General features: G+C 39.2%; 2 protein-coding genes across 4 annotated transcripts in view; both read right to left on the bottom strand.

The window, feature by feature from the left end:
- GYS2 (glycogen synthase 2) overlaps positions 1-26257 on the bottom strand; it is a 35428-nt gene extending 9171 nt beyond the window's left edge. Inside the window, exons 1-11 of one of the 2 annotated variants that reach the window (XM_081127852.1) lie at positions 25816-26257; positions 21702-21883; positions 19136-19327; positions 17324-17506; positions 13756-13900; positions 13218-13335; positions 12913-13033; positions 10052-10158; positions 9095-9154; positions 7915-7993; positions 6838-6951 (exon numbers count right to left, since the gene is read on the bottom strand). In XM_081127852.1, coding sequence (XP_080983978.1) covers positions 6838-6951; positions 7915-7993; positions 9095-9154; positions 10052-10158; positions 12913-13033; positions 13218-13335; positions 13756-13900; positions 17324-17506; positions 19136-19327; positions 21702-21883; positions 25816-25936 — 1422 coding nt within the window. In that variant the 5' untranslated portion in view covers positions 25937-26257. Of the gene's footprint in view, positions 1-6837; positions 6952-7914; positions 7994-9094; positions 9155-10051; positions 10159-12912; positions 13034-13217; positions 13336-13755; positions 13901-17323; positions 17507-19135; positions 19328-21701; positions 21884-24433; positions 24502-25815 lie in introns of those variants that run through there. The other variant, XM_081127853.1, reaches the window with a different exon arrangement.
- Positions 26258-39413: 13156 nt separating this feature from the next.
- Positions 39414-58853, bottom strand: LDHB (lactate dehydrogenase B). 2 transcript variants are annotated; one of them, XM_081131049.1, is made up of 8 exons: positions 58593-58853; positions 55462-55596; positions 48968-49085; positions 47641-47814; positions 45751-45924; positions 42689-42806; positions 41030-41153; positions 39414-39787 (listed from the first exon to the last, which is right to left on the bottom strand). In XM_081131049.1, the coding sequence occupies exons 2-8, from the start codon at positions 55588-55590 to the stop codon at positions 39620-39622; spliced, it is 1005 nt and encodes a 334-aa protein (XP_080987175.1). In that variant the 5' UTR covers positions 55591-55596; positions 58593-58853; the 3' UTR covers positions 39414-39619. The 2 variants fall into 2 exon arrangements, with proteins under 2 accessions (XP_080987175.1, XP_080987176.1); XM_081131050.1 differs by having other exon boundaries at positions 58547-58661.
- Between the last annotated feature and the right edge of the window lie 13236 nt (positions 58854-72089).

Here is a 72089-nt window from a genome sequence, read left to right as displayed (position 1 = left end):
GCACGACAACCCGAGTGAACCTTTAAAACGTCAGCCACTTCCCTGCTCAGAATCCCTCGGTGGCCTCCCATTCCACTCGGAGTAAAAGCCAAAGTGTTTACGGTGGCCTTTATGCAGTGGCGTGCTGGTAAATGTTCAAGAACCAAAAGACAAGTATAAATATATATTTGTACATGAGTTTATAGTAAATTTTACTGATATGAAAGATATCATTATAGCATACAATTTCTAAACAATAAAACACATACACACAAAAACCTGTTAGAGTTCTCATTGAATGATTATTACGTTATCTGTCAGCCTCCCCTCATATCTAAGTAATCATTGAAAATAAAATCTGATTTTAAGGTGCTGGGATTATACATATATCTATAGTTATATAATATAATATAATATTTAACATAAGATATAATTAATAGTATAATATATAATATAATTATATAATTAACATATATTTACATTATTTTTACATAATAACATATTAAAATGTCATATGTTATATATTACATATATTAGTGCCTTATAAAAGGGGGAAAGATCCCTGGCCCCTTTCCCCATGTGAGGACACAGCAAGATGGTACCATCTGTGGACCAGGAAAAGGGCCTTCACCAGAACTCAACCACGCTGGCAGCTTGATGGTGGACTTCCCAGCTTACAGAATTAGGAGAAATAAATGTCTGTTGTTTACAAGCCACCCATCTGGTGGCGTTTTGCTAGCAGCCTGAACAGACTACGACACCTGCCCTCTATGGAACCCATTGAACTCATCTTCCTCGGTGCACAGACACCCGCCTCACTGCAGCGAGCCCAACAGCAGGGCTGCTCCCCACTGTGTGGACCTTCCTCACCCCTGGGCTCTGACCTCTTTCTCAGACTCCTTCCAGTGTAGACTCCTACCTTGTGTTGCCCCACCTAATGGCTTTAGGACGAAATTATTTGGGAAGGGAAGGGAAAAGAGAAAGACAAAGAGGAAAAAGACACTTTGTTTTAACAAGCACACTACACTCTTTATTCATAGAATAAGTATATAATCTTCCAAAGAGATCACTTTGAAGAAAAACCCTAATTTGGATATATAACAATAATGATAACATTAGCTGTTTATAATACTTTCTATATTACAAATAATTTTCATATATTGCCTCATTTAATCTTTGCAACATTGTGAGATAAGTAAGAATGGTCATTCTTATTGTCCTAATTTTAGTAAGTTAACAGGCATTAGTTATACATGTATCAGTAGATTCATAAATAGGAGATACATTAAACATAAGAAGAAAGAAAATGGTAAATGTCCAAAACCAGTACCATAAAAATGACTCATTCAATCATAAGAATCACACACTGGCAAAGTAAAAATGGATAAGATATTTTTTTCTAGAAAGCATGATTTGGGTTTCTATTACATGCAAAGTACTACACTAGGAAAAGGGACAGATGTGACTGTCTGGGCAACCATCACATCAACAGGCCACTATACTCTCTTGGCAAATATCAGGTAAGGGGGATTTGAAAGGCATTGTGTCTATTTGGCATTTCCACACATAGGAAAAGTTGTATTCTCCAAAGCCCATTTAGAACATGAAAACACTATGGCTTGTTTGTTTTGTTCCCAGCCAAACAGAATGATCAAACAACTAAAATAAGAAGACAGCTGCTCTGGGCCTTAAAACAGCCAATTGCAGAAGCCCAAGGTGGAAGAAAGGATATTAGAGGTCAGCCCATGGTTATAGAGAGGATTAAAGGAGATCCTGTCTACAAAAGCCCCCGGCAGAGCACCTGGCTCATAGAAAGCCGTGGATCAGTAGGGGGAAAAAAAAATGAACAAAAATGTGTTTGACTGTGTTTATCTCAGGAGGCAAGTAAGGCCCCAGGAAGTTAGTTACTTTCACAGTGTCAGCACAGGGTGGTGACCTGAAATCTGCAGTCTAGGCTTTTCTCACTATACCACCACGCTGCTGACAGAACGGAAAGTCAAAATAATCTGTAACGTTTCCTGAATCAAATGGTCACATTTATACATTAAAAAAAAACTTGCCAATTCACTCTGAGAGTTAAGAACTACTCTATAGGGTTATATAAATATACAGACTATGAAATAGGACTTATATTAGCACAAACCCTGAGTTAGTGTCAAGCCCTTAAAGGATATTGTTAATAAAACACAATGCCTAATTCTGAACTGATCAAAGTTTATCTCAGCACTTTGAAGGTATATTGTTAGGAAAGGGTTATTTTATTCCTTTTGTGTGAGTGTGTCCATTTGCTTTATGATAATAAACGGATATCTCAATATTTGTGAGTTTAACTGCATAAATAGTTTGAGATGAGCTTCCGTCTCCATTCACTCTATATAAGCCATGTGCTATCGTATCTCTACTTCTTCTGCCAGGTGAGCCCTCCCTCCTGTTATTTGCATGATGAACTCCTGCTCAACAATCAAGAGCTAACTAACATGTCAGGTCTTTTATAAAACATTTTATCAAATCCTGCAGGAAAGACAAATCTTCCATCTTCAGTTCTCACCAAACCCTGTCCATACCTCTCTTCTAAAAATCGTTAAGTATCCATCATGTGCTGTTACTGGACTAAGTACAAATAAAAGCTAACATGTATTACGCACTGACCATGTGCCAATACTGTATAAATGCAGCATCTATTACTTTTTAAATCCCACGACAATTCTATAAGTGTGGGCCTGTTTTATTATCATTTTACAGATGAGAAGATTGAGGTACAGGCAGATTAAGTAAACTCACAAACTGCATCAGTAGCAGAGGTTTGAAGGCAGACAGTGTGAGTACAGTCTTTAAGGACTTGCTATGTTGCCTTCCTTGACATGTGACCGTCCTGAATTTGCTGCTCAGATTTCCTCTAAGACATCCTGGACCTGGGGATCTTGACTGATGGCTCCAACTGCACCTACTCCAGATCCACCACAGCAGCTGCCCCTGACCTCTAGACAGGCAGACATGGGTACTAGTGCCAATCCATGTCCACCCAATGGGTGATTCTTTTAAGGGTAATTTTTTTGGAGGAATACTGTTGCTATTCATTTGAATCCCCACTAAAACAGCTGCATCCAGCTGCTCACAGAATAAGACAGCCATCTGCCAGCCAACCTGAAACTGTTTTGGTAGGTAGAAGATACACATGAAGGTAAAACATAAAGAAAAAGCTGTTAAATACAGCACGATGTTTTATGTAGTAACACTTATATATTTAAAATAAGTCAACCACATTAAACACACACACACACACACACACACACACACACACACACACAGGTATCTTTTGTATTAAGAAAGGAAACATTGAGCCCTAGCCAGTTTGGCTCAGTGGTTAGAACATCAGCCCTCAGACTGAAAGGTCCTGGGTTCGATTCCAGCCAAGGGCACGTACCTTGGTTGCAGGCTTGACCCCCAGCCCCAGTTGGGGCCCTGTAGGAGGCAACCAACCAATGTCACATTGATGTTTCTCTCCCTCTCTCTCCCTCCCACTCTCTCTGAAAAGCAATGGAAAAAATATCTTCTGGTGAGAATTGAAAGACAAGAAGGAAGGGAGGGAGGGGAGGGGAGGGGGGAGGGGAGGGGAGGGGGGAGGGGGGAGGGGGAGGGGGGGAGGGGGAGGGGGGGGAGGGGGGAGGGGGGAGGGGGGAGGGGGGAGGGGGGAGGGGGGAGGGGGGAGGGGGGGAGGAAGTATTGTAAATACTGAATTTGTTAGCTGTTGAAAACTATTTTCTTGTTTTTTAGTTTGTTTTTGTGGGCACGTGTGCCCATGTGTGTGTTTCACTGCTTTCCCCCTTTCTGAGTCACTACCTAGTGCTGCTATGTGTGTATATTTTTCATGTATTTGTTCATCATTGTGAATTGTAGTTTTTTGTTAATTACAGATGACTTTCCCCTTTGGAGAAAAAAAAGGCTGAGACTGTTTTTAGAAGCAGGCTGCAGTCTGTGGCTCTCCTTACCGCACCCTTCCTTCCTGCTCCGCTCAGTGCCTGCCTGCACCTCCCCGCCTGCTCACACTTTCACCTCTACCCTCCAGTGCATTTCCTCCAACAAGTGTTTTCATATCTAATCCTGCCTTAGTGTCTGCTTCTCAGACAATGAAAACTGAGAAAAAATACCCAAGACGTGATCACTGCCTCAAAGAACTCAGTCTCTCTGGAGAAATGGACACATTTAAAAATACACACATATATATGTGTGTGTTTTTTCATTGTGGTCATTTGATTAATTTTAGTAGATAGGAATTGTCTTGGGAATGAAGATAAGGAAACAATTGTCCTGTTGGGAATAGGTGATTGTGTATTAAGGGAAATGCAAGGAAGAGATGGCTTTTAGGTTGGATCCCCGAGGGATAGTTACAATGATTGAGATAAGGCTATTTCAGACAGAGAGAATAACATTAGCCATGACACAGGGATGTGAAAGTGAAAGTGTTTAATATGTTCATTAAATGAGGTTCTTGTCCATTTCTGGTAAATTGCCTCACTGTTATAATACTTTAAAAAAAAAAAAACAGATCAGCAAAGCATACTTTGTTCAAAATTTCAAGGGACCTCCAGTCACAGTCCTCCCAAGAGCAAAGGAAGGCAGCTTCATTTCTTCTCCCGCCCTCCCACATTCCCCACTTCCATTTGTATTTATTGTACATATAACATGTGCCAGACACACATACATTGTCAGAGGAAGATCCACAGGCATGGTATGACATAAAAGGTTCTGAGAAAAACAGAAACCTATAGGAAAAGAAGAGGCTTTCTTGCTCCCACTATTTATTTCCTTTCCAAGAGAATATATATATATTCTCTTGGAAAGGAAATATATATATATATATATATATATATATATATATATATATATATAAAGAAGAACCAGTCAAGGATAAATTATATGAGGAGGCCAAGCACTGTTAATACACTCTGTGATGAGTCTCTGTGGATCCAGTCCTGCTTAAAAACGTAAAGGAAGGGTATCTTTGTCAGAGACATTCCTCATTCCTGCATTTCCAGGGAAAATTTTGTAGCCTGACTATTTATTATTGGGGGGGTGCTAGGTGTTGAAAATTTTGGAAATGCAGAAACACAAATGAGAAAATGCAAACCACTCATAATTGTATGGCCCATATATATGCATGTATGTGTGTGTGTGTAGAATATGTTTGAAATAAAAAGGCTAACACAGCATGGAACATTTTATAAATAAATAGTTTGAATCATTTAATGCTGCATTATGAGCTCCTCTTACTATCAAGAAAGTTTTTTTTTTATTTCTGCAATATTTTTCTCTTCTAATTCTCTGCTTTTTCTTTCGCTGGCTTTTCATCGTATAATCCCCCTCTTAAATAAATCTCCAGTCATTCAGCCTGGTCTCCAGCATGGCAGGGTGGTCGTGCCCTGGTCTCCACTACCGTCCATGCACTGATAGCTCCATTCACAACTATCTTTGTAAACCCCATACCTATGTTTTCTAAGTAATTATTTAACATAGCAACTTGAATATCTCACAGGTAACTCAAACTCATTCTATCAAAAACTGAACTCAATTCATGACACGACCTTCAAACCAACTTCTGTTAAAGCCTTTCCTTAATATTTAGAAAGTATAGGTTAATACTGAAGCCAGAAGGCTGTTATTCTTGCCTTCTGTCTCTTTCTCACTCCCAAAGCCCATTGGTCACTAAGCGTGATCTTTTCTAAGTGCAACCATCTCTCCCATTGTTTCACCCTCTCCAGTAAATCTGACGCGGCCTTTGCGAGGGGCCTCATCACCCCTCGCCTGGACTGTTGCAGTGAGTCTTTAATTTGTTTCCTTCTACTACATCCACCCGTGTCTATATCAAGGACTAAATAAAAGTTGTTTTGTTTTTTTTTTGAATGCGGAGAAATTAAAAGAATATTTGTAAACAGCAAGGAAAAGAGTTGTCTTTCATTGCCTGCACTTTAAGAGAGGGTAAACAGGGTAAGTTTCCCAAGAATGTGGGAGGAAATGACTTCCCATAAAAACCCTCAGAACCTCAAGGAAAGGAAGCAAGAATAGGTTAAAAATCGATCTTTGAGGCCAGTATGGAGGGACTCCGAAGAAGTTTATACTCCTTGAATTCTCAATGACCTGATCTGCTAAAGGTGAAAGAAGGAAGGGAAAGGGAGACCTTTGAAAAGATTGGTAAAAGCTTGTGACACCTTGATCTTGAATACTGGTGAATGAAATTGAGGAGGGTTAAGCAATCATTTGTTGACATGTTCACCAGTACCAACCACACCTAGCAAATGCCTGGAACATAAGAGGCCCTCAGTAAACGTCACAGAGGTTAGGTATCACAGTCGTAGAAACCAGGTCTTATTCATGCAACTAGCACTGTGCCTAGTCATTGCAGAAAAGAGTACAAAATATAAATTGGTCTATAGAAAGTTACATAAAAACATCGTTAGTCACATTCTCTAAAACTAAAAGCTTCTCATATTTTCCTTTTAAGTTGAACTTTATCAGAAAGAAACAAAGACAATTCATGTAATCTCAGAGATTTGTTAATTCTTAGAAAATATTTAAATCATTTAAATAGAAAATATTTAATCTCCTGAGGCTGACAGATTGTACAGTGAAAATAAATGTTAGAATTATGGCTCAAAGCCCTAAATATTCTTCAGTTCTCAAGAATGATAGCAAAATAGTCATTACATTTTAATTACCCAAGACAGGAAACAAAATTAATTTTCTTTAGAAATACTTAAAATATTTTTGATAGTTGTTAAGACAAATACGAGAGGCTTCTAATAAATTCTCAGTAAATATATCTGTCATTTTGAAGTGACCTAGAGCAACATTTAGTTCTACCTTGACTCTGTCTGTGCGGCTGTTGAAAAGTCCGATCCGTCTAATGGTGCTGAGGATGGGGTCAGTGGAGTCATCAATCATGTTGTGAGTGGTCACTGGAGGCAAAGACTGTCGCTGAAGTAATGAAAGGAAATGTCAGTTGTGCAAAGAATTAATGTGTGACTAACTTCAACAATAGGTCATTGGCGACACCCTACCTGTCTGCCTCCAGCCTCTTGAGAAGGCGCTAATGAGGATGACAAAGTTTTGTGTGTCTCAGAGAAGGATAAGGGGTTGAAGCACTGCCTGTGGCTATTGTGAACACATGATACTTTTGTTTTTCACCTGAAGCCACTATGTGAAAGGCCAAGACATCTTGCGTGCTCCTGGGACTTATTTGGAATAAGAGTGTCCTGAAATCTTGACTCAATGAGCTACTCTTTTGGATCCTTCTGGTGGGGCTGTCCTCCAGTGCCTGATCCCTCACGATTAGGAAGAGATTTGGGTGTATGCCTAATGTAACATTTACCTTTTCTTCTCTGCGATAATTCCACTTGCCTGAGAAACATTCACCTTTTCTCTATGTAACTCAAAATTCTATGCTGTTTGAAAAATTTAGGCTTTTGTTGTCATTGCAATATGCACAGCTTTTCAATTGGATATAATGGTTCTAAATGAATTTTTTTTTTTTTTTTTTTTTTGGTGCCAGGGAGAGCACAAACACAGTCCCCCACTACTCATGCAGTTGAGTTTCCCACATTTGGGGAAATCACGGGGTCAGCACACCCAGAATGAAATGGGTGAGCCTCACCCTGGGAAAACCACCTTTGGGATCATGGTATCTCCCCTGCCAACTAAGTATGAAATGAATTTTTAAATTGGATACAAAGACAAGTTCCTTGAGATTTTTAAAAGGAGCCCTGAAAACCACGCATAAAAGAGAATACAAAGTTGTCATTTAGGTGAATACATAAGAATGACTTTTCTAGCACTCGGGTTTAAAAATTTCCCAAATTAGCCCATTCCAGTAAATTAAAATATTGATCTAAATTGATTTTAACAATTACGGGAAGTGATAGGCACTTTTTTCTTTACTACCTGAGTTGAAAAGATGGCTCTTTTCATAATTGTTATATCATCTCGATCCAAAATATTGTTCATATCAGGAATTTCTCCTCTGTGGGAAAAACAATATTAATAATAAAAACAAACAACTGGCACTAATTCAGTGCTTCCTATCTGTCAGATACTGTTCTAAGCACTTTAAGAATAAAAGTAAACTGTTTCCTGATGAAGCTCACAGACAAATTCCTACAGTGTGGAGAAGTTTGATAAAAGATAGCACTGCCCCAGCCGGTGGCTCAGCTGGTTGGAGCATCCTCCTGTGCACCAAAAAGGTTGTGGGCTTGGTTCCTGGTCAGGGCACATACCTAGGTTGCAGGTTCAATCCCTGCTCGGGATGGGTCTGGGAGGAAACCAATTGATGTTTTTCTCTCATATTGACGTTTCTCTCTCTCTCTATCTAAAACCAATAAGCACATCTTTAGGTGAGGATATAAAAAAAAAGCATAAGAAATCAAAATTCATTTTTATAGCATTCATGCTGACCGTCAGGGGGATGCTCTTATAATGTTTTGCCTATTTCTGAGTACTGTGTTCTAAATTGGCCATTACTTGTCCATCTATAAATTGATAAAGAGAAATGATGCTCACCTGCCACCATGGGTCAGGAAACAACACAGCTTTCTCTTCATATCACAGCAAAATTCACATGTTTTAATATTATTATTATTTTATAATACATTTTAATTTGATCTTATTATTTAGATTTTATTGCATCTATATATTTATATATGTTATTTATTATTTATTATGTAAATACATCTAGACTAATATTAATTAATATGTTAATTATAAATATATTCCAATTTAATTTATAAGCCAATATATTTACTATATTAAGTCAATATACATATGTTTTCACTTAACATCTCATGAACTGTCTCAGCTTCAGGTTGGCATATTAACATTTAATGAGATTCTCATTGAATTAGAACCTCTCTGCATATATAAATATGTTCTTTGTAGGACCTGTTCACAAGTGTTTGTCAGATGAAGGGTGAAAGAAAACCTACTGACATGATGTCACACATCTTGGAAGGTTACTAATTCCTTTATATTTGGAACAACACAAATACACTGTAGCACTAAACCTGCCAAGTTTGTTTTGAATAGTGACCCCCAAATGTTTGACCTGGTGAGTGTCCGGAGCACCTACCTTAACAAGGCGTCATAGAGTTTCTTTCCAAACTTTTCCTTCACAGAATGTGCAATGTCCCTATGCAAGAAAAATATTTATAATTTAAACAGTGTCACAATTTTAAATCTTTGTCATGATAATGCTGTTGTTTTGTTAGTGCACTGTTGAAATTACTTGCCTCTTTTGTATAGGCTGTTCTATTATGTTTGCATTTGCCAGTTTAGCCTGAGTTAAAACCTCCAGAGCCGAGGCAGCAGAAACCCCTGACCAGCGCACAGAGCTTAACACGTATTTTTTTTTTTGCTTGAGGATATTCAGGGCAGGGCAGAGGACTGGGAGGGGGAGTGGGTGTAGGTATAGGTGTAACAAGATTGGGAAAGGGTCAATAATTGCTGAATATGGGCCATAGGCATGTAAGAAGTCATTATACTAATTTCTTTACTTCGACATATGTTTTTATATTTCCACACTAATTTTTTTTTTAATTCAACCCATCTTTAAAGAATTCTACAGCCCGGCCAGGCATGGCTCAGTGGTTGAGAGTCAACCTAGGATCCAGGAGATCGAGGTTCGATTCCCAGTCAGGGCACATGCCCCGGTTGCGGGCTCGACCTCCAGTTGAGAGCATGTAGGAGGCAGCCCATCAATGACTCTCTCTCATCACTAATGTTTCTCCTCTCTCTCTCACTCTCCCTTCCTCTCTCTCTGAAATCAATAAAAATATATTATAAAAAAAAAAAGATTTCTACAGAGGCTTTATCCTTTCATGGTAGCATATTCCAAAGTTTTATAGTAACACAGTTGTATAGCCATTACATAATCTAACACCATAGGGCAATGAGAAGAGATCCAAGCAGGATTTATGCTATAATAATCTTAAGGAAAAATAGTTTAGGGAACTATATCAGAAATCATGCACGTAAAAATAAGCCTTTACGTTTCTTGTTTGAGAACGTTTATAAGACATGAGATTACCACAGCTGCTTTCGCACTGCCTGGCCTTTCAGGGTTTCCACATTGAAGTTATTTGTCTTGGCAGGCATAATGAAAAACGCCACCACTGTGACATCGCTTTTATGCATCTGACGAGGGATCAGAAAACACGGCAGTCAATGACCAAAGATAAAATGAACGTGTGACAGACGGACCTTAAACTTTAAAAAAACAGGGTTTAAAAATATCTTGAGACAAAAAGAATAATGTTCACAAAGAAACTGTACCCACCTTCCTGAGACTTTTGCAAAACTTTTAATTTAAATAGGGCTTTCAATAGACATTTATTGATTAACAATTTGAAAATTCAGACATAAAATATTTTCATGGTATCAAGCATCTAAAATACCTAGCAATTGATACTGATATCACAATCCCTCTGGTTAAAAAAGTAATATAAATGTGAGATAATACTACAGGGTCAAAATTTGTTCTTTAAAATTTCAAATTGGAAACTTAATGAGGATTTAGTTTGGGTTTATCCTATTTTCTTTCCTTAGCTTATACACATTGATTTATACATGAGCTTATTTACATTTTTTGTCTTGATTTTCATGATACTGCATTTTATTTTTTTAGTCCTAAGGTAGAGAAATAAGCATATGTTCAGCAAATTTTTTTGTGGTGGGCACTGGGCTGGGCGCTTTATATGCATAATTTAACCCAATCCTAGTAATCACTGTGCACAATAGATGTCACTCCCCTTGTTTTACTAATGTCAGAAGAGAGGCATGGAGGTGGGATACAGGAATCTGACCTCCTCTAACAGATTATTGGCAAAGCTGAGATTCAAACTGGTGTTTATTGACTCTAGAATCTATGGTTTTTTTCCCTCTTCCCACAAATACCATTGGCCTAGCATCTCTCAGAAGGAAATGGCATTCCAAACAGCCATGGGAATGAAAGCATAAACTCACTTAAACCATGAACAGATGAATGCTCGTGCATTCTGGGAATGACTATCTCCTGAGTGTGGGGCATTTTACCACCTAAATGCAGCTCTGCACTCTAGGGCCTGACAATTTCTTCAAGTTTATGGAAGCCATAGAATAGGAAACTCACTCAGGAGTAGCCGATGTGCTATAAAAGAGTAAATGTACCATATGGAAAGAGAATGCCTTCTTTTCATTTCTCCAGGGATGTAATTATCTTTGATGTTTAGAATAATAGTAATTGGCTCTTTCTTCACATCTAAAAACAAAGTGAATATTTAATAAATGTGTGCATAAATTAATTCATAATGTCCCTAAACATAATACATGTTTGATATAGTTGTGAGTCCATCTTTAAAGTTTGTGAATAGGTGTATACCAGAAAATGTGATGAAATAAGACTCAAGTACCATAGCCTTTTTTTTTAAGGTTCTCCAGATTCAGTGCCAGTCCTACCAGAGCCAAGGTCTCCAAGGAAAATCTACACACCTTCTGGTGAAACCTTTTTTTTTTTTGCATTAAAATCTAAATAACAGCTTTTTTCCAACAACTCAAAACTGGAAACAACCCAAATATCCACAAACAGATGAATGAAGGAACAAAGTGGTATAGCTATAGAACATCCTACTTCTCAGCAATATGAAAAGAATGAACTACTCATATAAGCTCCATTGATGAATCTCAATATGAATATGCTGAGTGAGGGTAGCCCGGGGCAGAAAGCGTAAACATCTTATAATTTCAATCATATGAGAGTCTAGAAAAAATAAACTTATTTACTTAAAATAAGCTATATAAACTAGAATAATCTTTCTGGTCGTCAGTCTTATTTTGCAGACTTGGGTTTTTATTAGTGTATTTCTTCCTTATTAATGTGGTTTCTGTAAATCTTTAGCACACATGCTACAATGTTTGCTCTAAGGCGAGAATAAATCTATGTCCAAAAAATAAATATTTAGTTGGAGAGTATTATAGAGCTCAGGAAAGTTTAGATTGTCTCAGTATTGCGATAAGATTGAAATTTTACACTGATCACCTGTGAGCATTTTACTGTTATTTATTTTATATTTCAGGTGATAGGATTTTAATATAAGCCAATAATTTTAATCAGTAGTTTGATGTGGTACCATCTTTATGGTTGCTTTCATTGGCACAGGTTTTAAAAAAATTGTTTTTCTTGATTAGTTGATAACCTATTTTAAATCCCACCTTTCTGAGCAAAAAGTGATTCTACATTGTTGGGAGTAGGGGGCCTCCTTCCCCCTCCTTCATGTTTCTATGTGGTGGGTGGGTGATCTCCTAGTTTCACTGTTCAGGCCTCTCAGTCTGGGGGGGAGGTGTGGTCGTCGAGTTGGGCGAGGAACAGGGCTTGTGTGTGTCTGCCCGGTTCTGCAGAGGACAGCTGTGCTGTACTTGTTCCTCTGAAGGTCAGCCGGGAGAGGATGGCGACGGCCAGAGCTGCCTGGGCTACACGGCGAAGCTTAATACCAAAGTTCAGCATCAGGAAGCCTATCGTTCCGTATACCCAAGCCACCTCTTCTGTTATTAATCCTTATCAGTGTTTGAAAAGGTAAAATGTTGTTCTTATTTGCTTGATTTCTCTATATTTATTTTTCAAGTGGTTACAAACTCATCTGGGAGAACGTTATAATGTCATCTTAAAACATAGAGCATAAGCTTGTGACTCTCTTAAAAATACACCTGACGACATAAATACACAAGTGGACAGTGTAGCAATCCCAATATAGAAATGGAATAATCAAAGCCATTTTTATAATAAGATTGTCATTTTAAAGCTTTAAAATCTTACATCCTCAGGAAAACTACTTAAGAAGCCAGAAAGCTCTTTACTGCCCCCCAGAAGCAAGTCCTCCTACAAAAGCATTTTATGACATCTTGGAGCTTCCTTACCCTCAGCAGGAAATTTAGCCTGGATAGGGACTCCAGGAAGATGTCAGCTCCTTTGTTTGAAAACTCATACCTCCCAGCAATGAAAAAGAACAAAGTTTTTTCAAGATCAAAGTCCAGATGACTAGAACAAAACAAAACAGTTTCAAATGAAATAAAGCACATTTCAAACAAAATGTACGCAGGAATTCTCTTAAAGTACAAAGCATTCTGGGAAAGATAAACATGTACTATAACAACACTGTTTTCTCTATACTAGAGATCTCTAAAATCGCACACAATTTTTTTTTAAATAAAGAAAAACATACCCATAAAAGTGACCTCGAACAAAGTCTTGTATCCTAGCTTTGTACATTGCATGTAGATTTTGAAACTCATGTACTGCTGAAAATTTCTTAACATTCAAGCCATTTGGAGTAACTACATCTGGAAAAGCAAAAAATAAAATCATTATGAAAATGCTCTTTTGAGAGAGGGTACCATTGCAGTAAAAGAGTATTTAAATTTATAAAGTTAGATGTCTATTAATATTTCTAGCTTATGACTATCATAGAATTGAAAATTCATAAATTTTCACAATAAATTGTGGAAATAAGAAATCAAGAGTACAAAATAACATTGGTACAATGGCATAGTATAATTAAAAGCAATAATGATGATTATAATAGTTTTACTGCCTACTGTGAACAACCAATGGAGCAGATGCTCTTATCTGCATTTTCGGCAGCCAAAACTTTTTTCCTCTACTGTTTTATGCCTTTTGTTTGTTTGTTTTAAACAAAATTCTCAGACTCTCATGTCATTTGGAACTGAAAGATCAGTGGGAAATGCTGGGGTAATCATTACCAGGTTTTCTCTTCAGCATATGCTCTGCCTCTATTGCTGTTATTTCAGACACCGTGGTGAACACATGAGCACAATGGACTGAAGCCCGCTCCATGCAGTACCGGTGGTAAATCTGCCTTTCCCCAGCCTCTTTGTCTATGTCAAACTGTTAAAAACAAAACACAAAAACAAGCACTTATACATTTACTTACACTGACTCTTCCGCACAAGCCAAACAAAATCACAGACTCTCATATTGTGTTCCCCCAAGGCTATGTAAAATTTTATGCCCACAAAAAAGTAAGGAAAATTTTTATTAAACCCACTAAGTGCAGAGCTACTTATGCTTAAAAAGGTGTTGCTTATTTCATTTCTGCTTCTAAACTGCTATTTAACCCCCTGAGTAAATGATATTTCCACTTTGTTATAATCACATAGAAATCTTGATATTTTTTTGGCATTTTAATTATACTTTTACTTGTCCCACATTTTATAAATACTCAGCTAAACTCTTTCCCCAAGGTCCTTATCATATATTTGCCCATAAACAATGAAATAAATCTGACATTAAACTTGATACCAAAAATTAAGATATTTATAATTATTGTTAATTCACTGAAAGGGAAACTGACAAAGAGAAAGGATAAATGATTTTCCATGGTTATAGAAGTCCTACCACTATATAATTTCAAGAGTGGACTGTTACTTTAATTAGGTAGTGTGTTAGATGGTGCAATCATTCAGTATTCTGCTATCTTAACTTAAAACACACACAAACACAATAAGCCAACCCCCCACAATTAAATAGTTGGCAACAGTTGTGGGCTTTTGCCATTTGGCTTAGTTACTGAATGCTATGTCTAATATAGCTGCATATGGAAGTAGCAGTGTCTAAGAGAAAAAGCTATATAGTTTCTGGCATTGTATCAGCAATACGCTTTTCCTATTAGAAACTTTTCAACACTATGCATCAGGCACTCTTTTAAGCAGGATATCATATTTAATCCTCATAAACTACCAAGACACTTATTTTGTCTTCATTTTATAGAGGGGGTTTTGAAACTTTTAAAGGTTAAAGAACTCCCTCAAGGTCACATTCCTAGTAAGCATCTTAGCAGAGCCCTATTGATCCAAATCAGCCTGACTCCAAGCTTGTGCTCTCACCTGCTTTTTTCTCACTCAGGCTCTAACTCAGTCAACAAGTAAGTCCCAACAATTACTGTCTTATATCGTATACAGGAAAATACTAAAAAAAAAGATTTATTAGATGATTCTAAATATTAGAACAAGGAAATTCTTAGAATATTCTTTCTTGATTGTAATATTTGCAAACATCTCTAAAAATGCTTGAATCAGGGTTCTAGGTGGTATCCTTGGATCAGCAGAAGTCTTTCTTAAAATCTTTATATGGCTGGTCTCATTTATTCATCCAAATCTCTCATACAACCAATATTAGTTGAATAATTTATGTGTTTCTGTTACCTTCAAAGAGTTTATAAATAAATTAGTGAGAAAATGGGTAAAAATTAGGCAGAAATGAGTAAGTGCCTGAGTAAGGTACAAGGTCAGAGCAGGATAGAGAAAAGTATCTCACACTATGTAAGTATGTTGTCAGTATTACCTCTAGAATGTAAGATTTTCTAGGGCAAGAACCATGAGTTATTCATCTCTATGTCTCCAAGTTGGTTGGATGAATAAAATGGCATTTGGACTGGGACGTGAAAGTTCAATTTCGGGAAAGGTTATTTTAGGATGAAAAATTAGCTGCCCTAAAAAACAAGTTATATAAAGTCATATGGCATGTGCAGAAAATAGCAAAATGTCCAGTGTGACTGTGCTCTGTGCTCTTAAGTATTCTGCAGTAAATATTTCATATGCCTCTCTAACATTTTCTCTTTCTCAAAAATTAAAGTCTGCTTTTCTCCAGGAAACATGGTCATTGAGCTTATCACAGATCACTGGTTTGCCCTTATTAGTCTACCAATATCGTATGCCATTAAGAAATTTCCCTGATCTTCTGACTTTCTGAATCCCTTGGTGACTTTATTTTAAATGTACACCTTAAGTTTACAATTGACCTTTAGGGTAGGCTGACCTTTTTATAGGTCAACTCTCATTAGGACCATTCGTTGCTTTCCAAGTGTTAAAGTTTGTCAGAAAAAAACTTTCCTGCATTCAGTGTGAAAGTGTCTTTGAGATAGCAGTATAGCTTTTCACAGCCATTACCTAAGGATTATTTATGTATTACACACATGCATACACACACATTCTGTTTCATAGAATCCTAACAGTTTTTTAAACTGGGAACTCTTTAGAAATCAACTTTCCGCCTGACTGATGTGGCTCAGTGGTTGAGCATCGACCTAGGATCCAGGAGATTGTGGTTCAATTCCCCGTCAGGGCACAGGCCCGGGTTGCGGGCTCGATCCCCAGTCAGGGGTGTGCAGGAGGCAGCCGATCAATGACTCTCATCATTGATGTTTCTCTCTCTCTCCCTCTCCCTTCCTCTCTCTCTAAAATCAAAACCATTAAAAAAAAAAAGAAATCAACTTTCCAGTGCCCTAATTTTCCTGATAGTGCAACAGAACCTTAAAGTGGTAAACTGATTTGATTGGCAATATAGATACCAAATTGCAAAGCTCCTAACTTTATGGTATGCACATGTTTTTTGATATTATTGATATAAGATATAAAAGACATACTTTAATCTGGTTTAACTGATGGAAAATAGAAGAAAGAAGTCAAAACTGAATAACTTTGGTTCCTAGAATCACACAGTCTTCTCAAATGAGCAAACATATAATTATTTGGTCACCACGGACCCATATCCCTATTTTTTATTTTGTTTTTTAAAAATATATATTTTTTGATTTCAGAGAGAGGAAGGGAGAGGGAGAGAGAGAGATAGAAACATGAGTGATGAGAGTCATTGATTGGCTGCCTCCTGCACGTCCCCTGCTGTGGATCAAGCCCACAACCTGGGCATGTGCCCTGATGGGGAATCTAACTGTGATCTCCTGGATCCTAGGTGGGTGCTAAACTGCTGAGCCACACCAGCCAGCTGGGTCACGCTCCTGTTTTTAATAAATTCTGTCTTATTTGACCCCTACAAAAAATCCACCTATGCATTGCAGAGTTACAGGAAAAATCTGACCATCTGTTCACTTGGAGGATAGAGGCGGTAAGGCTCCTGGTGCAAGCTGTATGAGTAGAATTCCCGTCCCTACCTGCCACTCAGGGCTGTGTGTGGGTCCAGAATCCTCACAGCATTTCCCAAGCTCCAGGGCAGACAGGAGTTCAACCCTGTGTCCAGAGTTTTACTCCCTCCCCTCCCCGCCCCTTTGGATCTTGGATCTATTGCTCCAAAGTAGCCGCATTGCCCGGCACTGCTGCACCCTGGGGCACTCTGAGCAGTTAAACCCTAGGAGCTTTCTGTCACTGGGGGCGGCTTTGTCATGCATATTGATGTGTTAAAAGGGCATTTCTGCCACCTCGCTGGCAGATGAAATGTCAAGATCAATACTTCTCATCCTTCAGCTTCCAAGATCAGAACAAAGGGCAGTAAGGGGAAGGTGGTGGGACTATTTACCTTATCCAGGTGGTTGTAGAAATCAATGTTTGCAGCGCAGAGATACCTCCCAAGCAGTGTGGCATGAGTGGTAAAAATTGTAGCGATAGGAAGTTTCCGGGCTCGAGACAGGATCAGTCCAGTCCCCGCCTGCCATTCGTGGAACTGGGCGATGACATGTTTGCCTTCTACATGGTCTGTCACCTACATCAGGAAAGGAGCATTTAGAAAAGCTGTGGGTGAAGCTTGATCTTGCTCACGGCCCACAGCATAAGGAAAGGTACTGTGCCTGAAAGTTCTAGCACAATTTGAAGGGATCTAAATGTGAAGCATGCAGATTCAGCAAGTGTGTTTTATAAGATTCAGTGGCATGTTCATGAAGCCCAGTGGTTCTCACACTTAGCATACCTTGGCTCACTTGGAAGCTTGTTAAGCACTGACATCTGGGTCCCATTCCCACATCATTTAATTCAATGATTCTGGGCTGGGGGGCAAGAATTTGCATTTCTTACAAGTTTGAATGCTACTGACAGTCTGGGAAATACTCTGAGAACCACTGACTTAGGCTAAAACATTTGCATTTTAAAGTATCTGCTCATCACAAAGTTCCCCGCAGCTGTGAACAGCTGCACACATCAATGGTGCAGCAGGAACAGGTGACAGACAGTGAAACAGAACTTGCCCGGAAAAGCCTTGGGGTGTTTGCTCAGTGTCTTTGTTTACCTTTTGAACCAATGACAATCTCTCTCTCTGGAACCACTTTACTTTAGAGGCAGTTGGGCTCTTACTTTCCTGCTTCTCTCCCTCTGTTCCCTTTGACAGAAAGGAGGGGCAGACACACACATGTGCACACACCCACACTCTAAAGCTGGCTCCGGCCCTGGGGGAAGTGGCTCAGGGAGGAGTTAGCAGAGAAAGAGTTGATGAAACTAACAGATGCTAAAACAAGAGTTCGTATGGGTCATTAGCCCAGATCTGCCAGCACCCTCGCCCTTCTCCTATTCTGTCACCAACACGAAGCAGTAGGACTGCTTTTCCACCCTCTCCTTTACGTCATCGAGGCAGCCTGTTATGGCTATTGGAATATGACTTCATCAGCAAAAAGAGTAGGCAGATGGAACACACTCCCCACATGGAGTTCTGTGATTTGGCCTTAGGCCACACCCCGGCTTTGCTAGGGACGCTCTTCCTTCACCATCTAATTTTTAGGTTAAGCATCATTATCTTGAGGTAATACAAAGAAGGCAAACAAAGTGAGCTGCCATGCTTTGAGGACTTACGAGAGTGCAGTCATGGTTCATTTAAAAAGTACTAGTTTCTAATATTCTTTTTTTTTTTTCATCTATGGGATATTTCACTGCTACAGACTCCTTAGCACCTGCTGGGATCCCTTCAGACCTTAACTAATGATGAAAATATCTGAGTGTCACTGCAGTTACACAAGTACTCATGCATAATCAAAACCAAATATTTCAAGCTGTTTTCTATTCCCCAGATTCTAGAATTCATATACATAGTGCATGATGTATATTATTTTTTTCTTGAGTATATATTGAGTACTATCTATGTAGCAGGAAATATAATTGAATTTTTATATGCATCATTCTATATATTAATAAGCATTATTATTATTACCCTGTTCCAAAGACTGGTACTTAGTTTGAGAAATGCTGAACATTTTCTCAGAAATGTACTAGGACAATCAATAATGGTATCATCTCAAAACTTACTTAATCTAAGGGTCATGGAATCATTGCTGGGCAATGCTGGGCACAGGACACAATCATGCAGCTCCTCTGTTGTATCACTGTATCACTATACAGTAAACTGTACCTCTTTTAAGAACCAGGCCGTTAAAGATCCAAATATCAGCATATCGTTGGCTTCTCGGTCATGATAAGGGATGCCGACACTGCATGCTTCCCAGAGGTCACCCTTCCACCTGTCCAAATTCCAAGCCGAATAGCCTATGTCAAAGAGCACCACATAAGGACTCCCCTCTATCAGCCATCTTCCGAAGTGTACCTGCCATAAAAAGAACACAGAACCATGTAGTAATGCTGGGGAATGGAAGGGAGGAAATGTATTTGTGCTCAGAAGATGTAAGCTCTATTTAGAACTCAATTGCAGATTATGTAGGCTCTATAGAAAACCTCAGTGATACCACAAAGCATCTGATAAGTTGAGCCTGAAGTTATAATGGGCTTGCATCCATTCATCTAAAATCTCCAAGTTTTTGTTTTTCATTAAATTTGGTCACTTAGAAACAAGGCATCTAGATCATGTGATCACTCTTGTGACCTTGAGCTCATGGTTTTAGGATTTAATATTATAGTCTATGTTTTTATGATAGAGTCATAAGATTAACTGCTCTGTATCTTTAACAACTTGCAACTGGATATAATTTCTATGGTGTCACTTATTTTCCTTTATGCAACAGGACTTAAAATATTTCCTGATAAAAATATGGTGTGTGTTTTTCTGTTGACAAATGTACATGATTTCTCTTATCCCTCCTGCTAAAAAATGTTACTCAAAGTGTTTACTGATACGGTTGCTGCCAGATATCTAGTTAAATATATTGTCTAAAATGCATTATCTAGTTAATCTAGCAGCCCAAACTCTAATCCTATTACATTTTTCAAAATGACTGTCCATCAAATTCAACCATTAATTCAGTCAGTCACACAGCTACCTCTAAGACTTTTGCCAATTTGCCCCATCACACAAATGCTGAAATTAAACAACACTGAATCTTTATCTATTCATGTTTCTGCACTTTCACTCAGGCTGCTGATGGCTGCTGGAGAGTCACAGTCATGTACACCTGTGACACTAAAAAGACATGGCTGCACATCAAAGATGTCCAGAAATTCTTTTATATATTCCTTGAACACTTTTAAGAACTTCAAGTTCTCTTCAAAGTCTCTTGTTTTAACACTTGCCTCCTAATATTTGTAAGATGACCTTAACTCCTACTTTAATAAGGTCATCAGAAACATTGGGTGAGACTGTGCTGAATTCTTCATTCATCCTTTATTCCTTGTTTAAGTGAAAGGGGGGCAGAATGACCCTCTCACTAGCGCTTTGGATCATGTTCTCTCTCCCATTCTCAGTGGCCTTACTTTCTTCAGTCACCCATTTCTTCTGAACTTCCAGCTTCTCCATCTGCTAGATATTTATTTTTGGCATATAAATATGTTCAGGCCTCACATTTAATAAAACACTAATTCTCAAAATCATGCCTCTCTGAAACTACTTAATTCATTTTACCTCTTCATAGAAAAATCTCATAGCCACAGCTTCTATACTCTTTTCTCACCATTCATTCATTCTTCAACCCACTGCAATCTGACTTAACTCCCCTTTCCTTTCAAACTGCATTTAACAAGGTTACCACGAATGACCTTAATATTGCTAAACCAAAATGACCTTGGTGCATCCTTTGTTGACTTAGTCCCTCCTTCATACTCGAGACTCTCTCTCCCTTGTCTTGACCTCATTATTCCTGTGGTTATGGCAACAAATTATCAGAAAACTAGTGGCTTAAAATAACACAAACTAATTGTCTTACTGCTCTGGGGGTTGTAGTGTGAAATCGGTCTTATGGGTTAAAATCAACACGCTGGCAGAGTTTCATTCCATTTGTATTCTCTAGAAGAGAATCGATTTTCTGGCCTTTCCAGTCTCTAGAGGCCCCCTGCTTTCCTTGGCTCATGTCCCCTCCTCCATCTTCAAAGCTCATCACGCCAACCTCTGCTTCCATTGTTACATCTCTCAAGTCTGATTCTACCACCTCCCTCTTATAAAGACCCTGGAGATTTGGGATCACATTGGGCCCACCTTGAAAATCCAGGGTAATTTCCCCATCTCAAGATCCTTAATATAATCACATCTGCAAGGTCCTTTTTGCTACATAAGGTAATATTTTCATAGGTTCTGAGGATTAGGATTTGGACATCCTTGGTTCTACATCACAAGCTGTGCTGCTACTTCTGCAATCTCTGACTTCTTTTACTGTAAATGTTCTAACATGCTGACATCCCCAAAGTTTGGATCAAAACTTCTGCTTTTAGTCTATAAACTTCCACTGCATGTTATCAACACCAATGATTTCAATTACATTTTAGACACAAATGACTTCCCCAGAAATATCTTTGCCCTGTACCTTCTGCTGGTCTGTAAACCTATTATACTACTAGAGAGTTTCCCTATGGTCCTCACAACCTGCCTCAAAATGTACCTATTTAAAGTCAAGTTCATCATCTTTCTCACAAACCTGCTCCTTTTTCCTAAGTAGATGAATGGTCTTTTCTTGGCAGTTAATGTAAATTGTGTCTGCTTTCCCATAACGGCTTACTGAGACTTGTCAAGTGAAGTTGAGGTCAGGATGCTTTACCTGGCAGCCATGCTTATTCATTGTCTCCACTGCTCTTCTTACAGCTTCATTTACAGGTTCACACTGTTCCACCTGAGTCTTCATATTTTGCTCAAAATATGGACCAATCAGAAAATAACTGTCTCCCCATTCGTCTGCTGTTGTTCTAGCCTTTGTCTGAATCACAGTATAGATGCCACCAACTGTTGAAAAGAAAAAAATTCCATTATCATTCAGGTTAATAATGCATTTAAGTGATAATGGCATGAAAATAGGTTCCCATTTTTTTAAGAATAAATATTTTTATTGATTTCAGAGAGAGGAAGGGAGAGGGGGAGAGAGACATAGAAACATCAGTGATGAGAGAGTCATTGATTGACTGTCTCCTGCAGGTCCCCTACTAGGGATCGAGCCCGAGACCTGGGCATGTGCCCTGACTGGGAATCGAACTGAGATCTCCTGGATCCTAGGTCGATACTCAACCGCTGAGCAACACCTGGCCAGGCTAGGATTCCATTTTTAAGTAACTATTTAGGATCCATCAAACACAAGGGTTTATTTAACTTTCTAAAAGAAGGTGCTTAAAGGACACTAACAAATAGTCACTATTGTAAATACCCATTCATGGATATTTTAAAGCCCCCTTCTGGGTGAATGTCAGAGAATAGCATGTTGGCAACACCAGAGCAGTATAAACATTTCAAAGAAATCTGAAGAGACAATTGGAATGAAGCAGTACTTGGCTTAATGCTCTATCCACATTGAATCATCAAAATGGGGCAAATAGCCATTGTCAGGACACATGCCCTCAGCAGCAATGCTCACCTTTCACTCCTCCTACAGTGGTCCAAGAAGGGGCTACGCTGTGTCCAAGTAACAGCTACTGCTGAAATTTCATGTGCTCGAGCACCAATTTAGCTTCTCTCTGTCCTTCCCATATTTATACACCAACTAGTTTCCCTTGATTTTTACTCTGTTTACTACAAACTCCTCTCTTGGCATGCTAATTATAGTCGATGGCATAGACATAGGGCCATTCCTATTTTCAAATGTGAGGTATAAACCAGAGTTTCACCAACACATATTTTTTATTGAATCTTTGTTTTTGCCACAGTGTAGATCACTGAATTTGAACTTACCTTTCACTTTCAAACATGTACTTTGTATTTTATTGATCTATATTTTTCCCTGAAACAACATGGGAGCTATGTTTAGTGTGAGGGCAAAGTATCAGGCTTTTCATAAGAAAGAAAAGACGAGCCCCCTTGGCATATATGTCATTGAAGTAGCTACAACCCCAAGTTCTCATCTAAAAACACTGCTGATGTTGCTAAAACCAGGATTCCAAAGCAGTATGGAATATGTACAGCAGCCAAATAAGGCATTTTATATGTGCATATAAATTAGGATGTATCTTCACTATTTTTTAAATGTTTAAAAGTTACGGAATTTGAAAATCATATGACTTCAGTATTACATAGCTAATAATTGGACCCTTCTGTCTCAAGACACAGTTGTAGAAGCAGGAGTAGTCATTATACAGTTAGAATATCATTCTTTGAGGAAGTAGGTCTGGTAGGATAGAAAGTAAATGTTACTGGTGACAATGGTCAGCAAATGTTTGCGTGCCCAGCGCTTTGCTGGGTCTGTGGTTCAAATCAAAGCAGCTGCAGTCTCAGGTAGTGGGAGGTGAGACCCTTAGAGCAAGACCATGTGCACACCCCACCCTGATTATACCACAGTGACAGCCTGTATTTTATACAGGAGAGGCTCAGACATAGCAATCGGGACAAAAAGGGAGTGGGGTGACTAGGGCTCCTCTTAAAGCTATGTGTGTACCAAGCATGGCTTTTCCATAGATTGTGTGTTTCACCTGGTGTTTTCTTGGATATAAATATATTTCCTATTTGCCACTACAAGCCACTGTAAGATGGCTGAAACATTACATTCATTTCATTCATGAAGAAACTGACAGATAGTTTAAGGGATGTTTTTACAAAGTCTCAAAAATCTATGATCTTTGAGTGCAGGTACTACGTTCTTTCATCTATAGGAAATTTACTTAGGCAATGGATGTTTTCATTTTTATTCTTGTGTGGTAATTAAAAAGAGAAGTGGACTCAGAGATCTAACTGCTAGTCCCAACCCTGCAGTCTGCTTGGTCATTAATGTCTGTGGATGTCTGTTTTCATCTATGAAACAGAGGGCTTGGGTCATGACCTCTACGATGTCTCATAGCCTGGCTATGAACTGGAGGAAAATAAAAGTTCAAAGTAAAATTTAAAAAGAAACTATGATGTCAATGTATTGCCAGAGATGAACACAATAATTGTCCATTCATGTAAACATCTCTGAAAAATCAGACTGTAATAGATATTTTAAAAAAAGATATATTAGAGATGATATCAACTTGGGTAAATCACATTGTGAGTCCCCTCTAGAGACAACAAAATTCCCTTTCTCTTGCATGGGAAATGAAAGAAAGTAAGTATCAAAGGAAGAGTAGAGGTTGAAAATAAATGTATTCATTCCTTCATTTAAAAGAAAAAAAAAGCCCTTTGAGCATTTCCTTTGTGCCAGGCACCATTCCGGGCCTTCGCATTAGCATGCGTGTCATCAGGATACAAGATTCATGGATAACAGTTTTCACCAGTGTGAGCCCAGCACCGGGAGACAATGTTGCATTAAGGTTTGTTAAATAGAGAGGACAGAAGGAAGAAGAAAGGGCTCTCTGCTTAGGTGCTGGAACTCACATAGACATCTTCTGAACCGTTTCCTGGTGCTAATAAGTCCCTCCAAGTTTTTCCACCAACAAGCTGTATTCCCGAGTTCCTGCCTACTCTGTAGAGCAAACCTTTATTTAAAGGCACAATCTCAGGTTTATGTGTAACAGGCATGGCTCTGTTCCCAGGAACATTGGGCCTATTTAAAAACCTTGAGACTGGGGGAAAAAGAACATTAGAAACAGGTATTCATAAAAGACTTCCCCTCTCCATAATAAGGTTTCTGTTCTTTGCTTCCCCCTCACTAAACCTCAAAGAAAAAGGCTGTGCTTTTTTCTTATGTTCATTCTGTGCGTTTCTACACAGGCAGAACTGATTTTTAATTTTGATGTTATGATTTTTATGAAAGCATACACATGAGAACTTTGAACTTTTAGCATAATGGGGAAAGTCTGAACAGATGCCAAATATAATTCCCCCACTTCTGCGCTTATGCTGGCTCTGATTAGCCAAAAGGAAGTCATGTAATCGTATTCATGGTATCATTTCAGACCCTTCAAATTCCACAAGGTACCTCTGCCTTTCACCCATCAGTCACATGGCCTGGTCCTTCATGACCCTGGAGAATTCAACCTTCAAAACTTACTTTTTCTTACTAATATTCCCTCAATATTCTTGACATTTTTAAATTAGAGGATATCGATCCATAAGGAATTTCTGTTTTTATAATTTTACAAGTACCTTTCTTATTAATATCATTTAGGTTGAGTTCCACTTTGCCTTTTACAATCAACACAAATGGAATTATACCTTATTGGGAAATTATTTTAATTTTGTTAATTTTATTTCCTTCCTTATTTTATCATTTCTATGTATATATTATTGAAAAATTAATTCTGTTCTTCATGATAGGAGCTCAGTATTATGCCTTCTGAGCTGCTTCTAAATTAAAACTTTAATTCCAATCTAATCTTGATTTATTAGAAACATTAATAAATATTTCATAAAATTGCTATCAGTATATGGAGTTAAAGTTTCTAATTGGTCCTGATCAGGTACAGTTCGCCCTACAATAAAGTACAAAATTGTGCTTTTTGTTGAAAAAAAAAATCATAGAACCAAAAAAAGTAAATATTAACTGTTTACTTCTATTTTGCCACAGTATGGATTTCAAATTTTAATTTAAATGCACATTCCCTGGCAAAGACTAATATTTTCAACTTTTTCTCTCTTCAACACATCTACACAAGTCTCAGTTTTCATTGCCTGTTGAAACAGACCTGGTTAAATGTAACCTAAACTCATTTTCAGTTTTAATACCTACTTACTGGTAATTCACTTTATTAACTCACTCTCCTAATCTACGTTCTTCAGCAATCTGTCAAATAGCCGCATTCAGGGCCAGTACAAACCTTTATTAGTCACTTCCCAAGCAACTTCAAAGAGCAGTAAATCTTCCACAGGAAGCTCTTCAACTTCCCACTGGGGAAGCCCACTCAGGGAGGTCACAGACAGGGACCGGCCTCGGAGCATTCTTCCTCCAGTCCTCGGGAACTTGTCTGAGTCACCCTTTCAATGAACTGTAGGAGCCGGGAGATTTAGAGAGTGGAAGTTCAAGCTGGTAGGCCTCAGGCTCGGGTAGCTTCTCATAGGAGTAAACCAGCAGAGTGAAATCTCGTGAGCTTCCCAGAGAACTCCCGGTGGAAGGAGGAATTGTCAGGTTCTCTGCAGTCTTTCCAGGTGGGTCCACTGAGGACAGTATCTCCGATCAGAATCTACCCACACAACCCAGAACTATCACAAGTAAAAGCCTCAGTCTGGGGTTTAGGCAGGCACCCCCTCTGATAGGGGCATCCTCAGAGGCTCATCGTGATACAGGTCCAGACCTTTACCCCTTGTCCTTTTGACCAAATTCCTAGACTCACACAGTCACCAATCCTGATTTCATCACTTCCAAACTGATCCAAGATTAGCGATTCCCCTTACAAAGCTTGCAGACCATTTCAGGTTACACGGAGAATTTAATGGGACGTATTTCTATGTTTTCAATCACTTTATATTTCCTAAGTATTGTTCTTTCTTTTGGTTGTCATCTCTAGAGCATTAAAAAAAGTACTCCTAGTTATTGTATTCTACATCTGCAAATTTAATTTGGAAGATAAGTATAGATTTTGGTATTCCTTTACTTAATCACTTTTCTTTAAAATTTCCCTATGAAAACGTATAAAATGCAAGCGTGTGTTTGGGTATAAACACAAAGAATGCAATTTTGACTGATGATCATATCATTTATTTATTTTTTAAAATTTATCTTTTTTGTTGAAAGTATTACAGGTGTCACATTTTTCCCCCCCAACTGACCCCCTCCACCTCACTCCCACCCTCTCCCCAGGCCTTCACCCCGTTATTGTCTGTGTCCATGGGTTATGCATATGTTCATATAGCATCTTTGGTTAATCTCTTCCCACCCTCCAGTCCCCTTCCCTCTTCCCTCTGAAATATGATCATCTGTTGCATGCGTCAATGTCTCTGGATCCATTTAGTTTGTCAGGTTCTTTTGTTCATTAGCTTCTTCTTAAAGAAGACCCTTCAACATTTCCTGTAGTGCTGGTCTAGTGGTGATGAACTCCTTTAGCTTTTCCTTGTCTGAGAAGCTCTTTATCTGACCTTCAATTCTAAATGATAGCTTTGCTGGGTAGAGTAATCTTGGTTGTAAGTTCTTGCTTTTCATCTCTTTGAATACTTCTTGCCACTCCCTTCTGGCCTGCAAAGTTTCTGTTGAGAAATCAGCTGACAGTCTTATGGGTGCTCCCTTGTAGGTAACTAATTGCTTTTCTCTTGCTGCTTTTAAGATTCTTTGTCTTTGACCTTTGGCATTTTAATGATGATGTGTCTTGGTGTGGGCCTCTTTGGGTTCCTCTTGTTTGGGACCCTCTGTGCTTCCTGGACTTGTAAGTCTATTTCTTTCCCCAGGTAGGGGAAATTTTCTGTAACTATTTTTTCAAATAGGTTTTCAATTTCTTGGTCTCTTCCTTCTCCTTCTGTTACCTCAATAATACGAATGTTGGGCCAATTGAAGTTGTCCCAGAGACTCCTTACATGATCTTCATATTTCTGGATTCTTTTTTCTTTTTGCTCTTCTGGTTGGGTGTTTTTTGTTTCCTCATATTCCAAATTGCTGATTTGATTCTCAGCGTCCTCTACTCTACTGTTGATTCCCTGTAAATTATTCTTCATTTCAGTTCATGTAGCCTTCACTTCAAATTGGTACTTTATTATGTCATTGATTTTCTCAGTTGTTTTTGTAATACTCTTACTAATATCCTTGAGCATCCTTATCACCATTATTCTGAACTCTGTATGTAGTAGCTTGCTTGGTTCTATTTCATTTAGTTCATTTTCTGGAGATTTTTTTCTCTTTTTTCCTTTGTGACATGTTTCTTTGCTCCACATTTTGGCTGCTTCCAGGTGTTTGTTTCTATGTATTAGGTAGAGCTGCTATGTCTCCTGGAATTTGTAGAGTGGCTTTGTGTAGTAGGTGTCCTATAGGGTCCAGTGGCTCAGCCTCCCCAGTCACCTGCGCTGGGCCTTCTAGGTGCTCCCTATGTGGGCTATTGCAGTTGAGCCTTGGTTGCTATTGGCATCACTGGGAGGAATTGACTCCCAGACCAATTGGCTGTGAGGACCAGCTGCAACTACAGCCAAAGAGCTGCTGTGCTGGAGACACCCCTATGGATTTACTTCAGTGGGGCTTTGGTGCTCACCAAGTGCGCCCCTTGAGTGTGTCACTCGTGGCTGTGGTAGGGTTGTAATCCAGCGTGGTTGAGTCTGACCACCAGGTGCACTGTCTCTGGGGCCTCCCTGGAGATGCAAAGTCAGCCTGTGCCAGTGCCTTGCCCAGGGCCACCCAGCATGAGCTATGCAGCAAACTGTAGTTGGCTGCTAATTGTGCTGGGCTTGGGGGTGTCCAGGAGAGGCCAAGCTATGAGCCAATGCAGGCTGCCGCTAGTGCCAGGCCTGGGGCCGCTTATCAAGCTGTATGGGGCCCACTGCTGCCTGTTTGAGAGATTTTAGGAAAGTCCTAAGCATGAGGCTCGAGAGGCCACTTGCATAGAAAAACCCCTGGAAATGGCCCAGATGAGCTGCAGGTGGGGAGGGGCGGGGCCTCCGGGAATCACGGGGCGGGGCCAAAGGTGTGAGTCAGGTGCTGGTGATTCAAATATGGCGCCTGCCTGCCGGCTGTGTGCGGGGAGGACTCGCCAAAGGAGCAATGGCCTCTGCCAGCTCCTCTGTCTGGGAGGAAGCCGCCCCTCCAGCTCTTGCCCCGACTTCAGGCAGGTTAGTTCCTCCCCGAGTGTCCCGGGTCCTTTCAGGCTGCTGCCCGGCGCTGGGCTCAGAGGGAGCGTCCGGGTGAGTCCGTGCGCGGGCCCTTTAGAGGAGCTGCTGGGGCTCCCGCAGCCTCCGCGACCCTCAGGGACAGTCCCCGCTGGTTTCACAGCCCGGAGTTGTGGGGACGTCTCTTCCTGGCCCTGGAGCCTGGGCTGGGGGCCTGATGTGGGGCTAGGACCCCTCCCTCCTCCGGGAAACCTCTGCCACCGAGATTCCCTCCTGGGTTTACCCCGCGGCACCAGGTGTGGGCCCGAGGCCACGTCTCCGCGATTCAGCCCCGATCCGCCCACGTCCCCGCCCCTCCTCCTGGTCTCGTTGCTCCTTCAGCTCCCTGGTTGTGGGGCTTCTGTGCAGCCAGATCTCAGGAGGCTCTGAGTGACGGTGGTTCTGATTTTAGTTGTGATGTTGACGTGGTTGTGGGAGGCGGCGGGTGCAGCTGTTACCTACGCCGCCGTCTTATTTCTCTCCCCAGATCATCATTTTAATGAGATTATAAGATTAATTTTAGTCCTATTTGTATATTTACCTGAAATATTTTCAAATTGATAAAGAATAATTTAATGGATATAAAAATGTTCAAATATAGGAAAGAATGCAAAATATATTAGGTTCTGAAATATAATCAGGATCACCTTGTGAATAAATGCCATGTACATACTTTTTCATGTGTTTGTATGTATATAAGTATGACTGTGCTCATTTACTTACACACAGAGACGCATTCTATGTTGTTCCTAAATGGAGTAACGACATTCACAAGCATGCTTAATTATGAAATATCTTACTTTATAGATTTAGCTCACAGTCAATATTTGTACTTTATCATCCCATACAGCAAGCAGTAGAACTGAAATTCACACAAAATATCTTTCACATTAGAATTACAAGCAGAATTCTCAGAAAATAATTTGTTACTTGTTCATGCTCTCACTATTTTTTTTTACTGTTTTTTATTATTATTACTATTACTATTTGTTACTTATTAGTAACCTTTTATTAGGTCTTTAGCCACTTTTTTGCACAGTTGGCCTTATTGACTGAAGTCCTATTTTAATGACTTAAAATAGATAAAACCATATTTGATTATCTGGTATTAAAAAATCAATGTGAATCAAGTGATTAAATATCTTTCATGATTCCCAACATATTTGATTCTTAACTTTATCTATAAAAGTAAATTTAAGTATATAGTCTATTATTCATTCTATCGGTAAGAAAAAAGTTATATGGTTAATAAATAAAAAAAATCAAGTACTAAAATAGTAAAGATAGGAGCCCAAATTATCAAAATGACTTTCTCCTTTACAAAACGATTTGCTTGTGTTGACATAACCTCTGTGAGTCCGGCAAATACAAATTCCAATAAAACCAAACAGAAAGGCATGCTCGCAAGAAGTGAGAATGGGATGACAGGGTGATGACAGTCAAGTCTGCAGTGTTTAGTCTCAGCAACCCTGCAATTGGTTTTTCCAGGGATAAACAAGCCCCAGGATAGTCAGTTCCCAATATCCAAATTACGCTGTAACACTTTGTTCATTTACAGCAAGTGCCAGGTACCATGTGCTTGGTTGTAAAATAATCATTCTTGGGGTCATGTCCAATCTGCCACTTATCAACTATGTAAACTCAAGCCAGTTTCTTAACTAAGTTTTTGTTTTCTTACTAAAATCGGAATAAGACCATTTATATAGAGTACTTAATAGAGTGCCTGGCACTAAATTAATCACTTTAATAACTTTCAGTCTTATTTATATGACATATAGTGGTCTATTAAAAGCATTTCCTGGTAGTTACTATTGCAAAGGAAAGAAGTAAAAGAGAGGCTTATTTTTCTTTAATTTTTTGAATATTGTGCCACATGCATATGTTATCTGCTCAAATAATTATATTTTGGGGAAAAAATAACCTTAGGTCAACTAAAATATTTCATAACATACTAAATAAAAATAACATATAAAGCAAAATAAATAGTACAATTTATCCAATTTTGTACAAAAAATATACATATACTTCTAGTGAAATATATATGAATATAAGACTGAAATAGACATAAACAAAATTCTTACAGTGGTTTTCTTTAGGAGGTACTGATTATGATTATTATTTATGTGCTCTTTTTCTTTACTAGTATTCTACAAATTTTCTTCAATAAACATGTATATATAGATGTATATTTATACCATACACAGAATAAGTAAAACAGTTTTTGAAATCAGATCACCTCATGAATATTTCATTCATTCTTACTCTCATTATTTTGATATTTTGAAAATTTTGATCCTTGGCTCTCACTTGGGGGTTTGCCTCAAGTACCAGCACTCTCAGCAACACATCATCTCCTAATGACCCCACAAAGTAGAGTTACATAACTCTTTTGATCTTATTATCCCAACCTGAGGACACCTTGCCAATTCTTTGCTTTTCAGTGGTGAATGCCATTTTCAAAATTGCTCCCTGAGTCAACAAAGGTGAAATAAATGGAACCACCTGAAATATGTCCATGGACTATATCATCATCTGTCCATATCTGGATGAATACCCCTCTTTCAGGTGTATGTGAAAAGAAAGGCATTCATTTATGCAATAAGATCTTGGGGGAAATCAGAGAAAATTCTTTGCTTCCCATATACTTTGAATATCCCTGAATACTCTCTAGAATTTATACTAAAAGCATAAATTGGTGAGCTAAGAGCAGAAAGAGAACAGTCATCCAGACAGAAAGGGAAGGGGGATTTCTCCAAGGTGGGAAAAGAAATCTCAAAAGTTCCTCATCCTCAATTTCACACTCACACTAACATTTTATCATTCAATAAAAAGAGGTGAGAAGACTATTAGGAAAACATGATTTGTATTTGGTTTCCTTGGTAATTTTTCCAGCAGAGGTCACTAGATACATTTAGAAAACCACTCTTGTTCTGACATTTACCAACCATCCTGGAAGTTTTTGGGATTTCCAAGGCTTGATTAGTCTGCTTCTGCATATCCAGATAGATTCAGTTAATGTATTTATGAGCACCTACTATGTGCTACTATTCTAGGAGCTGAAGATATTTCCAGTGAACAGTAGACAAGTCCCTGCCTTCGTGTGAACAGACACTAATCATGTAAACAAGTAAACAAATTATATTATTTCAGGTGCTGCTAAGTTTCCGAAGAAGAAAAACTGCAAAATGGTACAAAGTGCTATTTCATAGAAATTGGAGCTTTAGCTGGGGGTGGCAAGGAAGACTGCTTGGAGGAAGTGATATTTGAAATGAGACACAAGTAATGAGAAAGAGGCAACACTTAAGATCTAGGAGGAGAGATAGCAATGCCTTTAACACTTACAGGGACAGAAAGAAGACTAAAGTGCCTGAGGCCCAGAGCGTAATGAATGAGAGGAAGTCTGGTGGGGAGGGAGTCGGAGATGAAAGCAGGGAACTCGTCCCAGAGAAGCTTGTAAACAGCTTGCATTTGATCCTGGCTGTGATAAGATCATTGGTTGGTTTTAAGGAAGGGAGTAATTTGACTGCTGAGACTACAGAAATAGGATTTAAATGGAGAATTAAATGCAGTATATCAGGTACTGTGATCATAACCCTTGACTTCATGTTTACATTCTAGCAGGGAAAGCCAGTATTAAACAAGTAATTAAAGGACTTTGAGGGTAGTAAATTCTATACAGGTGCTGTGAGAGCATGTAATGATAGACTTAATGTGATCTCGGATATTAAGAATGACCTCTCAAGAAAAAGAAATAAAAGTCATCCAAATGAGAAAGGAAGGAATAAAAATGTCACTATTTGAAGATGCCATTTTATTATATGTAGAAACCCTCAAGACTCCACCAAAAAAACCCATTAGAACAAATACACCAATTCAGTAAACTGCAGAACACAACACCAATACGCAAACATCTGTTGCATTTCTATGCACTAAGGACAAACTGTCAAAAATAGAAATTGAGAAAAATTCCATTTATAATTGCATCTAAAGAATAAAATACCTAAAAATAAACTTAACCAAGGATGTAAAAGACCTGTACACTGAAGACTGTAAGACATTGATGGAAAAAACTGAAGAAGACAAACAAATGGGAAGATATTCTGTGCTCCAGGATTGAAAAAATTAACACTTTTAATGTCCATACTACCCAAAGCAATCTAAAGATTCAATGCAATCCCTATCTAACTTCCAATGTCATTTTCGTAAAAATAGAACAAATAATCTTAAAATTTGTATGGAGCCACAACCACAAAAGACTGGTGTAGCCAAAGCAATCTTGAGGAAGAAGCACAGTGCAGGGGGCATCACCCTTCTGATCTCAAATTGTGTTACAAAGCTACAGTGACCAAAAAACAATGCTATTGGCATAAAAACAGACACACAGGTCAACAGAACAGAATAGAGAGCTCAGAAATAAGCCCACACGAACGGTCAATTAATTTATAACAAAGAGGCCAAGAATATACAATGGGGAAAAGACAGTCTAGTCAATAAAGGGTGTGGGGAGAACAGGACCGGCACGTGCAAAAGAATGGAAGTAGACCGCTATCTTACACCATACGCAGGAATGGACTCAAAATCAGTAAAACATAAGACCTGAAACCGTAAAAAATCATAGAAAAATAAGAATAAAAGCTCCTTGACCTTAGCCTTGGCAGTGCTTTTTCAGATTTAACACCAAAGCAAAGGCAAAACAACAACAAAAATAAACAAACGGGACCACATCAAATGAAAAAGCGTCCGCCCAGCAAAGGACACCATCGGCAGAATGAAAAGGCAGCCTACCAATTGAAGGGAAATACTTGCAAATTATAGACATGATGAGGGATTGACATCCATAGTAAGTGAAGAACTTAGGCAACTCAACAGCAAAAAATCCCCGAATTACTCAATTAAAAAATAGGCAGATTCTAAATAGACATTTTTCCAAATATATTTGATTATTAAACTTCAAATCACCTTCCTACTTATACGGATTGAGGCAGTGGAAGAAAGTGTTTAAAAGCCAGTTAATTTTTAAATGACATGTAAATACATTATTTAATTTACTATATTAAATGACATGTAATATATATATTACAGTGTGTTCAAAATTAACACACATTAAAAATGCCTTCTTATCTATATGGATATTACATAAAAATAATATTTACTATAAAATTGGTCTTTTTTACTTTATTTTTGTTGTTGACACTATTACAGATCTCCGCATTCCCTCCCTTTGTCTACCTCTTTTTAACCTAAAAATATGTTCTAATAATATGCAATTGAACCAACATTCATTAAAAGCTTTCTTGGGTCAAGCATTGTGCTAGCACTCCCCTCTCTCCCACTCCCCCCCTCCACACACTGTTTTTAAGAATAGAAGCAAAGTGTAATAAATCTTTAAATTTTAAGTAAGCTCATGATGTCTCCTTGAAAAGCCCTTGACAAATATGTGTCTCTGTGTGTTATTTTTGTCTACTGTTAAAAATATCCTGCACATTGTTCTTAGAATTATATAGCTGATTAGAAATACCCATCTAAGTGTTCTGTGTGAATTGAAAGCACCAGCTGCCTGGTATCAGGTGGGAGTCACAATTTCCAGGCAACCATCTAGTTCCTCATTGCTAAGAGGACTTGCCCGGCAACTGTAAGTGTTTTGTAATGTGGGTAAGCAAATACCATGTAAGCAGAGCAAACAAGAGATAACCTGGGAAATGAGTTGTCATCACCTCCTGATTGATCTTTTCCCCCTTGGGAGAAAAAGTCCCTGTATTACTTAACCTTTCTACACCTCAGGGGTTTTGTTTTGTTTAAATTTTTATTTCTTGATTTTAGATAGAGAGAGGAAGGGAGAGAGAAATAGCAATTTGTTCCACTTATTTATGCACCCACTGGTTTCTTCTTGTACGTGCCCTGACCAGGGATCGAACCCGGAACCTTGCTGTATCAGGACAATGCTCTAACCGACTGAGCTACCCAGTCAGGGCCTACACCTCAGGGTTTTCTATATTTCTAAGAAAGCTGTTTTCACCCCAAACTAGATTCATCTCAAAATAATTTCACGACCTATATATCTGTTCTTCTCTGATCCCTAGTAATAAAATTTCTTAATTTTTTCAAAATAAACTAAATTAAATATGTCTTCTAAGGATGTAGGAATTTGTTTTTTTCTCCATATCACCTGTCAAATCTCTCGTTTTTTTTACAATGTAAAGTCTATTCTCTATTATCTTCAGGCAGATACATTAATACAGGATATTGAAAGAGAATGGTGGTTCTTCCATCATTACCTTTTGTGAGTTTCAAGTTAATAATCTAGAAATAAAGAAATATGTCTCAGTGCTTGATCCTGAAACACAGTGTCTATTCAGAAACAGCCTGTTTCACCATGGGTTTGAAAAGAGACACAATTTATTTCTTAATAATGCTTACTACATTGTATATACAATGAAAGTATCTTATATGGTGCAGCATCTACTAGAATCTCAAGGAACGATTACTAGACCATGAAAGAGCTTTGGAAACTCTGACTTCTATAAACAATAGCATGTTGTTCTTATAATCTAATGATCTGGTTGGCATGGATTGTTTTACTTTATGATCCAGGCAAGAACACTACAAAAAAGTCATTACTAGAACATTCAGAATGTTTGTAAAGGACACTTCATGAAAGAATAAAGCTTTTTTGTTATTTTCCCACAGTGTAGGAGGCTGAAAAAAAAAAGTGAAACAAGAAAATTTAATTTATCAAATTTCTGAAGAATTTAATGTTCTATTTTTTTACATTGAAAGCAATTTTTAACCTTTTTATTTTTAAAACTTTAATAAATAATACATCACCTGCTTCATAAGCCACAGAGTATTAAAAACTATACCCTAAAATGTTCCCTGTCATCTGGTCAGGTCTCATGACACTCCTCTTTCCCAGCCATCACCTGTTAACTCTAAAGGTACATAGGCTTTTTTGTAGCTTTACAGTTTCTTAATGTACATACAATCAAATATAAAATATGGTCTTTCCCTCTCCATTTATTGTAGGCAATTCTTTTCACTTATTAACACATCTTTCTGTATTGATATGTGGAGAGCATACTCTATGGAATAGTATTTCATTGGATGTATAAATATGTTCTATTGATAGGCACTCAATTGTTTATTATCTATGCCTGGCTAAACTAAAACATACATTATGTCATTTTTGTGTTAGTATGTAGAATTAATTCCTCAAAATGGAACTTTTGAATCAAAAGCATATGCTTTTATAATTTGAATAGATATTGCTAATTGCCTTCCATAAGGGTTATATCAATTCATGCTCCTTCCAGCAATATATGTTCCATTTCCTCACAGTTATGCTAATAGAATGTTACCAAGTATTTGGATTTTTCTCTATTAGGTGAAAAAGAATATATCAGTATATTTATAACATACTTCTTATGAATAAAGTTGAGAATTTTTTCACGTATTTCTTAATAATTTGCTTTCTTTTTTGTGAATCATCTATTTATATCCCTTTATTTTCCTATAACATTTAAAAAGTCATATTTGCCCGGCCAGTCATGGCTCAGCGGTTGAGCATTGACCTAGGATCCCGGAGACCTTGGTTTGATTCCCGGTCGGGGCACATGCCCAGGTTTCGGGCTCCATTCCCACTGGGGGGCGTGCAGGAGGCAGCTGATCAAAGACTCTCACCATTGATGTTTCTCTCTCTCTCTTCCTCTCCCTTCCTCCCTCTCTGAAATCAGTAAATACATATTTTAAATAAATAAATAAATAAATAAATAAATAAATAAATAAATAAATAAATAAATAATCTTTGATTAATTTAGAAATTATCCTGGTTAAGGGTGTGAGGCGTATAAACTTTTTTTTTCTAGTCATGCTCTTGGGTTATTCATAATCCTTTTCGTTTATCTAAATCTTATTTTCCAAATCATCTCTATAAAGTGCCCCAAGACACAAAGATTTACTTTTCAGGACTGTCATGACAGTTGGGATTTGACCACTGTACTGTTGTTTTATGATAATGAATGTGTGTGGGTTTTGCAATTTATCAAGTTATTTCCTACATGTCATCTCATTTATACCCTTACTACATTTTAAGAATCTGACATGCTGGTCACATGGGTCTGAAGGGCCATGGCTCTGCGAGCGTAACACTTGGACACACCTATAATCCTCTGTGACTGTACTAAACATGTCATATTACTGCACTTCTGTGTTTCACTCCCCTGAAGATATGAACTATGTCTTCTGTCTTTCCACCATCCCACAGCAACTAGAAAAGTTATTATACCAAACACTCAATAAACATTTATTTACTAATCGTATCTATTATGGCTTCTGCTGTTAATTCTTTGCTTGATTTTGTTCACATCGGCTGGTTTGCTCCAAAACTACCTACAGGATCCCTGCTTTCCTTTAATCTCCCAGTTTTCTAAAGCAATGACTAGTGTTTCTATGTTGGAGCTTCAGTAACGACAGGAAGCAAGTTGAGCCAGACATGAGAATAGACAAGGTAGTGGCTTTCCCTCAAAATATCTGTATTTGACTTAAAAAAAAAAAAAAAACTTCACTCAGGCAGAATCCATGTAATGGAAAGCACTGAGTACACAGTGATTGGAGGGCAGTAATACCAAGCAGTAAAATGGGGCATTGGAAAGGATAGATTGGGTGTCAGGATTTGAGGACAATTATTATTTTTATTTTTGCCAATATCTGGTAATAATGCCTTACATTTCTTCTGTAACCCATTTCCTCCACCACTCTCAGTTCATGGCCTTTGGTTCCAGAAAAGAACAAATCATCAGTGAGAGCACACTGCACCTCCCAGGCTATGGAGACAGGCTCGGGGATGAGCACTTGGCCCAGTGTGAACCAATAAGATGCAATGAGATTTTTCTGGAGTTTCCAAGAAAGCACTGGGTATAGTTTTCTACCAGACCTGAACACGAGAGGATGTGAGGCTAAAGTTGTTAGACAATTTACCACTGCACAGAACCTGAAAATCAAATAAATATAAAGAGGAGAGAGACATTGGAGTTGGAGAAAAGCTTGATAATTCTGGTGACATACTTTTGTTCCTGAATGTAATCTTGCTTGTCAGTTCCTTCTCGACTTTTCAGTTAGGTGCACCAATAAATCTTCCCTTCTTGTTTTTTTAACCAGTTTGAAGGAATACTAAAAATAAATAAATAAATAGATCCACAAACTTGCTTGGTTGCATCTAAGTGAATCAAATGTTTCTTTCTGCAAAACAGCTTGGGTCAAGTCACTTCCAATGCTGAAATGATATGATAAACTTCTTTTGTGCCTAATTGATCAATGTCAGTCCCAAACAGTGTGTGATGTTCACACTTTGGATACTGACCTCTGGAATATCTGAATCCGTGCATTAACTGGTCAGGTGTCACTGGCGTCTACTCTATTCCTAAGGATCACGCGCAATTCCATTTTCTGTGTTACCCCAGAGAATAACTAAAGTGTTGCCACTGAATCTGTGAGGGCTCCATTTTTTCTAGATTTTACACCTTGTCTTGAGATTTATCATTCATGTCTGTTTACTCAATGAGATAAAAAGTTATTTGCTAACAGATACTTTGCTTCTGGCTGATTGCTCGCAGTGGAGTCTGACAGTGTCACTGCGCGTTAGGTTTGACTAGCTGAGAAAGATGCTGACCGTTTATTTGCTCGCAATGTAAAAGCGGCCTGGACGCGGGCAGTCCTTGGCGATACAGCTCTGTGAACACCAGGGATCCAGACTTCGTCCAGCTCTGGGCCCTGCCATCCCAGGACAGCTGATACATGAGATTATGGTATTTCCATACTTTGGGCATTAAAGTGTCTATTCTTCTGTGTGATGGTGAGATATGTGGTTGTTTTTTTCTGTGTCCTGATTTAGCAAAATGAGAAGTTGGCAAACTTATGTTGAGGCCCCTGTAGCTCCCCCTCCCCCCCATGCAAGTACTCATTTCCCATCCCTGACGTTTAAAAAAATTTTAACTGGTCCATGAAAATTCAAGCTTGGAAACCACTGGCTTACTGTAAATGAGCATTCATACAGAAATTGGAAGGATGAATTATAGACATAAATGAAAATCACCTTTCTTCTTACATCTGAATATGATCCTATGAAAAGATGGAGTCATTTTGGAATGTGACCCGAGAAAGGTACTTAAAGGTGACTCAGTCTCCCTTTCTGTAATACAGGAATAATATCTTCACAACATGCTGGAGCATTAAATGAAAGAATGATTTTGATTTTATTTTATGAACTGATACAAAAATGTAATAGCTAATATTTACCGCAATGTGGTACACTGTGCTTAAGAGCACAGATTAAGAAACTGCATACCTGGGTTAAATCCCAGCCATGCTATTTAGTGGCTGCATGGACTCTGCCTGCCTATTTCAGTTTCCTCATCTATAAAATGAGATTCAAATATTTACTTTAGAGCAGTTCTCAGCCAGGGGTGATTTTGCTCCCCAGGAGACATTTGGCATGTCTGCTGACATTTTTGGTGGGAGGATTATAAAAGATGAAATGCAGATGATAGAATTTAGGGAAATTTATGATGTAGGGAAAAAACTATTTGCAACACGAACTGGCATTTTTCAGAAACCATTAAAGGAAGAATCCCAGAAACAGAAGCACACTACGATGGTTAATTTATTTGTTCAAGGGCTCATATTGCAAGCACTACTCCAAGCATGGGCTTTGATCCTGTGAGCCCAGATTCACATATTTAGGAAGATAAAAGCAAACTGTGACCCATGTACATGGACACGGGTGGGAACTAAAGGCTCCTGGTTAATCACATTGTGGTTTTTAAATCGCTACAGCCTAGAACCCTGAAGTCACAGGTCTTTGAGGTCCTTCTGGATGTTCCACAGAGTGTCTGCGCTTTTCTTGAGCTGAGCCACCTCACTATCCTTCAGTTTCTGGTTGATAACACTGGTTAATCCCCGAGCATTCAGGATACATGGAAGGCTCAGGAAGACTTCGTTCTCAATGCCGTACATCCCCTGCCAGACAAGAAAAGCATTTACATTAAAAAAATAAAACCAGAGGCAATGACCATAGGTCCTATGTTTGAACGGAAAGAATCGTAAGAAATTGGTAAACACGAACTCATTCTTTAATTTTCATCACTTACAGGCCCATATTTCCCTAATACTTGGGTTTTGAATTAGGTTTTACACACAGAATAGACAAATATACACTATGATGAAACTTTAAATAAGAAAGTAATAAGTACTTTATTGAACCTATTGACAACTCTCTTAAATAGACTTTAACAGAATTTGACATATAAGTCTTCAAATTAAATTTCATTCAAATGTAGTTCTTAATGGGCTACCTTTCCTGAAATCTTAAGTTTCTGAAAATTCCTCAGAAGAGAATTTCAGGTGGTAGCCAAACTACAAGGTCCAGAACAGTGGCTGGAGGCCACTCAAAGGCAAAATTCTTGTAACAAAATAGTATAATTTCCAAAGACTTTACCAGTTTGTATAAAGTAATTTATTCACAGGGTCAATTTCACTACATAACTAATTAAATCATTTAATTATATTAAATAAGTTACTTTAATAAAGTTTTAAACTTTTAATTTCCAAAATTTTTGTACATTCACCAAAGGAGAGAGAAAAAACAAATTCCTACATATGCACTCCAAGACTCAGCAATTAATCTACTTTTGCCATGTTTGCTTTTAAGAAAATCTGACACCATGTTTTACTCCCAGATGCTTCAATATTTATCTCTTTTGTATGCTTCTTTTAATCTTTTTCACTCTGGCCTTGACTTCTGGAAATGAGTTATCTTACCCAATATTTTAATACAATTTAAGTTTCATTTGAAAACAGTTTCTACTTAACTGTTTAACAGCTTTCGAATTAAACTAAATTTGCGTAGGCATCCAACGCTACATTAAATGCAATCTACAGTTTAATAATACCAACTTGAAATAAAACCACTATATACTTATTTAAACGATCATCCATTGTGAGAATATCCCAGTAAGATTCAGAGTTAATATTTAATTTGCCACATCATACAAGAGAGAATTATAAAAATTTATTGGCCATCTTAGCCTCTACAAGTTTGTGCTTTCATTCATTGTCCTGGGCTTCTGGAGGAAGAGAAGTTGTCTCCATAAAACTCTGAGATAGAGAAATAACTGTGGACTGAGACTTCAGTCCTTCTTTAAATGACTATGTATAGAATACACTAGAAATCATTTTATATTTTGTAACAGTTTGTCTTACCTTCACCATTGTTGACACTGGATGAATCCTGGATAAATTTTTAAACATGGATTCAATGAGATCAGCCACACTTAATCCAATAGCCCAGTTGGTGTATCCTTTTAGCTTGATGACTTCATAGGCACTTAGAAAAAACAAAACAAAACAAAACATAAAAGAGATCATTGAAATCAGACTCAATAGTCATTAAAACCAGACTCTTTAGGTTTGATTCCTGCTCTGTCTCTCAGTAACTGTGTAATCTTGTTTAAATTATTTAACCTTCCTTGTCTTGGTGTCTTCTTCTGTAAAATGAAGATGACAATGGAATATATTCCATAAGTTTATTAAAGAAGTTTATATATATGTAAAATGCTAAAAATTTAAACACTACATGGTAGGTGTTGTGTAAATGTTTTGATAAATTTAAATAACTGTTGTATAAGTGAATGTAAAGTCACAGTGGTAAAAATGTACCTTTTCCAACCAATCTTCTTATTCATTAACATGAACATTTCCAAAGATATTAATGAAATCAGGAAACAATGAAAGTAAAAGAGCCTTCATATTCAAAGGAAAAAATATACCTTGATTTTGAGGTTCCACTTACCAACGTCACCTAAAATACTATGACCAACTAACTTAAGAGCAAAGTGATTACAGTACTTTGCCTGGAAATTTTCTGAACACAAATTGTACACCACAAAATGCACAAAGGCGCAGGTAGTTGAGAGGTGGGAGGAGTAACTGAGTATTAGGAATTTGGGATCTATCACTGACTACAAGACCACAGGCAAGTGATATTACCTGGATGAGCCCTAATTTTCTCATTTGTAAAATAAAGGGTTTATATTAATACAATTCTAAGGACCCATTCAACTTTTTAAAGATTCTTTTTCTCATTATACAGGTCAAATTCCTGAAAAGAAAAAAAATCATTAAAATTGAACTAAATAAAATGATTCTATATTTGAGATAACCAATAACAGCTGACATTTACTAAAATCTTATCAATAAGTGTGTGCATAGGCATGTGTGCTTTTACTCAATTTGTACAATAATTCTATTACCACATGACTTTACAGAGGAGAAAATTGAGATACAACTTAAAGGTTAAATGGTTTCCCTAAGACTATACATTAGTGTCAGTTCCTTCATTTGAATCCAAGGCCAAATGACACCTTGTTTTATAATAAGCTTAAAGGTTATAGAATGGTTACTCTTAAGAGCCAGTTTCCAGAAAAAGAAACTGGAAGGAAAGGGGGACATCTACATCTGAGTGTGGAAAGGTAAATATAGCATAGCTTAAACACTTTCAACAATCAATCAGCAAGTATTTATTTTAGGCAATTAGGAGGCAAGTAGTATCTAGGTTTATTTTCTAAATAGGTCAGACTTATCTGTTGATAGGAGGCAATTTGAAAGCCCTTCTCACTTGTTAATTCTGTGTATTGTTCCTGTTACCTCTACAACAGAATTTCTCTAGAAAAACATTTACTTTCCCTACGGTGACTGGCAGAGCAAACTTGACCAGTATAAATTAGTCTTGTCTGTTCCAGCAGATAGCAGCTGCATACCTACAATAGTTAGAGTTTATCTGAGCAGGCAGCCATGGAAATTGTTCATAATGTTATCTAAGTGAAGATAAAATTGTCTTAAATAGAGCTCCCTTCCATTTACCTTTCAACCACCATCTTATGCACTTCCTTCCAATTTTCACTATCATTGTCTGTCCCCATTTCTGGATTCAGTTCCTGGAGAGAAACGCCTGCAACATTCACTCCACTCCACACAGCCACTGCAAAAATAATAAATAATTAAAATTAAAATTAACATTTTATATATTTCTGACACTATTTTCAGACACCCTTGCCTTCTCTTAGTTCAGACTTCACCTCTGATGCTAACTACCCATGAGAACTGCTCCAATGACAACTGACTCCAGTACATTTCCCCCAAAAGTCTGACATTAGCTTTCAAACAGCCTTTTAACTTTCAACCATTTGGGTGCAAAACAGAATTATTGTGTCATACTTACAGGGAAGATGCACTTCTTGCTTTTCTTGAGGTTTGCGAAATCACAAGCAATTCTAGTTGAAAACCATCTTAAATTTTTGGTTTGAGAAATTTTTTAACTTTCCTCCTGTTTATTTTTCTAATATAAGCCCTATTTTTTCTGAAGTGAAGTAAAATAAAAACCTTGTGTAGTCAAAGTATCTCTTCTCATGCTTCAAGTTCAGTCTATTTCTTGAAAGAAACCTCATGTAATCACAATGAATTTTTCTGGTCTTAACAGGATCAAATATGTCCTTGCAAGAATGCCTCCAGAGGCACAGCAGGCAAGGTGTGCCTCCATCATTGGCTGCATCTTTTGGAGGCTTGGATGCACCAAAACAACTCCCTTGCCTATTTTTAACACCTCCTGCCCAGTCAAAAGCACATATTAAAGATCTAGGCACACAAAGATGAATAAAGACATGCTCTGTGACAAGGACAAGCTCAGGATCTACTTGGAGAAACAAGTAAAGGAAACTAAAGCAATGGGATAAGCTCTCACAGAAGTATGGAGAAAATGTAATAAAACATAAATAAGGGTCTACTTAATGTGGGGGGAAAGGAGTGACAGAAAGGGGTACAAAATATAGGCATATGAACTGGTCCTGAAGATATAAGTATGTGTTTCTCATGGATGTCTGGAGGAAAGCACTGTAGACTCAGGAGCTATGGGCGAAGGCATGGGGTGAGGTCCAGCATGGTCATGAGAGGCAAAGCTGCCCTTGGCCAAACAAAACCTCTTTTAGTCCACAACTTTTGCAAATTCAGGCCAGTTCTTTAAAAAAGTAGAAGATTCTCATGGCCTTTGAAAGCTATGATGTCTACATAATCATGCCATAGGATGCATGGTCTAATTCTTTCATTTCACGTACATAATACAGATCAGTAGGAAAATAGGGAAAAAGGCTGTTTTGGAAAAAATGACACAGTAATGAGTGAATGGAACATTGGTCAGGAATCTGAAGATATGATTCTAGCTATAATTATGCTACTAACTAGCTAAAGGATCTTCAACAAGCCACAATGACTGCTTTGCCTCTATTTCTTCCTCATTAAAGTGCAAGTCTTGAACTAGAGGACATGTAATATCACTTCCAGATTTGTGGTTCCAGTAATTGTACATTTGCAATCACTAGCATTTATTAAACTTTTACTATACACCAGACACTGTACTAAATACTTTATATAGGAAATAAATTCAGATAAATCCTTGGATATGAACAACTCTTGAATAAAGTAGTACAATGTGTCAGAAAAAAACATCAGCCTCATTATATAAAAAAGCACAAATGCAATAATTGTAAGATCAAATTCTTATACCAAGGCAAACTCTTTACAAATATCACATTACAAACTCTCACTAAATCCAAAGGAAAATTTATACCTTAACCTTATAGAGAAAAAGTAACTCTTTGCATACTGGGCAGAAATAAATTTAATAAAATAAAGATCATTGTTACCATAATTATTACTAATATTGAAGTTTTGGATTATTACAGTTTTATACAATAAGCCTATTCAATGTATAAAATTCTATGTTTAATAAATAGGCTTAGAGTTATTAAATACAATCACAATAGTCGTAAATGTTTTTACGCAAAATTGTTTGGAACAGAAATATTAATTTCAATGAAAAGAGAAATATCAGCTTAAAAACACAACTTTTAGAATAAGTGATGTTTAACTGTTTCATAATAAATCATTATAAAAGAAACAGAAGTGCACTATAATTTTAATGTTGGTATTGTTACGATCATTAATTTATATCCAATATTTCTATTTAAATTTCTAAAGAAAATATCTGAGAGATTTACCATATGGTCTTTTACTATTTAAATGATTGATAGTTATTATTAACGGTTTATTAAAAATCAGATTTCATTTGAAGCAAGATTTATTTTACATTCTTAAATAGTAGACACTGGCTATTTAAAAGCTTTAGTTGCCCAAGTTATCCCTCCTTCAATAAACATGATGGTTATCACAGCTCTGTTCACTGCAAGGGTCTAGAAGCAAAGACATACCAGGAGCATGAGCACACCTATCCCAGATCTTGGTTTCTAAATACCATTCCCCTTAGAAGGAAACAAGACTCATTGGAGAGATGATTCTGGTCTGGTAAAGGGGAAGTACAAGATGAACTTAACATACTTGACTGCTCCAGAAAGCAAGGAAGGACTCGAAAAATGGTGAGACATCAAAAACACACAGGAGCCAGCCTAAAGGTCTGTTACTTGACGAATCTGAGACAATGTGTGCATTACAGCAATGATGACAGAACTGTTGTGGAATCAAATAAAAATCTGAGTCTGCATTGATATAAATAAATGAATGAGTAAATGGAGAAGAGAAAGCTTTCTCTTACAGTAGACTACAAATAATATAGGAAACATGAAGGGATTAGAATATGACATTTGACATCACCATAGTAATAATCTATTTAAGCAAGAATAATTAATACTAAACTTAGCAGGCAAATAATTGATTTCTTATTATTATATCAAAGCCACACCCACAAATTATTTATTTGTAATGTTAGGTATGTGAAAATGCATAAAAAAATAAAATTTAAATTAAAAAATAAATAAATACAATTTTTAAACCTCAGACAGAATGGCAAGAATAATACCATAAAGGAGTACACAGTAAATATTGTCTATTTCTTATTATATGCTTATTTTTTTTACCACTTGAGTCGCCATGTTCTCCCAAAATCCATCCATGGCAGCTGCTGGGATGAATGCCAAGTTTTTCAGCCATAAGATATCGAAATCTAGCAGAATCCAGGTTGCATCCACTTCCGATGACACGGTGCTTGGGCAATCCACTTAGTTTCCAGGTAACATATGTGAGAATATCCACTAAAAATTTTAGAAAAATATATGTAAGTAAACCAAAACTGATTTCAACTGCTATGTAAATTAGTGCGTGCCCAGGCTTCCTTCTCTCCCACTTTCTCATTTCACAAATGAGATGTGCCTAGAAAGATGTAAATAGTGCTCGCTTTGGCAGCACATATACTAAAATTGGAATGAAAGATGTAAATACTTTGACTTTTCTTTTTTGAGATAATGGGGATTAGAGAGAGACAAGAAAAAAAGCAATATTGCATTTTTTAATTTATATTACTTGAAATGAGAGTACGGAAGAACCTAGCAGATTAATTAATTTACTGTATATGGAAAGAAAAAGGGTTGAATTAGATCATCACTTAAGTTTCTTCTAATTCTAACTTTCCATGACTGTCAATGACTTCATCATAAACCAAAAGGCATTGGTTCCTAAATTACCCAGGGCTTCTACTATAAATTTTCCCGGGCCCAGATACTAGTCAGTAAATAACTGTTATAATACAAGATATTAACATTTCCTACTATTTAATAAAAAAGACCTCTATGACAGAGCCTTTATTCCGGTGTGACTCAGCCTCGAGACTGCAAGGAGGCAAAACTTGCTGGTCACAGTACTTCCAGGCTAAGCTGTAAAAGTAGGAATATATGCACACAAGAAAGGCAAAGCGTTAATTTTGCCGTCTCCACCTGCACACTCATATAAAGACACTGGCTAAGATATTTTAAGGTCATTATGGACTAGGTATTACAAACTCTCCCTTGGCAACTCGGATTCGGCCGCAGTGACTCCTGGGAGAGTTAAGACTTTGGAGCTATCCCTGGAACCTTGTATAACCAGTTACCAATGTCTGCCTTAGACACAGGACATGACGACCTCACATGTGCCAGATATTTGTCATTCCTGTTCTACGTCTATCTGCCACCATGAGAACTTTTAGATGCACGATTGAACTATTAATAAGCCGCAAGCCCGGGATTATAGTAAGAGTAATCTGTCCTTGATGGCTCTCAACTCTCAATATTTCATGAAGTATAAGGACTGCCCTGGCTCTTACTCACAATCTTTTTCTATATGAACCACAGAAATAAGCAGTTTTACCATTTTACCAATGTTATTCTATTATGCTCACCAAGAAACAGTAAGTTTGATGGCAAATTATAGACAAAAAGTGTTGAAATAGAGAGTGGGTTTTGACTGTGTAGGGTGAAAAAATACAATTCTTTCTAACCAGAAGTATTAAGCTTTAACATTTGGTGTTAGCATGTGTTTGTCTATTAATACAGTCTATTTCCCTCTTTAAACTGGGACTAAATAATGATTTTCTTAAACTCTTCGTTTCAAATTCAATCTGATTCAATTCTGAAGAGTTTTAGAGATAAGGAAAACAGAAGGTCAAATGCTAAAATATTTCTTACAAATTGAAGCTACATACAAATGTTTCATTAGGCATCCCAAGATAATCTTTAAACTCCACAACAAACCCAGATAAAACAAATAGGTGAAATGGCTTTACAGAAAACTCACATTTTTAAATATTTGGACTGGGACAGTGCCATTTGTTTTGCAAACACCACTTTTAGGGCCATTAACAGAAGACACGTGAATTGCTTCTGCCAGTGAACACCAGAACAGATTTTCTTAAATTCAAAAAACAGAATAATAATAAATAAAAAAACCCCAACCCTGAACTTAACATAACTGATCCCTCAAAGGCATTAAAATACCTGGGTTAGAAACCACAATTATGATGCAGTCAGGGCTGTACTTGACGATCTGGGGAATAATGAATTTGAAGACATTGACATTCCTCTGCACCAGGTTGAGGCGACTCTCTCCCTCTTGCTGGCGAACTCCTGCCGTTACCACCACAATCTTAGAATTGGAAGTCACAGAGTAATCTGGAAGGAGAGGGCACGAGGTACTTCAGATGTAACTCCTCATCAAGAGAGATCAGGTACGCTATGCCCTAACACCAGCCAAACGTTCATAAGCTTCTAGAGTCTATATGAGAATTATGTTTCCTGTACGAGAAGGTTCTGCAGCGCTCCTGTGGCTTCTTCCTTCTATATGCAAATATTCTAGACATAAAACTGGCTCAGAGAATACGAGGAAATAAAAAACGTCCTAAATTATGCTTCTGGCTAACAGCTTCAACTTGTTATTGACGTTAGAGAACACTGGATTTTCAGTACTAATATAAAGCAGAAACAGTGAGTCCAACAGGCAGCCCTTCACAATTTAAAGGCAACCTTAGGTCTGTAGTGTTAATTCAGTCTGTGATGGGAAGGAACTGAAGTGTTTAGTCTTGGCTAGCAATTAATTTCTGATATTCAAGTTTAGTCACTTTTAGCAGGGAGTTTCTCTGGAGAATGTTTGATTTTTTTCCTCAAGGAAATGTATACTTTCCCAAAATATACAGACCTTACGACTTGATGTGATCATTAGACTCATAATTAAGCTGCGCTGCTCTGTAACTTTTCAGTCATTAACACTTTATCAGCCTCCCCTTCCATAACGGAGGTAACAGGATCCACCTCCCACAGGGCTGCGGTGAAGATGAAGGCGAGCCGTGCAAAAAGTTTCACAATACACAGACTGCTTAAGGATTCAATCAGTAACAGCTATTATTAGAAATTACTTGGGAGCCCACATGTCTGTTATCTTTAGGCAGAGCTGTGCTGTGCTGGCAGGAGCACTGCTTAAGCGTGCTAATCCGCAACAGAGGGCTAGAATGTGAATTTACTTAGTTTCGTCAAAGCACTCAAATGAATTCCTTTGTGCAATTATTTTTTCCTGTCTAAAACCTTCCCACTCTCAGATACACGGAAACAAGCATATCATACACGTTGCTAAAATGTGATGCACCAAATGCGTGGAGGTCGCGTGGGGTTTACAGAGGTAACGCTTGTTTGCCCTCCAGGATGAACTGGAGCCAGAAGGAAAGGAGGAACCCCAGCACTAGACTCACCACGACGGGAACGCTGCGGCTGTGCCGGGGAGTGAGGCTATCAGCTTATTATCAGATTGATCATGTTGGGCATAAGACACTACCTTTATCTGCCACAATTTTAGGCGTCTGAAGAAATAAGCTCCCGTGCTGCAGATCCATCATTTCTCCTTTGAGTTTATCTTCCAAAACGTCCACAAGGGCAAGCTCATCAGCCAGAGACTGGAAGCACAAAAACAGGTGTTAGTCCCCTGAGCTCCTCTAGGAGAGCCCAGCTCACAGCACGGCCCGGGGACCCTTTAAATGGCTGAGAGCCAAGCGTCTAAAACCCTCGAGGCTTAATCACGGACATAGGTGTGCTCGTTAAACAAATTCATGATAAAACATCTTGAATAACGAACTATTAATATTTAAGACACTGATTTTTTCAGAATTTCACCGTCTAGTCCTCAACTAGAACTTGGCACGATGCAAATGACTTTACAAATATGTAGACGTAAAGATTCCTGATGCAACCAACTTGGCTCAACAGTGGCCTCAGGGTGCACAAGTCTTTACATTAATGGGAGATGGGGGTGAAGAAGAGGCCCATTCAGACCCAGAAACAACCTTGGGCAGTGTGTCCGTCCCTGAGGTCACCCCCAGTTTGGAGGGTTTCTGAGGGCAAATCTGGTTTAAATCACCATGAGTTTAAGTTCACTCTAGAGTAGGATTTAAAGCCCTGGGTGAAGTTTGGAATCCTCAAGTTGGCTCTGACCAACTCAAGTATCTTGGGGGTGTCAAGGAAAGAGAGTTTTACGGACAGAGGGATCCAGGACTAGTAGACTCTCCAACACAATCAATCCGAACTTGCCCAGTCTCATTCTTTCATTTTCTATTCCAATTGCCATCCTATGCCACCCATGCAAAATAGAAGCCTAAATGAGTAAGTATACCATTTAATCTTGATCTAGTATCATAATTTCACATGTTCTATAAAACACGCCTTACATGTAACATATTTTATATGTTTATATTTCTCTATATCTCTACATAAATAGTGGAGAAAATAAGTCCAAACTCTGGAACATACTGGCTGTATGTTCTTCAGCCAGTCCTTGATGTTTACTTCTTGTAAAAGCCAGGAGGGAAGGTGTCAGTCCAGATGCATCTGAGCAAGCTTTCAGCTTTGAAATTTGGTTATCCTATAGAAATTCATTATTTGCAAAATCTAAAAAGTAGTTATCCCTCCCACTGAAACACGATTAGTCTTTGCCTCTGCTGTTCGTAGGGCTGTTAGCAAAATTATCAGCTATTATATATATCAGTGCTGGAGCCCACTGGTAACTGGGGCTCAGGAAGAACTCTGAAGGCCAAGGGAGAGTAGCCTAGGGCGGAACTGGCAGTGTCAGGAAGCTGCTGACCAGCAGAGCGAGAAGAAGCAGAGGGGAGGTGGCCAGTAAGAAACTTGACCCACTTTTGCTTGACATCAAAGCAGGCCCGGCTCCCTGCAGGAGCCAAGGAATGAGGACCATCCATCTCTAGACTCCCAGGAGCTGGCTAGCCTCACCAAGTAATCTGTGAGGGTTCATCTGAGACTCCAGCCTCCTCGTGATTGAATTTGTTCTCAGTTTCAAGCAACTGCTTAACTTGGAAATTTCTGAAATTACCATTTTATGAGTCGGAAATCACTTAGCAAATATTTTCCCATCTCCATTATGTCAAACACTGGCATTAATTTCCATCCAGTTTTACTTAAACACATGTTTTTAACACGTTTAAAATGGTTTTGTTCCTTTGCAGCCTCTGACAAGGTCACACAAAACCCTCCCTCATGTTTTTTTAAGTCCTGAATTATACAGTAAGTCCTCACTTAACGCTGTTGATAGGTTCTTGGAAGTGTGGCAAAACGATGTATTACGAAACCAATTTTACCAAAGGCTAACAGACATAAACAAGAGTTAAGTTCCTACGGCAGCATCTCGTCCAGGTTATAACGAAACGCTCTCTGGCAACCTACTGTTCAGTATAACGCAGTAATAGCCTAACGTTCTGACAAGACACTGAGCATCCCTATTTTAGTAACATCACATGTGTGCTGCTGAAGTCGGCAGGGCAAAACAATTTGGGGCTTAACTGGCAAAGGGGATCACAGGATCTCAGATCCTGTCTTTTGTTTCTGTGGGTGTAGAGAATTGGCTGAGAAGTGTATGCTCAGCTGGCAAGGAAGGAAGACATCCAACACTTTAAGAAAATAATTGCAGCGCTGAATTTAGCTGCATCTGCACCACTGAATCTCCTCCAAGTGTGGAGGGAGGCAAATGGAGCACGTGTGACTAGGGACTGGCGCTGTTGTTTGGCTTTAAGTCTCCTTCTGCAGTAACTGAGTGTAGAGCCCATGAATTTACCATCTATGTACTATCTCACTTCAGTGGTAAATATATTTTTAAAATATTTGAAACTGCAAGGCTCGGATGAATTGCAAAAACAGTAACTTATTAAGGAACAAGATCAGTTGGAAGCCAAGAACATCACATTTTAACATGCTACAAAATGTCTTTTAATCTTAAATACTGTGTGGACCAGACACAGCCATAATCTGCCTCTTGGTTCTTAAATTCCTGCCGCCAATGCCTTAGTATTCGATGGTTGCATTTTTTAAAAATCCTCACCCGAAGACATGCTTTCTGCTGATTTGAGAGAAACACGGATGTGTGAGAGAAACATCAATCAGTTAGTTGCCTCCAGTAGGTGCCCTGACAAGGGATCAAACCCACACCCTAGGTATGTGTCCTGACCAGGAATCGAACCCTCCACCCTTCCGGGTATGAGACGACACTGCAACCAACTGCACCGCACAGGCCAGGGCTGATGGTTACATTTTTATATTCAAGTGTTTAGGGTGCATGAAATTTTGTGGTAGGAAAAGGTGTAACTTTCCCCAAATAACTGGCTAAACGGATAAGCACCATTTTTTCGATAATTTGTTTTTTCTTCTCTGAATGCCACTTCTTTCATTAAATATCATTTGGGCCTGTTTCTTGGCTTTTAGTCTGTTCCATTAACCTGTCTATTCTTGTACAAATTCCAAATTTTAATTAAGTCCCACTTGTAATCTGAGTCTGCCTATGAGAACTGCTCTGCAGCATGCCTGTAATTACACTGCTCCTTCTAAGAGCCTTCTTCTGCTGTGTTTGTTCGAGAACGTGGCTGCAGCTGACTGAATCAAGAATAGACACCAGGCCAAAAGCAGCTGGGCACGGAGGCCCAGGGCGGAATGAATTTGCATGGAGCGATATGTGACCCTGAGAGCAGGATGAGGACTTGGCAGCCAAATGCAGAGTTTGGGGACTGGTAGTGAGGCAGAAGTCACATTTGGCCGTAGAAGCCATGAAAAGAAAATCTATGATCAAAATTCAGCCCAATGTAAATACAGTTTATTAGTAATAGCAGGAATATTCAATTACTTAATATATATTTATTACTGAATGTGCCAGGCATTAGTCTAGTCATCAGGAATACAGTAATGAAGAAATTTGGCAAAGTCCCTGCTCTCATGAAATGTACCAGGAAAAGCACAGGAATTAAGCAAACAATTTAAGATGATTCTGACAATGTAAGAGCTATAAACACCAGGGGCCTGGTGGCATTGAAGTCACTGGGAAGGAAGTTTACTTTGTATCCGAGAGTCAGGAAAGGCCTGCTGGCAAAAGCATGACACGAGTGACAGGAAGGAGTCATCTCCGTGACGGTTGCAGGCAGACATTCCAGGTGAAGGAAGAATCAAGTGAAAGGGTTTAAGCAGAAATGAGCCTGGTGTTTTCATTGGCGGGTGCTCCTGACACTGCGGATGGCGCCCCCTGGAGGTGTGCGCTCCACTGCTTTGCTCTGAGACAGGCAGGGAAAGATCCTGGCGGCCTCGCAGGTATTTTGTACGTGTGTAGCGTATGTGCACTGTGACACTACTGAAAAATGTTAAGTAGCAGAGCTCCTATGTTTACAAAAGCTCACTATGGTTATGACGTTGGCAATGAGGGTGGGGGGAGCGGGAAGAGCACAGGCAGAAAACAACTGAGTCTTTGCAATGGTGGAACACCGTAGTCGGGAGCGTGAGTTGCCTTCACAGGCCTGTGGAGGTGCGAGCTTCATCCTCTGTATCTCTGATGCCCCGGCGTGGCTCATTTTCTGGGCCAAAGCAATGTGTGTCCGCTGTAAAGCACACCGGCGATGAACTCAGAGGGCCAGGTCTGGCACTCACTATCTATGTGATCTTATTTAGTCACTTAATCTTTCTGAGTCTTTTTTCCAACAGCAATATGTAGACGACAGCACCCTCCTACAGCTTTCACGGAGAAATGAGGCAAAATACAGAAACCGAACAGAGTAGGCACTGCTAATTTCCTTTCTCTATTAAACTAGCGGGGTCTATTTTATAATCCTTACCAAATATTACTACCAATTTTGAAGCACTTTCATCCTTACTCATTAAAATATGATTTAAACACTTTAATGAATAAAATGGTCTCTGAGCAAGGCAGACACTCCCTCACAGCAAGCATCTAAATTGGAAGATTCCTACTGTGTTAGAAGCAGGGTCTGTTCTCTCTAGCACTTGAATTGGGCCAAAGTATTATGTAACTGCAGATACAGTCTCAGTTAAATTATTCACCAGGAAGATTTAAATGTACATTGAAGACAATCATAGGACTCATAGACTCATGATAGCTCAGATCTGAGGTTTCTGAAAAATCTAAATTTTGAGATTAGCAGGAGGAATGAAAAAAAATCTTAGCTGGTATTGCATTAAGACCTTTATGTTTTTAACCACCAAAATGCCTGCACAGAATAAAAAGAAATTTCAGAGTCACTGTAGTTAAGAGTTCAGAGTTCTGGGTTCGAAATACAGCTCCGCCACTACCAGCTGTGTGACGGCTACTACACCCCCAGTCTCAGCCACCTCATCTGAAAACAGTCTATGAACAGTTCCCACTTCTTTAGGTTGCTGTTTAAAATGAAGTATTTCAGTTAAAATACTCTGAACGCGTTACACGCTCAATAAATGTTCCATAAAAGAAATGTCAGCTGGACTGCTTTGTGTTTTTATTGGCATGGACAGCAAGCGCTAAAGGGTGGTTATTTGAATTCCCTGTAATTTGGGTAGCAGCTATCCTAAATCACAGGCACCTAGTCAATTAAAACAAGCTAGAAAAAAATGCAAAGGAACAAAACTATCATTGTTGCACACGCCATGTTTTAGTTGACTGCTATGATAACGTTTTCTTGATGGAGATTCAGAATTTGTTCCTTTAGAATTTAAACGCTGCAAACAGAAATATGCTTGGCGAGGGGTTGTTTAGGCAGCCTTCACGTAAATACAAAGAAACTGTGTTCTGAACACAAGGCGGCATTTTTGTTTTTGGAGGCGGGTAGGTAGTTCCTAACTGAAGGCGGCCTTCAGAAGGAACACGAATGAATTCAGTGAGGCAAATAAGAAAGGAGCTCTTTCCTCAAAAGCCCTTAGAAACTAAACAAAGCTAACTATGGTTTAAACCAACAAGGGGGCATGAGGCAAGCCAGAAGTCCATGGAGGTAGAAAGGAAAATATAGTCTGGAGTGGAAGGTGCTAGAAATATGATATCAATGTTAAATCTCCTGATATTGATAATCGCATTGATCATGTGAATATGTCCTATTTTAAATAAATATACTCTCATGGACTCAGAAGGAAAGGGTATGGTGTCTGCATTTAATTCTCAAATGGTTCAAAAAAAAATCCATTATATGTGTGTATCTGCGGCGAGAAAGAGAGAGAGAGAGGGGTGGGGGGAAAATAAAATCTACAATTTGGTAAGTCTGGATAAAGTGGATATGAAATATATATATTTTTTTACTGTTCTTGCAAATTTTCTGTAAATTTTAAATTATTTCAAAATAAAACTATTGGGTGAAAGTTTGAGAATAATAGGGTATTTCCATGACCTCAAACGCCCCTGTGCACATTATTTATTAATTATAGAGGGTAAAGGGAGATTTGCAGTCGAGAAATCTTACAGTCACCACCAGTAATGAGACAGCTGAACATCACATGACTCCTGATGTAATGCGCCAGGAAGAATATTACATCACCTCGTCACGACCCCACCCAAAAATTTAACTTGAACCTAATTACAAGGTAACATCAGACAAACATAAATGAAGGGACATTCTACAGAACTGACATGGACTCTTCAAAAATGTCACTGATGTGAGAGACAACGAGGCTGAGTAACAGTTCTAGAATAAGGGATACAGAGACATGAAGAGTACATAAAATACATGATCTTGGGTTGGAGTAAAAACGTCTATAACAAGCATGATATTGACAGTTGGAGAATTTAAAATCTGGGCACTGTCTACTATTAGATAATAGCATTATATTAATGTTCAGTTCCCTGGGAGTCCTAACTCTTACGTCAGGCAGGGAGACTCATTTTCTTAGCAGACACATGCTCACATATTTAAAGGTTCCATATCATGCCTACAACTTACTTCAAATTATTCAGGATAAAAAAATCTTTTAAAAATACAATAAAATCCTGAAGTGCCTAAGAAACACATGCTGAAATTGTCCATCACGTACCTTTCCCAGAATGCTGATAGCACAGGCCATGCCAACCTGCCCAACACCCACGACGGTGATCTTATTGTTTGGGACCATTGCCTCTTCTTTTGCAACCGGTGCAATCAGTTTTTCCTTAAGAGTCGCCATTGTGAACTGCAAGAAAAGTATCAAAATATTACACAGGAAAGCTGAATGGGAGCGATCCCGAAAATGTTACTATTGCAGTTTTGAATTACAATGCAGCTGAAAATGAGCCTAATGATATTCTAGAACACAGAATGGACTTTAAAGAACCATGTGACCCATTTAATAGAGAACTTAAGACAAAACTTCCACGAAGCTATTACAATTTGGGTTCTTCTCTTCAACCTGTGATTCCAGATTAGTATTTAACAAGTTGTAACAATTTTGTCTTGTGGCTATTCATTCACTGGCTAAAAGACAAAAATATTTACATTTAAATGAACTGATATTTCTATTCTCCTTTTAAAGAATTTATATTTAACTGTGTCAACTGAGTTAGGGCTCACGATTAACCCATATTTAAGCTTGGTCAAAAAAAAGGAACAGCCAATTATGAATATAATTTCTACTACTAATGGTTATCACTCTTGGAAGATAAGGACTGGCTTGTTCTTCTATTTTTCTCTTCTACGTAAGTCTTATTTTTTTAAATCCCCGCCTGAGGATATGTTCATTGATTTTAGAGAGAGGGGAAGGTAGAGAGACAGGGATAGAGAGAAACATTGATCGATTGCCTCCCACACTCACACCCCAACTGAGGATGTGCGCTGACCGGGAATGGAACTTGCAACCTTTTGGTGTTGGGACAACGCTCCAACCAACAGAGCCGCCAGGCCAGGGCTACTTAAGTCTTATTTAAAATGTGTCACATTGTATGAATACACAGCGTGTGCTTAAGTAAACACAGTGACAATAAAATAGTGATGAGTATGTACAAAAGTGCCAAAAATAAAAAAATTACCCTGAATTCCTTTTAGTGCACGTTGGAAGCTTATTGAAAGGTAGTTAGATAATTATGCATTTTCCTTTCAGGGGGCCCAGTAAGAGAATATCAACCCCTGAATTCGTTTCTTTCCAGCAATTAAAGAAAATAAAAGCAAAATAATTTAAAAATTTTTAAAAATTAAATTGAAAACTGTTGGAAAGCATTCTACACAGCAATACCGAATTTATCTGTGCCATCAGATAATCAGGTGAGCTTTCTGAACAACTAGAAGGAATGGCACAATTTATTCCACCACCCTGCCTTCTTAAACAGAGGGTACAGATCATAGATAATCCCCTTCTTCAGAATTATCCCTTATCACTGTGACCCATTACCACGCCCATCATTTATGTTTGCCTTTTACTCCTAATGCTAGACAGTCACCTTGGAGGTCACAGTGGAAGCCCTGCTTGCCAATTCCATTTTTTTGTTTCTAGTCTGCAACAAATTAAGTAACAAAACCTAGTTTTGTAATTGTATATGTTAAGAGTTAGTCAGTCTCTGAGTTGGAATAAAGTAATTAAATTTGGAGACAACTGTGTAACAACTATTTTGTTCTAAAGCTATGCCCCTCCCCCCCCCGAAAAAAACATTTTCCCCAGTCTTTAGGGACTAAATTGAGAGATTATTTAGCCTTTACAGAGCACATTTCCAGTTTCTTGTGGATGCTAAAGAAATACAGAACAGCAGGCAACTGTCTCCACAGACGACCTTACAATGAAATTCATTACACGTCCTGCATTTTGAGCAGAATACGAAGAATGAGCCTCTCTTCTTGTTGAACAGACACAGATACAAATGCATCGCTTTCTCCATTAAGTTTATTTTTCTTAGTCGCTTTAAGATCCTTCAGGCCTATAGAGAATGCAGCAAGCGATGGAAAACAAAAATCCAGAAATGGCTGCTACATAAATACCGACTGGATGTTGGGGTAGACCTTTTAAATTAATTTGGGGCATTTCAGAAACTACAGGTAAGAGGTTGATGCGGGTTCTTTCATATCCTTCTGGAGAAAGTGCTCTCCTTTAACCTTGCCGTAATGGGACCGCTAAGGAATTAGAAGAAAATGTCTCGTGTGGCAGGCAGGACTGTGCCAAGGTCAGAGTGGCGGCTTTAAAGAAAAACGACAAGCAGGGTAAAAATAACCTGATTCGTGGTCCTTCACCTTCTGTCCCCCTCCCCCCACTCCCTCGCGCATATAAATGATCAGAAATAAACCCGCGCCTTAAGTTCAGGAACAAAGCTCCCCTCTGGAGCCTAACTCCTTGAAAAGCCCCGTTCTGCCATCTCATTGCCCTGCTGCAGGGCCGGGCGCCCGTCTCCGGGCCCCGCTCGCCGCGCGCGCCGCCCGCCGCCCCCCGGCCGCGCCTCCCCCCGCGCGGCGCCCCCGCAGGAGCCGAGCGCGGGCACGGCGCGGGGGGCACCGCAGACCTGCTCGCGGACGGTCCCGGCGGAGGAAGTCCAGGCCTTCCTCACTCTCAACACCCAACGCCGGCCAAGTGCACAAAGCGCCCCAAGCATCAAGGGACAGGGCCGGAAACGAGCCCGCCCACGGCGCTCTAGGGGCCGCGCCCGCCGCAGCCTGGCAAAGACCGGGGTGCAGGTCAAACCTGCGGACCATCCGCGACCCTCATCCCCGCAAAAGCGGCGGCCTGTCTCCCTTCTCGTGGTAGCAGGTCCCAATCCCCCGGTTCAAAATCAGCCAGCCTTGGCGAACCACCTGACTCCCCCGCCCTCCTCCTAGCTCCTCGGGCACGTGCCCGAGCCCCCCCTTTCCTCCCCCCCCAGCACGCACTCGGGGTCCTTGCGGCCGGCCTGCGCCCTTCAAGGACGAGCGCCCGAGCGTTAGCTGCAAGTGCAAGTGTCTCCCCCACGGAGCACAGGCCCAGCGAGCCCCGCAAAGCCTGGGGCTCCGGCGCACCGCCTTCGCTCCGCGGGGCTCCCGCGCCCAGGGCGCGACCCGCGGCCCCAAACCCCGCGGCTGAGCCGGGACGAGAGTCCGGATGCTCAGGGCGACAGGCCCTAGAGGACTTAAGTCCTTCTCGCCCCCCGCCCCCAGTCTCAGCTACACAAGGGCCCCCCGGCACGACCCACCGGTGTGCCTTAGAGTTGGGATGCGGGACCCTGCGCGGAAACCTACCCGGGAGAGACGCGGCCTCCGGAGCGCAGCAGGGGTCGCGCGGAGCAGACGGTGTCGGCTGCGGGCGTCGGCTCAGGCGCGGGATCCGCAAGCAGAGGAAGGGGCGGGCCCGCCCCTCTGCGGCCTCCCAGCTTCTCCATTGTGATTGGAAACCCGAGCGCCGCCCACCCCTCCCCTCCGCTCGCTCAATCCCCTCCAAGGACACGGGCTCCAGTGTGCACGCGCCCCCCCCCCAGACGGGCGGGTCACCTTCTGGCGGCCGGGCGGCCTCCGCTCAGCCCGCGTGACCCTCCAGAGGGGCCGCATTATGTCTGAAACCTGACCGTCTCCGCCTTTTCTAGGCTTTCACGCTCTTGTTCAGATAGGTTTAGTCCAAACAGAAATAAAATTCCATTTTGCTTTTCAGGTCAACTTTAGAGGACCACTGTTTCTAGCTAAGTATGGATGATGTGGTCCCCGGGATAGTGCTGGTGATTCTGCCTGGTTTTAAGAATAAAACCGCATTTTCAATTTTCATTGTCTCTGTTACAAATGTCTCTATTTGATGCAACAATTACAGGGGGTTTTCTGTGTGTGTGTGTGTGTGTGTGTGTGTGTGTGTGTGTGTGTCCCGGCACACCTAATTCAGCAAATATGCAAGATTTGCCTGCTAATTGCCTGACAAAACCAGCCAGGCCTAGTGTCTGTCCTCTGAAGTTCTCTGCAGATCTGTATGGTCCCCAGGGGCACTAGCAAGCTGCAGTTTCTCTGTTAGGCCTGGTAACTCCCAAGCTGCAAGTTGCTCTCATCTCTGTCTTCAACACCCAGCCAGTGCCTGGCACCTCAATACCCTGCTGGTGAATGAATGAATGAATGTGCTGTTGGAGGCATCCGGAAAACTCAGCTTCACGTGTGTGTGTGTTTTAATTAAGATGCTTTCAGGTGTAGCTGTCTCACAAACTCCCTGTGTATGAAACAGTTTTTGTTAGTGTTTTTTCCACAATGGCCATTAATCCTATAATGGCTGCTTTAAATTTCATGTCAGTGCAAAGCACTGAAAGTACAAAGATGAATGTAACCTTATGCCCCTGGAGATGCTCCAAGGTCAAAGGAGAAGGGCAAGTAGGCAACCTCTTTCAATTACAATACAAGGTGATAAGTGGCAATAGAGATTTGGTTCTCAAAGAGAAGAGCCATGAAGAAAGGGGTGTCTCTAGAGGCATGGACAAGCCTCAGACTTCTCAGGATTATAGTTAGGGAGGACTCTGAATGGCCCCGAAGATACAGGCCAGTTACAAATGGAAACATGGTGATCAGGGAGGGGAAGTTTGGTGGCAAATCTCAAAAGCTTCTGACATTCACCTTGAATCCAGTTTGAAGCGAGACTAGCAAGTCACTCTAGTAAGAAATCTAGAAGCCAACTACACCTCTTTCTTACCTACTTTCCAAAACAGTTAATGTTCGTCTTCTGTAGACTTCTAAGTATCTCCCCAGTTCTTCCTCTTCTTGCCATCCTTATAACTGTGTGTCTTTGGGTGGAGGGGGAAAGCGGGGACAGGAAAAAATAGGAAGAGATCTCTTATTTATTTCTTCTACCCTCACTTCCATCCCTGCCCCACCCCCACCCCCACACTCAGTTCCTACTCTGATTGATCCAGTGAGTTCTCCATCTGCCACTGAACGCCAGGAGAGCACACACTATCTGCCTCAAAGATTTTGAGAATTGTATAGCTAGGCAAGTTATTTTTTAAGTGTGAAAGACAATTCTCTAAATACAATGATTCAGACAATATACTCATCTGATGGGGTTCATGACATGCTGCCCCGAATTATGGCACCTTGGCATATTGAGTATCTTAAGCCAAAGGGTTTTGAGAAAACAGCAGAAGCAAGAAGGTCACTCTGAGTTTCCTGTACCTCACCTTTCATCCCTGAGAGCAAGAGATAAATCAAATCTCCCATGTGAATGGTACCCTTCCTGTCACTGTTACAGTGTAACCGGAGGAAGGGAGACGTTGTCACCAGAGACAGGACTGAAAAATCTGTACAAATAAATTTTGTTAAACTCTTTATTTCCCTAATTCTTCACCATTTACTACCCCTAGACCAAACCCTTCTGTCTTTTCAAAGTCGTCACAAATTTATTGTTTCTTTGTCTAAAAGGTAAACAAACAAACAAACAAACAAACAAACTCACCTTCCTGCTCTGGAACTTTTAGCCCCATCCATTGGCTCCTGGGGAAGGAGGGGTAGAGCTGGTGATTAAAGCCCTATAAAAACTCTGAAACAACAAGATTTGATGAGTTTCTGGGTTGATAAACATGCCAGGAGGTTTCACCTCAGTCCCAAGGGGACAGAAGCTCCTGTGCTTGGGACCCTTCCAAGCCTAGCCGTGTGGCCCCCTTCATCTGACTATTCATCTATGTCCTTTATAATGTCCTTTATAATAAACTGGTAAACGTGTTTTTCTGAGTTCTGTGAGCTGCCCTAGCAAACTCATCCAACTCGTGGGTTCCTCTGATTTATAACCAGTTGGTCAGAAGCACAGATAACAACCTGGACTTGTGACTGGTGTGTCTGAAGTGGAGGCAGTCTTGTGGGACTGGGTCCTTAACCTGTGGGATCCAGGTAGATTGTATCAGAATTGAGTTAAATTTGTAGGACACCCAGTCACTGTCTGCTGAGAATTAGACAATCACTTGGCGGTGTTGGATAACACATCAGAGGCAAGGAATGCTGAACCAGTTCATTTAGAGATAAAGCTAAATAATTTCCAGAAATTTGGCTATAAATACAAATGTCAAAAGTCATCAAAAGAGAAAATGATTTTTTTCAAAATATATTTATTAAGACATATGTGATAGGCAGTTGTTCATATGGAAAATGATACAATAATTAGCAAACAATAATACAAGAGTAAACTGTGTTCCATGTTCTGATAACTGTAAACCTACTTTTGCCTCACTCTGTATATACTAGTGGAGGATCCTAGCTAATAAACAGGTTAATAAAAAATGATAGCATAAAGAATATAAATATAATAATATACAATTGCTCTGTCTGGGCTTTTCCTGCCTGTGGGACTTTGTAAAAAATATTTATGTGCCATGATAAAGCCTACTACACAGGGCAGAGTACTTTGCTTCTATTGTAAATGACCCCAAACTGCTGTTGGTCAATGGTTTTGTGGGGTTTTTTGAAATCTTGTGCCTTTAAAAAAAATATTATGTCCTGTTAATCAGATTTTCAACTGTTTTGAAACCATATCTATAGAGTGTTAGAATAGAATGGGAGCTTTGACATAATCTAAGCCAAAGGAGTACCCAGTTTGAGTAATTAGCCTCAGGTTACTCTGCAAGTTAATAATAGAACTATTGTAGGCAGCTGGACTACACCAGGTGTCAGGCTGGTGGGGTCTGACCAGACCTGGGTTCAGTGACCTTGGTACTTGAGTTCTAGCTAGGAAAGAATTCACAGCCAAGACTCAAACTATAAGAGAATATTTATTTATAAAATCACAGAGGTAGAAGAAGTAATTCGTAGAAGAAATGGGTTTAGGAAACAAGTTATAGAGGCAAAGGAAGGGCCCTTGACGCTTGGGAGTGAGGAAGGTAATGGTAAGGTGCCTGTGGGGTGCGGGAGGAGAAAGGAAAGGCTCAGGCATGAGCTGGAGAGGGAGAGCGCTGGGTCCTTGTCTTAAGGGTTTTAAGGTTGAAGATTTTAGGGGAGGTCCCAGAGAAAGATCTCAATAGAATATTCAGCAGCTTTCCAGGTGTGTCCAATCAAAATGATTGGTCGGCACCAGGGCAGGGGGTCATTATCCAACGCAGCTTGTCCTGAGGTCAGCCCTGGGGTCCCTTGCCTGGTTTTGCTGATTTTCTGGGCCTGGAGCTGAACTATAACTGAGGCCTAGATGTTACCTCTGGAGAGGAAAGGTCAGGGGGTCCAAACCACATGACCAGTGATATGCTAGGGGAGGAATGGTCACAGGGGGTGGAGGGGGTACCCTATAATTGTCCTTTGCTAGGCACCTAGGGCTTTCCACTCTGGTGACCTTCTGTGCCTGGCCCATGGTACTTGTTCTGCTTATGTCTGTCTAAATGCCTACCATAGAACTAAAAATAGTTTTGGTCTTGTTACTGTCTCTAGGTTTGCTGTGGGAATCTTCTTTTAATCCTATATTTCTGTGTTTCTGTGTGTGTGAGAGAGTTTTCCTTCTGTGGTCATGAAACCAGGTTAACTAATCTTATTAGAACTGTATTTGAATATAATTTATTTTATTTTTATATCTACAAATAACATAGCATAAAAAATAATAAATGGAACCACTTTAAAAACAGAGTTGCAGCTGCCATCCCAGACAATTGCCTTGCATGTCTTACTTATGCCTCAAAACTTCAGAATGTTAAAACTGGGCAAAATAACCTTTGCACTGGTCCTAAAGCAACCTTGTATCCCAAACAACTGTTTGTAAAGATAACAAGAAAGCAGATACTATGACTACTGGGCTAAAAATTAAAAACTTTCTTTAGATTAACATCTGTTAGTTTATCTGCACCTATAGAAATTCCTTTCTTCTATTAATGAAATTGTTTTCCTTCCCTTTCTCATAAATACCTTTTTCCTTGGCCTCCTAACTGAATACTATTCAAGTTTTGGTCTGAATCAGTGCTTGCCAAATAGCTGTTCTTTTGGAACTCAAATAAATGCTTGTTGCTCTCAATTTAGCTTTTTATTTTTAGGTTAACAATATTATCTGACAAGATACTGCTATAGCTCCTAGCAAGATACTTATTGAATTTGGGCATAATATGAGCAAATAAACTTTATGAGTTAAGATTTGAGAGACATCCATCTCTTGGGGAGTGGGTGCATTTTTCTTTATTTCCGTCTTAGGTATATTTTATATAGTTGAGGCTTCTTAAAGCTGAGTTTTTGGTAGATGAGTTGTTACTCAGGTTAAAACTATAATATCAGTAGTTGCTTATACATGGAGAACTGATGTTGGACGCTATCGCTAACTACAAGAAAAAAAAAATGAATCCAAAGAGAGAAAACAATATTAGTGGGGAAAGAAGAGAACTGAAGGTTTAATATGGAAAGCAAAATAATTATATTTTAACTGTCTAGCTGTTCCCTGGATAGTTATAAAATGAAGTACCTTTTTTGTGTATATATGAGCTGTTCCTTTCTAAAGGGAGGTAATGATATCCTGAGATATAACAGTGGCTTTGAATTGACCCATAGTGGAGTCTAGTTGGATAGAGCCTACTTTGTGCTAAGCAGTATCGGGCTCCTAGTGCACCTGAATGATAGATGTTTAGAAGCAGTGTTGTTGGTAACAAATTCCTGGGCTCAAACCAAAGAGTGTGTGTGCATAGACTTCTATTTCTCTTGTCCTTGGAGACTGTTTTCTCTGGGTATCTGAGAAACATCAGTGCATACCTCTTTAAGGAAACAGGCCTCACCCTCAGAAAAATGCCTCCTTGCTGTCTCCTACTGGGGAAGATAAGTCTTTGAAAGGCACCTCAGGTGAGCTTTGTTTTGATAAGGGTTCAGTCTTCTTAGGGTGATAGTGAGAAGAAAATATTCACACAGAGTGAATTATTATACCCTAGATTAGAGCTCACAACTTTTTGCCTGAAGGTTAACTTTCAGGCAGGCCAGCTCCAGCAGAGCCAATCAGAAATCAAAATTTTTCTACCTCTTCCAAGGGTGTCCTTGAAGTTGCCTGGGACTGCTTCTGGGGACAGAGGCGAGTCACACACAGGCCCTCAGGGCACAGCAAAGACCTTCAAGGTGTGAAGTCCTCCAATAACCAACCACTAACATGCCCCTTTCAGAGAGCTATGACCTCTGATTCTTTCTAGTGCCAAGGGCTTTTGTTCTCTAGTTGCAAATACTTCTTGTCTTCTTCCAGAGACCCTGAAGAAGGTAGTTTTTCTGTGTTCTAGCACTACACATTTAAAATGTTAATTTTTAAATTTTTACCAAATAAAGGAGAAAACATCAAATAGAGTAAAGATGCTTATGATAAAATAAACAGCCCCTCGCTGCTTCTCTCTCATGCCCAGTCTGGATCCTCTGAGATTATTCCCCCTGACTACTTGAATTGCAGTCCTGAAAAGCTCAGCTGCTCTTTCCCTTCATTCCTTCTACTCATTTAAAATATGGTTGAGTAGGTAATCCTTTGAAGCCCATAAATTTGTAAGGTGTAAAGGGTTATCACTGAGATTTTAATCTGAAAATCCCTAGGACTCACTTGCCTAAAGTTTTCTTAGAGTTCTATAAAGCTATACACATCTAGGAATGTGTTTTATATAATAAAAGAGCTTTCATTTATTACATGGCTTTGTTTTTTATTATATATTTATATTATATGTTAATTGCATGTATCACATGCATTTATTACAAACATGGATCACATGCCTGGCATGTAATAAAAAGCACTACATGCCAGGCATGTAACACATTAATGGCATGCGATACATGCATTTGTACGAGTTATTTTACTTGTATCAATTCGCTTAATTATCATGTCAAGCCTATAAGCCACTCCTATTATCTTCATTTTACAGATGAGGAAACTGAGGCACAGAGAGTTAACGCTCTGTCCAAGATAGCACAGCTAGTAAGCAAACTTTTTTTTTTTTAATTTTTTAAAAAATATATATCTTTATTGATTTCAGAGAGAGGAAAGGAGAGGGAGAGAGAGAGATAGAAATATCAATGATAAGAGAGTCATTGATGGAGCCCGCAACCCGGGCATGTGCCCTGACCGGGAATCGAACCCCGATTGCCTGGATCCCAGGTCGAAGCTCGACCTCTGAGCCACTCCCAGCTGGGCAATAAGCAAACTTTTAGATATAAACATATCTCTTTCCTTTAAAAAATATTACTTTAAATATTACGAGAAGTCAGGAAGGTTATGAACAGTCATTCAAAAGTGCCGTGATTTATTGAACTATTTCTATTTTTAGACACCAGACTTTTTACTATGATACCTAACATTGCAAAAAGATCCTGGGACAGAGCCACGCTCTGCATCCCTGTTCTTCCTTAGTTTCCCCGAAACTGAAAGTCCTGGGCCAGGGATTCTGAGCAAACCATTTCCCAGAAGAGTTGTACCCTTTCATGCTTCCCCAGTCATGAGTGTCTTACTTAAGATTTTATATTCACCAGTTTGTCAGATGAAAATGGTATTTTGCTCTAAATTTATATAACTTTGATTATTGGTAAAGTCATATACCTTACACCTTTTAAATTTTAATAGAACACTTGCTTTATTTTTTCTTTTTAGCTTTCTATTTTCTGTTCATCTACTAAAGTCACCTTTGTTTTGTTTTTCTGCTTAGCAGTAATCACCTTATTTATGAAAACAGCTAGGAGCTTTCTGGCCTTCCCTCACCCCTTCCTCCCCTTAGGTCATAGCTCCTGAGGGAAGAACCTGTCTGAAACTGAAAACAACCAAAAGGAGATAAGAATTGGAAGAGGGCAGGCCTAAGAGAAACCCGTGATGGCTTTCCAGCCCCCTCTCTGTACTTTTTCAGGTAAGAAAATCACTGACCACAGACATGGTATTTACTGATATATTCTTTTGCCCATTTTAAAATCACAGTATCATATTTTTTTCAACACTGAAATAATAAAAGTGTAGGTGATTTTTAAAAACCTTTTATTTTGAAATTTGACTCATAAGCAGTTACAAAGATTATTTGGAAAGCTCCCATGTATCAATCTTTCAGCTCCCTCCAATAATAACACCAGGCTTAACCACTGTACATTATTAAAGCCAAGATACTGGCATTGGTACATTGTAAATTAAACTAGGGACCTCTTTCAGGTTTCACCAGTTTTTATATGCTTCTGAGGTTTTTTTTTTTAAAATATGTTCCTTTATATTGAACATGTATGTGTAATGTGCACAGATCATTTTCTGACTAGAAAATAAACATAAATATTTAAAAATATATCAAGCAACCCAGATTTTTAGGGAGTGTCAATGGACTCAAGGAATTTCTTTCACTTTTAGGGTAGAAAATGTTGCAGGGAACATATATCCCAGGCATTTGGACTGTGGATTATTTATTGTATTTCATCTAGTTATTATCTAATTTATGAGTCCTGCTCATTATTGAAGGCAGGTTAAAATGCAACTTTCTGCAGTGTTCTTGTGCACCACAAAGGAATTCATTTTGGCCACTCATCCATCACCTTTCGTTGAAATTGGTTGCTTAATGGGTTTCTGAACATGAGTTCCCTGCAGCTGTGTTTACCCTTCACTCCAAACATTCATGGTACTTTCTCAGCAAAAATATGATAAGGAATGCTTTCTTGGTCTGCATTCAAATATAAAAAGCCCCCTTTTTAGTGTCTCATTTTGCTTTCAGTGATCATAGCCTGTAGGAAAAAAACAACAAACAAAACTAAACTAAATAAGAAAAACACAGAAAAGCAGGTGCACCAAAAGCAGTGCCTAAAATACAGAATCTTGATTTTGTTCATTAAATGAAAAAATGGGTGCTATTTGGGAATGGGACATAGAGAACTAATATTTATTGAGACCTGCTATGTGCTCAAGGCCATACCGGATGCTTTGAATGGCCCAATATAATGTTGGCAGTTTAGTCAATAGCAAACTTACGCTATTGGCCTTGAGACAATTGTCTAATAGTATTTAATAAAGATGGAAGACAACCTAATGAGACAAACAGATTCACAGTAAAGCCAGAGGCACAGGAAAACATCAACTAATTTCTGGCTAATAGATACCATACTGCCAGGTCATCTCGTTTTAATTCTCTTGATTTTATTCTTTAAATAGTCCATGATTTTAGAAAGAATTGAAAATATATTTTTTAAATGTACAAAGTAGAAGCAAAAGTCCTTAGTTTCCCCATCTTCTAATTCTTAGAGGTAATCACTGTTAACAACTTAATGCACATCCTTTCTGTCTCCACATCCTAAGTAAAAGACATGGTTGAACTTTAGTTAGTGTACAATAAGATTCTAATACATCCTGTTCATTTTCAGCAGCAAATTATTTATTATTCATAATAACTCTTTTACTTTTAGCAATTATATTTTCTAGTTTTAAATATTGAAAACTTTAGATTGTCAATTAGGAATAATTTTCTAGAATCAATTTTTTTGTCTCAGGAGTTTAGAACTTAAAAATCCACTGAGCCTGGCCAGGTGTGGCTCAGCAGTTGAGCGTCGGCCTCGGATCCAGGAGATGGTGGTTCGATTCCCAGTCAGGGCACATGCCCAGGTTGCGGGCTTAATCCCCAGTTGGGAGCGTGCAGGAGGCAGCCAATAAATGACGACTCTCTTATCATTGATGTTTCTATCTCTCTCCCTCCCTCTCCCTTCCTCTCTCTGAAGTCAATAAAGATATATTTAAAATAAAATAAAATAATAAATAAATAAATAAATAAATATCCACTGACACATTACTGTGTATGCTAGGTACTTTACCTACATTAACATATATTAACATATTTTGTTCTCTTGGGAACCCTTCAGTCCAGGCTGCCTATTTGGGCTTGTTTCTATGTATTAGGTAGGCCTGCTAGAACTCTCAGTCTTTTTGGATGGTCTCTGGTGCAGGCCAATGTCAGACACTGTTTATGACTATCCTTGAGTACCTTGTTTGGAGGTATCAACAACCCACGGCTTGAGGTCCCTCTGTTGGGGCTGGGTGCATTTGGAAAGGACCAAGATGCACACCAAAGTCTGCATTTCCAAGGCCCAGGTCCAGAAGCAGATCAGGCAGACTCAAAGCACCCAGAGGCTGTTATTCAGTGTCTTAATGAGCCTCAGGCTGTAGAAAATCCTCTGGGTAGGGTGAGAGGTTTTCCAGAAGGGTGGGGAAATTGCTGCCCCCTCAGGCAAAAGTTGCTTGGAAGGTAAATGTCTGCCTCTGCAGTATGAGGGAATGACTCAGCACAGGAATATAGAGGGGTGCCCTCTGAGCTCTATCTCCAGAGCCCACAACTCTAGATTCTCCTCACACAGCTTCAGTCCACTCTGCCCTCCCTTTGCTGGAGCCCAAGATGAGTGGCTGCACACAAAACTTTGTGTGTTGGCTCTTTAAGAGGGTGTCTGCATTTCCAGCTGTCTCTCCCTGGCAGACAGAAACCTGGCTGCTAACCTAGCCAGATGTTATGTGGGCACCTTTCTCAGTTCTGGGTGCTCTGGGCTGGGAAGCCCAGCCTGGGGTTTAAGCCCCAGAGTCCTCAGTGGGAACCCCCCATAGCTAAGCTATCCCTCTGGACCTTCAGCTGTTGCCTGTGGGAGCCCAGCCAGCCCTCTCGCACGTCCCCACTTCCTACCAGTCTCTATGCGGTCTCCACGTTACGTCCTTGGTTATTAGGGTGCTCTACAGCTTGTCTTCAGTTGCTGTTGATTATTCAGGATGGTTTTTCTATATTTTATTTGTAATTCCAGTTTGGTCCCAGGAGAGTGTCAGTGTAGCTTCCACTCAGTCTACCACTATCTTTAATCTCCTTAGCTACCCTCTTTAAAAGATGCCGAGCCTACCACAAATGACAGCATTTGAGACTCCAAGGCTTTATGAGTCATTTATTTTTCTCTTCCACTCCTGATAAGAAAGATGGGATATCCTAACATTTTGAAACACCAAGAAGAGGAGAGAATACTGAGAAGGGTGGAAAAGAAGGTTTGACCAAAAAACAACGAGAGGAAAGAAAGGGAGGAAAGAAGCTGAGCTCCACATTCGGTATATTTTAAATTTTAGAAATTATATTTGCATCTTTGGACATTCCATTATGTTATTTTTATAATTTCAGTGGCTCTCTTGTTATATTTATATTTTCCTTTGCACCTTTGTGTGCATGCCTGTATGTGTGTGTGCTCATGTAAAGTTTAACCATCTTTGTTATTTATTTTCTGTTTGTATTGACTGATTATTTTTCTGGTTATCGGTCACAATTCCTTGCCTCTCATATCTAGTCAATATATATTTTTTGATGCTAGATATTTTGATACATTCAATAAAGAGTGTTGAAGTATGTTTGGAAGTCATTTAAGTTACTTGTGGATCCTATTGAGGTTGGTTCTTAAGCACTGTAAGAGTAGTTCTAGAGTAGTTTACACTGTTTGTTCTACGTGCATTAACACTTCTGGGTAATGTACTGAGACCCTGGGTCTTCAACAGGATTTCTACACAAGGACTGATCAGAATTAGAATATCACCAAATTTCATTCAGATTCTGGGAATTATTGAGTTTACATTTTGCTGGCAGTTGTTCTTTGCTGACCTCTTATCTTACGTGTGCCACATGTTCCAGCCACCTCAAGTTTTTACCTTGAGTGCTGATTGCTGTCTCTTCAACTCAGTGAGACTTCCGTTCTCTGCTTGGATGCCTTCTATTTACACTGTGGTCCAAAAATTGCTTCTAAGAAAAAAGTTAGGTCAAATATTTAGCTTATTGTTTTTCCTGCTTTTCAGGGATTGTGGTCTTGTCGTGCCTGTTTGGCAATGTCTGAAAACTATTGTTTCTTCTACTTTGTTTAGTTTTCTAATTGTTTACATTTGCAAGTCCAGTATAATTTACTCTGTTGTGGTCCCAGGTCCTCTTTTCGTAAGCAATCATTGAAGAACAGTCTCAATTTCTAATTATATCAGAATAAAATAGGTGCTTCAAATGGTTAAGATCCAGGCTGACATTCAAGGCATCATTTATTTAAAAGCATTTTAGGAGATTTTGAATTTTCCTTTAAAACTATACCACATTCATTATTTTAGAATTATAGTAGTGAGGTTAAAAAAAAAAAATTCTAAGTGTCATACTTGAAGCCAATATTTTTCAAACAGCACATACAAAGCAATTCCATTTCAGTGGTTAGGGGGTTCAAGTTCAAGAGTCTGCATATTTAATAAATGCCCGAGTGACACTGATAGTTTTCCAAAGCACATTTTGTGGAAAACTGCTCTAAACCCCTAATCTTACTTCTTTTTAAAAAAACTTATTTATCTTTATTGTTGAAAGTTTACAGGTGTCCCATTTCCCCCCCCCATTTGACCCCCGCCACCCTGCTCCCACCCCTTCCTCAGGCCCTCAATGCACTATCGCCTGTGTCCATGGGTTATCCTGAAAGAAGGCACATAGAGTTCAATGCCGAATGCTTTGCTCAAGGTGATAGGCAAAGGTAGGAGGCAGTAAGGGTGATGATCCTAAGTGTACATTCTCAGTTAGATTGTCTGGGTTTGAACCCAGGCTTTCCCATTATTAGCTATGTCAAATTGCATAGACAATATAATCTTTCTGAACCTTTCTCATCTGTAAAATGGTCATGAGAATGGCACTGGATTGTTGGTGAAGCTCAATTAGATGAACTATGTGCAGGATATGCCCTATAACTGCAATCAAGACAGAACATGCTTTTCCTTCCTTTCAGCAGCTGCTAGAGGTGGAGAATATTTTAGCCACAACAAATACTTGCTCTTGAATGTATGTCTTAAAATGTAACGAAAAATATTTTTATACATCTAAACTATAAATACGGCCAAATAGAAGTTACTTTGGGGGAGGAAACTGAGTATCTGAGGTGGGAAGAAAATTTACTTTTCATTATATATATTTTGGTAGCTTTGAAAATTTTATACTATAACATGTATATCTATTTAAACAATAATAATAATAAAACATGTAAGGAAAGGAGATGGGAAATGTTTACTATAAAAATTCACTTATCAAGAACTGACCTCACTGAACTCATTCAGAAGGAGCTGCCCCATTTCCTTTCAGGGTGTGCTTCAGAGAAAGCAAGAGCGGAGACGGGATAATTTATTCATGGGTACATGCTCCTTTTTAACAAGCCTGTTCAAAGGCAGTGATAGTGTTTCAAGTGCTGAAAACAAGTTTAAGGGTGTCTGAACTTTAAGCATTCCTCCCTCCCTCCCTCCCTCCCTCCCTCCCTCCCTCCCTCCCTCCCTCCCTCCCTCCCTCCCTCCCTCTTTCCTTCCTTCCTTCCTTCCTTCCTTCCTTCCTTCCTTCCTTCCTTCCTTCCTTCCTTCCTTCCTTCCTTCCTTCCAAAGACTTTGAGTTCCAGACACTGTGATAAGACCTGAGAACACAAAGTTAAATAACTCTTAGTTCCTGTGCTCAAATTCCTTGGTGTCTAGAGATGGTGAAATGATGTGCTAGTGAGCAGGGTACCTGGGGCATCTGACATGAGGGATTAGGCAGCCAGGGCAGGCTTCCTACGAATGGAAGCCTGTTTGCGTTGCTAAGACTGAGTTCAATAAACCTCAGCAAACCTTAGGAAGGGAGAAGGAGAGAGGAGAGGAAGAGGGGCAATTCAGAGAGAAGGTACTGAGCTACGGAACGGCAGATGGTAAACTACGGAGCAACAAGTCATTTTGAGTTGTCAGGGTATGAAGTACAAGGTTATAGAAACATCACCTTCCTTCACTTCACTCAGAGACTCAGGCTGCGTGTCTGTGTTTGAATCAGGGAATGTTCTCTCTTCCAACATTCCACATTTCCTGCA

The sequence above is a fragment of the Miniopterus schreibersii genome (genome assembly GCF_964146895.1).
Source record: "Miniopterus schreibersii genome assembly, chromosome: 2".
Classification (NCBI taxonomy): Eukaryota; Metazoa; Chordata; class Mammalia; order Chiroptera; family Miniopteridae; genus Miniopterus; species Miniopterus schreibersii.
Note: the sequence above shows the minus strand (reverse complement) of the source record. Positions and strands in the feature narration are given on the sequence as shown.

Excerpts from the sequence above, each read along its gene's own strand:
- LDHB (XM_081131049.1), bottom strand. The coding sequence starts at position 55,590 with ATGGCGACTCTTAAGGAAAAACTGATTGCACCGGTTGCAAAAGAAGAG. Across the intron at positions 41,154-42,688 it reads CATAAGATGGTGGTTGAAAG|TGCCTATGAAGTCATCAAGC; the intron begins GTAAATGGAAGG and ends GTTTTTTCTAAG. Across the intron at positions 39,788-41,029 it reads CAGTGTCAACAATGGTGAAG|GGGATGTACGGCATTGAGAA; the intron begins GTAAGACAAACT and ends CTTGTCTGGCAG.